The following is a 67,670-nucleotide window of genomic DNA, read 5'->3' on the forward strand; positions in this document are numbered from 1 at the left end:
CCCTTGAGGCTCTGTGCACTCTGTTAACAAGAGAGTATTCGTGAGTGAAGATAGTGAAGGAGGCTAGTGTAGTAATTACAAAAGGAAAGGAACAACTAGTTCTTGTACAGGCTGTCTGTTGCTGGAATGTTAAGCCCTGTGTTTATTATTATTTGATTAGCCCAAATCTAATGTGTCATTTAGTGTTTCACAAAAGAATGCCTGTATGATGAACTGCCTGGCATTCCAGGCTGTCATAGGTTAAATGGCAAATTCTTAGCAGTCTTCAGAGACAAAGTTTTGTGCCATGGAAGAGGGTCTTGGGCACCTATAATCTATATTTTCAGGAGATACTTGTAGTAAATTGACTGCATTCTGAAAGTCGACTTATAATGGCAGTCTTTGAGTGGTGGAGAGAGAACCTCTCTCTTGGTAATCATAGAGTAACACTGAGAAAGTGCATACCGTATCTGGTGGACATGATTTTCTCTTACAGAATCATAGTCTTGATGCATTATGTTTTTTTAAAATCCAGATTCTGCAAAATGCAGACATCATTTTAATATTGTGGTTATATATTATTTAATTATTTAATGCAGAAATCATCTTAGACATCAGAATTCTTGCATCTAGTCTAAGGTCTAGTTTATTGTCTATTACCTTATATTGTTAATAGAGCGGAGTATTTCCAGTCTTTTTTCAACCCTTTAGTTATTGTCATCTTCTGTTTACTGTAGACACAGCACAGACAGTTACCTTTATGAATAAAGCTAAACTAGCTTAATTCCTCCCCACTTCAGTGAATTTTAGGAGAAAGGATACCTTCTTCTGTACCAAGGAATGAAGAAGACTTGAGTCAGAAAGGAATTATTTTTCCCTTGCTTCAGTCTCAGCTTCGTAGGTCCTTTTTCCACTTTTCCACAAGACAGCAAATCTCAGGGCAAAGATACCATCTCAAAATACTATTTGAGGCAGGTTACTAGATGAGGAAGTTGTTAAAATCTCTTCAAACATACCATGGACAGATGGGACCATTTGATCATCTGTTTCCATCTACAAGGCATAGTTGTTTTTTTCAATTTATTCTCAGAATATAAAACACCCAAGACCAGATTCAAAATGGGGTATAAAAATAATGACTGTTCTGTTAAACTGACTCCAAGAATGCCACAAAAAAATTAAAACTAAGTTATCATTTTGATGGTGATTTTCAAGTATACCTCTTTATCCTATTCAACATTTCTGCTACATGATAAACACATGTCTTTGGAGAATATATGGCATACTGTATTATGCTTCCTGATATTTTTATGTTTACAAAATACCTTTCCCCAGGCAGAAAATCTGCAGTCTAGAACCTTGTTGCTTTATGATGGTTAAACAGTTGCCATAAATTATATAAAGCATTTCTGTAAAATTAAAAAAAAATTAGTACAACCGAAACCAATATACGTCTTCATAACAACTGCCCAAGTGAATGCTCACTCTTCACATACCTATGTTTTAAAAATAAAGTGGTATTTTCAGTTGTTGTGTGGCACAATGAGACAGAAATACACTATCTTTTTTTTTCTTAAACCTCCTTGTCATGGCAAAAAAAAAGAGCATTAGTTACCAACCATCTGCAAACATGGCTTCAGGGGTGTGTGGTTGTCAGGAACTCCTAACTATATTAGTCAGTTAGATAGGCTAGCATGATTTTCTGCTGCAACATCTCTGGTAGGATCTCTAGAGAGATATCGTCGCTGATTCTGATATCGATGTAACGTCATGGAACTATGTCATGCTAATTACACATGGCAGGGGGCAGCATCCATATCTACAAATGGATTCTTCAGCGTTGCACCTGCAATATAAGCAAAAACATCCTAAGTGTTCACATATTTATTTCAGGATGTATTTATTAATATATTGTTGAAAGAGTGAATGAAGGAAAATAACTAAAACCAGAAGTAAGTAGTGTTTCAGTCACAAAATGCTGCATTGCTTAGCATCAAAATCCATCTTTCCTAGCACTGCGGTAAATCTTCTACTTAATGGGCGTCAAGGTATCTACTGCGATAACACACATTGCGAATACTCTTACAGAGCGGAGGATGAAAATGCTGTGAAGTGTCATTGTCTTGAGTTTTGGCACAAGAAAGCAAAGGAGCCCCACACCCCCCAAGCCAGATGCCAGCTCCCACTCTCGTTTTGTCCTGTTTTCAAGTCACAAACCCCAATGTAGTTGCACTACACCCTTCAAAGCTACCAGTGGTGTCTCTTTGTGGAATAGGAAATGTGCTTTCCATGGTGGTGAGGACAAACAAGTCTACAGTAACTTGTCAACTTTGTACCATATACCATCTACATCTACCTGCAAGTGTCTTTTTATCGGGACATTTTTCATTAACCTTCTGAATTTTCATAAGTAAAGCACTCCCCAGAGCCCTCACCACTCCTAAAAATGTGGTTATATTTTTTTCATTATTATTCCCAGTGACGCAGCTCAGTGGTTTCTGTCTTTTTGCAGAGGAACCTGACCTTGAGGAACTGAAGATGGAGAGCTGTGATGAGTTCTGTTTGGCTTTGGTATTCTCCCACCAGCTGCAGCTTTCCCATCCTCCCTCCTACCTAGCCCAGACCTCTCAGTCTTTCCTTTCTTTGACACTCTCCCGTTCCCTTCCTGTGACATCTCTGTCTCTGATGCTGGCTCAGACAGCAGTGACACTAAAAATCAGCAAATAGATTTGGACAGATCAATCTATTTCTCTCTGATGTCATTCATGTGCCCTCTTCCATGCCTGGCAGAGTCCTTTGCTCATCTAAGTGACTTGCTTTGTGGGTTGGAAGGCACTAATTTAAAGAAGTCCAGGATTAGATGTTGAATGAAGCAATAGAGGAAAGAATATGCGTGCTCCTCCTTCAGACAGTTCTTGCAAAGGACCTGCCTTAAGGTACTCCTAAAAAATAGTATCAGATCAGCTGGAATGGATGTCTCTGGTGTACTGAGACTTACAAGTTCTTGTAGATGTAATTCAGAGTATGGCTATTGCTGCACTCTTGATTCCCTTATGCCAGCTGCTAACCTCTGCCCATTGTGAGGAGGAGGCAACAGAAATGTGATGGGACAGGCCTAGGAGGGCAGCCTGCCTGACGAACAGGGCAGGGCATTCCCACAAGGGGACACATTCACCAAATTCACCTCTATCAGCAGGAGTTCACTCTTAGTATGTTCTCAGTCCAATAATAAAACCCTAAAGTCCTTAAATAGAAACAGTTATTGCCCTCATATTATCTTTACCTACATTTCAGTTTATAGACGTGGAAGACACCTCTGTACTCCTTCAATATTTAAGTGGTTATCCTTACTCAGAAACTCATGCTAGGGTCTCCTGTACACAATCAGTCTGTCAGCTTCCCTAGGCAGTAGCAGAAATGGCACCCCAGTTTGTGCCCATGTTCCAAGTGGCCTCCTCCCTGACCTGGGCACACTTCCCAAGCAGGGAGGAGGCCTAATCCCTCAGGAATCCAGAACACAAATACTGCAGTGGTATTTGGCAGGCCAGCACAGGAATTTGTGATATTCATAGGCTTACTACAGTTTATTTTCCTTGATCTGGAGGCTGTTTTTCCACTGGTTAAAAGCGACTGATGAAGCAGTTTGCCCCCTCTAGCACTGTACAGGACAGCCTGGAAGCTGCCAGAGCACTCCCTGCCGCCGGTGCTGCAATGCAGGGCTCCCCAGGGAGGCGAAGCCCTGGGCCTGCCAGGGGACTGTGGGCACCTACTGACTGATGTCAGGCTTCCAGTCCCCGGGTGCGTTATCTCTGTGGCTCTGCCACAGCAGCCTCAGGCAGCCGGGTCCTTGCTGCAGTACTTTACATAACAAATACGTTTCCTTGGTTGGGCTTTGTACGTCAGGATTGATGAGACCAGGTCGACTGCAGTGAAGAATTTACCACGTTCACTCCCAAGTTGTGTTGTTCCTACGATTTTTTGGTAACAAGCACAGTTTCTCTGCCATGCCCCAAGTCATTCAGGATGCTTGCCAAAAATGAGAGTTTTGGCACTTAAAAATCTCCGCTTAACCAAAACGTTGGAGGTCCCTGAAAACTCAAAGAGGTTTAGCATGTGCCTGAAAAAAACAATGCAAAAAGCTTCTAAGTGGAAAGCCTGATGAGCTATTTGGATTGCTGAGACTTCCTTCTGTAGAATGCACTCTGCTGAGCTCCTAGTGTGTCCCCTGTCTTCAGCTTATAAAGTAGTTTGCAGACCTCTAAAGTCCCATTTGCTGTGAAAAATCACACCAAAGCCCTGTCACTCTGGTGAAATGAATGTCATATCCATTTTACAATGAGGTAAGTAAAAGACTCAGGGTGGTGATTTGCTTATTCAAAATACTACACATCAGCATCAGAGCTGGTAACAGGGTAGGGAAGTTAACTGTTAATGTGTGTCCCCTACTCTGGGCTCTGGGACATGTTTTTTGAAAGCTCAGAGGACAAGGACAGGAGATGACACAGTGGCTCTGGTAGCAATTGTGAGAAATGTCCACATGTCCAGTTGTGAGAAATGAGATCTTACCCGATGATCTGAATTGCTGTGAACTCAAAACTCTGCCTGTAATCACTGAAAAATCTGAAAACATCTGTGAGCATCTTGGCCTTCACAGGGATACAGAAAGAATTTTGATAGTACAGCATTCTAGTATTCATGTGTCCTGTTTGTAGCTGTGTGACCTGGCATGTACGTTATTACGGTCTCAGAAAGTTTAAGCCAGAAGGACTTTAATGATGGTCTTACTGTGCAGTTAACTGATTTCATGAAGCAGTGTGTTGTCAGCTGGTGAGCACAAGGTGGCACAGCAGAGCAGGAGTACCCGTCGGCTGAACAGGAGAGGGCTTGCAGCGGGCTGGTACAGCTGGTAAGTGGCTTTTCGGGTCCTGACAGCGCGCCTGGCAGTGCAGGAGGGCTCCACAGCCTGTAATTTCGGAGGTCGCCATCCTTACTGCTAAGTCCGTTTCTCTGGTAGAATGTGTGACTTTTTAATATTACCTAGGCAGCTCAGTTATTTCACCTGCAGATTCGCTAGAATTTATGGGCAAGTATCAGGCCAGCCTTTACCGGCATTACTTAATTAATCAGCTCCTTCTGTCAGCTCCCCTTTTATGATGCAGTTTTCATGACAGTTTATCTGAACCTGCAAATTAAAACCGTGGGATAGTCTCAACGATATCCTGACTTTCAGTTCCTTCCACCTACAAGCACATTTGAAGATTTGTCTTGTTTCTGGTATGACTTCTATCAGTTGAATTTCTAATCCTTGTACTGACACGCGGAAACAAAACTCTACAACTCAGAAAGAGTTCTAAAGCAGGCATGTTTATTCCGGCCGGGGTGCAAGAGGATTTCTCCACAAAGCTTGCACACCGTCTCTGGCAAGTAGCCAAATATTTATTACAATAAAATATACATATTCATTAAGAAGGGCCGGGTTATTACAATTAGTTCGAGGAATAGGTGCGATTATTAGAATTATTCACGGAGAGAAGTACGTGATCTTCTTCAAGTGTCCGCTGTCCCCAGGGCATGCGCTGTTAAGCAAAGCCAAGATGTCTCCTTCTTAAATCGGCAAGATCATCCCCTCTAGATAGCATCTCTGAGTCCTTTTGTTCAAGTTTAGGTTTACCTAAGTGCCCGTTCAGGGCTTTGCTTCTGCTATGGGTCAGTTGTCCTTTTAATTCATACCCCCGGGCTACCTGCGACTTTCTTATCATAGTCAATCCCCAGGCTATCTGGGGAGCTACACTGAATCCACAAAACAAGTCTGGACAAGCAGGATTCTTAGACAACGTTCAGAAATCATCATACGTTGCTATAGGTAAATAATTTGCAAGGAAAGTGGTCATTTCTCTGTATCAGTACATGCTTTCCATTTTTCAATTATTTTCCTTTTCGAACCGTACGGTTTTCTAGAGGTTACCTAAGGAACATATTCTAATCTTTTGTTCACTGCAGCAGAATACTGGCCCTTTAAGGCCAGAAGGGATGTTTTGCAAGATCAGTTGCTCATGTGCCTAAGGAAATCTGTTTAAAAACATTTGATGTGGCCTTTGCTAGAGAGAAGAGTGTCTTGGGAGCTATTAATGCCATTGGGCAAGTTAGAATGGAGGGCCACTGGCCCCTTAAAGGCCTGGGATGAAGAATTTTATAGTATGGGATTATAAGGTTTCTCCTTCTCTCATCTGGGACAAGAATATGTCTGTTTTAGCAGCATCAGAACTGAGAGTGATTAGGTGAGTGAAGTTACCATGTATCTGGAGGAAGATTGGTCTAATATGGACTCCCCAAGCTAGGAGAAAAGCCTGCTGATTGCAATTGAAGGGAAAGAGGAGGAGGAGATTCTAAATCAAGGAAGTCAGGACTGGAAGCCTAATAACAGCATCAATTAAGAGATCAATAGAGACTACAATTCTCCCCCCCCCAAAAAAAAAAAAAAAAAAAACACCAAACAACCCAACCCAACCCAAAAAACCCCACCTTGATTTAAGCAGACACTGGGAAAGGGAAATTGAGGCAGGGTCTTTACAAGAGCAGTTTCTACCGTGAGGGAACGCCCTGAAGCATTCCTTGTCTAGCCTGGCCATTGAATTGCTGTAACCTTGATGCTAAGGTTATTTAATAACTCTGCTTTTAGCATTATCGCGCAGAGCTAATTGATCCAGCTGGCTGTGTAGATTAGAAGTTAGCTGGGAATTTTCTGATGGAATGATTTTCAGATGGGGAATATGCCACTTAAAAGTTTAAATATTCTTTGTGGAAATTCAGTTTTACTGGAACAAAAAAAATCTTTCCAGAAGAATAGGAAAAATGCCTTACTGCCTAGATGATTTGCCAAATAGTAGAACAGACTTCATCATAAGCAGCACACACAAACCAGACATAATATATCTCAGTGGTCTGCCATGGAGATTTTCAGAAACTCCCTTTCCATGAAGAATATGGTTTTAAAATGCTGTACTCATGAATTGGCCCAATTTTTAAAAACAAAATATTTTGCAGGAAGAGTTTTTATTTCCTGGTCACCTCAGTTTCTCAGGGCATGTATCATTTCTGAATAGTGCCTCGAGCACACCATTGCGCTCTAACAAAAAAAAAGTACTATGATTTCTATTCCGAAGCACATTTTGTAGGAAACTCGCAATATTACTGGCAATACTAGGTTGGATTTCAGTCCTGCTGAAGACTGACCACCCACATGGAAGGAGTGCAGCTGTGCTGGTGCCCCGCAAGTTAAGAGGAACTCAGCACAAGGGCCAAAGGATCTTGATGTTGTAACTTAGTCCTTTGTGTAATATTATGTCTCTGAACACTGTGTATTTTTGCTTGCTTGTAGAACTCAAATTCTCAGCCTGAGTCAGAATGAGCTTTAGACAGGGAGGAAAAAAATTACACACTCCCTGTCCTTCTCCGGCCTTTTTATGGCAGTCTAGAGGTGTTAAGAAGCAGAAGCAGTGTTTCTTAGTTAGAGCAGAGGTTCCCCTGTAGCTCAAAACCAGGACTGTACTATAGATTTTGCTATGACACAGTTATGCACACACCAGCACGATGGGGTGTGACCTGACAAACATTAATGCTGCCAGAAGCCACCTGTGTAAAAAAATCAACTTGTCACTCTCAGGGAATCAAGGAGTTATACAGTAAAAACTTTTTTGCTGTTATAAGCTGCATCTGCCTTAGAATGCTGTGCCAGCATAATATACTGCATAATATTATAGTATACTGTGATGACAAAGAGCTCTGAGTGTGGACCCAGTTTAACTTGCTAGCCCTTTCTTTCCCCAAGCTACACAACAGAAAAGGCACAGAAAGAAAACAAAGACAGAGCCTCCTGAACAGCTTCTTGCTGGAGAAACATGGTCATGTAGTAATGTGGTCCCTGGTTGTTCTGCAGTTCTGAACAAACTGTTGGGATCAGTTTGTCTCTGTCCTCATAGTTCAGCGACAAACTTCAAATGCTAGGCAGCCACTTTCCTGACTTTCTTAACTGCATCCCATTTAGTTTACCATAGACCAGTGGTTTTCACTACCTTCATGTCTACATTCTTTCTTTGAATCTTTTCATGTCTGCAGATCCATCCTAAAAAATTTCAGACCAGAAGATGGATTAGTGGAAGTATTTTGTGAGCATGTGAAGAGAAGATTATCACAGTGTGATAAAATAACCAATATATTGTATAGAAATTTACCTTCCTTTTTAAATTTTTTTCATCACAGGTGACTTGAATAACATCCTTCTTTAATGTTATCTCTGAGAAAAATAGTGTCTGGGCTCTGTTGTGCTTTCATAAGTACCCAACTGTCCCTGCAAGTTAAAATATCCTCACATGCTTACTGCGCTTGATTATGGGGGCAGGGTCAGGCTGTCAGAATTTGTCTGTATTGTCTGATGCCAAAGTTTGCAGTTTTGCTGTCTGCAGCTTGTTCCCATCCTCACTGTCTGCTTCACAGCTCATGTTCAACCTCTGATTCAAGGTCACAGTCAGAAAATCAATTTTCCATGCCTCCATTACACATTTCTTTTCTTCTCTCTCTTTGTGAAAGAGCTGCCTGCACAGACGTATGTCTGATGCATGGGACAAGTTCACATGTGCAAAATCTTTGCCAAATAGAAAGCCTCTAACAAAACAGTCTGTAAATAATCTCTTCCACTAGCTATCATGAGCCTTTCAGATTATTTCTATTGGATAGTCATTTGAATCTTGTCAGTGATGCATTGTGCTGCTGTCAATTGAAATGGTAATGAATGCAATACAGTCTCTCATATTCCTCAGTTTTTAAAAAAAGATATCATTTACAGGCAGTTAGTGTTAGGATTGCATCTGGCTCATTGATTGCTATGTACAGCTGGCTGTATCTGCAGGGTACTGTCAGTCTGGATTGCAGTGAATCCTGTGTCATCTTTGTGTTGTACATCTGTGGTATATTTGCTGACTTGCTAAAGTTAGGGTCAGCAATCATTAGTAAGTGTCAAACCGGTCTAAGTATGTTCGCAATTAATTTTCCTGAGCCAACACCTTTTTTTTCCTGCATACAGCCCACTATCCTGCAGTGCTCTTTGACTCAAAATTCTCTCTCTGTTCTCACATCCAGACTGTGTCTGCATTTGGTCTGTTCTGTGCATAAAATCCTTTTACCATATGACTATTCATGTTCTGTTCACATTACTTCCAAGGTATCAAAATTTTCCTTTCCTCTGTCCTTGATAAGCACAGTCTTGCCTGTTCATATCCACTCAGAATGTTGTCACAAAGATGGTATTTTTCTGTCTGGTTATGCTAACCAAATACCTGTCGCTTTGTGTATTTTCCCTCATTTCTCTTACTCTATAACATCCATCATTTGTTGGTTGACCTCCCTTCCAAGGCTTCTGAAGGCCAATCTCTATCCTGTGAGTTGTATCCTAGTCTACCTAAATATTCACTCTTGTTTATGATTAGTCAACAATACCAGTCTCCATTGTCTCCTTGTTACGTTTCTGAAGAAGAAAGACAATGTTTTGTCCGATGGGGCTTCTTGTGTTTGGAAGTCCATCCCTAAAGTATGGTAACACCAGGTGACACTTCCATTTCTGATGGGTCGACTGATACTCTCTCATTTCCCTTGTACTCTTCCATCTGTCTGTATCCATCTGTGGGCATTTGTTTTGCATTGTCATTTCTAGACATCATTTCTAGCTCTTTGGAGTACAGACCCAAAACCTGATCTTCGTTTATATAGCACTTAACATGAAGGGAGAAGGAGGGTAAAGGGGAACAAAGTCAGACATCTGGGTCTGGAATATGTAGACATGGCAGCAACAGAAATGATTACATTACCTTCATTCTTTGATTTTGCAAAACTGAAATTGAAAATTACTCTTGAGTGAATAGTCTTTATGGTCAACTTGATGCTATAGTTTACAAAGTCATGCTCATTTTTACCTCTTTAGTGTATTTATAAGGCCAATTATAGTGATATTGTTTTGGTAGTAAGCAGCAATTATATAGCTCTGTATAAGTTTTTGCTAAGCCTCACTGGAATGGAAATCTATATGAAGCAGTGATGTGACACAGAGAGGAACAAGCCTAACTTTCCATCTGGAACAATTCCAGATTTGATATAAATGCTTACACTCTCAGGAACAAAATAATTTCACTTCTTCTCATTGAAGAAGGCCAGACAGCAAGAAATAGGGCTAGAGAGAAATTGCCAAGTGTTACATACTATTTTACTGGTTTCATTTTGAGCCATGATGAAATAAGGCACATCCTTCATTTTTTTCTGTCATAAAAAGTGTTGGGTCATGTAGAATTTTCAAAGAGGTAAAAATATAATGGAACCATTTCCAGTTCAGAACTTCAGCCAACTTGTCCACCCTTCAGCAGAGGAATGAAGCCTGACTGGGGGCAGCCTCTCATACTGGGGGAGTAATGTATTATTCCAGGAACACGTGGGAAGGGTCCCATCTCTGCCAGAACCTCTTCATCCGACAGAATGGGAAGTCATGCAAAAATAATAGCAGCATTCACTGCTTCATGAGAGAAATCTAAAAGTTCATAGCTCTCTCCAGGTCAACTCAGAGGCGTTTTCTGTGCCACCTTAAGAGGAGATGGTGCCTGTCTGAGTTTGAGGTTGTATTGCCCTCATGGAGAGATCTTTTGACATGCTAATATTTTCCAAAGAAAATTACACCGGATTAATACCAGATGAAAAAGCCTTGCTAACAATGTTCTTGTTTTTCTTGCAAGTGCCTGAATCACAGGTCGTAGGAGAGGTAGACAGAGGAAGTCATCCATACCGCTGGGGCTTTACAAGCTGTTGTGGTGTTTACAGTGCAATTCTCTAAAAATGCCTCTGGAAGTAAAGCTAAAGAGACCAGGCAGACTCTTTAGAAGCTGAGATCTGGTCCAGACAGTCCAGGTTTGAAGTTCAGTGGCAGGTATCCAAATTACGGTACCATCCAAACCAGTAAAAAATTGGCTGAGGGAAGCACTGCTGTCATCAGATCCTTGACCTTTGTCTGCAGTGCTCTGGGGAGAGCACATGTCCCAGCCTCTGCATTTGGATCCAGATAGACTCAGTAACAGTAACTGCAGGAGAGGCTGAATTAGGACACATACTGTATTGTACCATCAGACAAAGCTGGCTGAAGTGTGTTTGGCGCTTCACTAGGACTGCTGAGAGCTCCAGGTTCTTTACGAGCCAGAGCTGTCAAGGCAGCATTAGCAGTTGGACTTCATCTTTCAAATCTCCAGAAGAGTCAAGCATTTGAGTACCCTACCATGCAGTTGCTCTTTACAGTCCTTCCAGTCTAATTTGTTTTGTTTGCAACAGGAATATTTTCTTTAGTTGACCTCCCCACACCTGATCACTGTGTTTCTGACCATGATTCACACATGTGACATCCTAACAAAGAGCCTAAGCATTAAAAATGTATGAGGGGTGAGGGGGGCAGCTGAATGGCTGCATTAGTACTGAAGCGGAATTATTGATAGAAAGGGTGATTTTTACTTTCCTTTTAGCTATTGAATAATAGATTAAAAACTGCATAATAAGATTATTTTCATTACTCACATAAATTACTTGGTCAGTTAAGAAGAGTGAGGAGAACAAGTGAAAAGTGCCCTGGGGTGGCAAATATATTAGACTTGAAATTTTTGTGTTCTAGAGTATTTATTAATTTTGGACATATTTTTTAATAAATGTTTTGATTTAACAGAAGCAATAAAGAATGCTTTACGATATATTTAATTTAGGAGATAGGAATATATTTTGTTTTCTCTGAATGTAGCTATGATATTATCAGTAAAATTTATGAATAGAGAACAACTGATGTGTTCTGTATTATCTGCTAACCCAAATAAAGAAATATTATTTAGCAATTGAAATTACCGGACTGACTAATACCTGGTCTTTGTTATGCTATAGAATCCCTCAGTCTTCCTATTTGTGGTATGCCACACTAAGATGTCACCATCTGTGTAGCCCTAGAGAGATAATAAGTTGGTTTGATTTTGCTTTTCCTGTTTAGTCTGGTTGCAGTAAAAATAATGCCTATTAAATCTTTTAGGGATTAATAATCTCTTTGACTTTCTACACTGCCTTTGGCTATCAGATCTCCTGGATGGTTATTGATGTACCCAGCAAGAATCCTGTTGCACATTTCTGTTAATCAATCAACAGCATTCTTACTGAAGGTATTAGATGTCATGGTTTTCCTGAATTTTGAATAAACAGTTGCTTCTGAATTTCCACTTGTGCTACTCTCCTGCAGGGTTGGATGATGTTGACTTTGAACTGGACAGCTCCTTTTCTGTCAGCTTTGAAATTTTTTCAGCACAGGCTCAGCAAGTATCTGGTAGGCTGTCTGGGCAGCTTTCTACTTATATCCCTTTGGCATCAATTTGAAAAAGGGGAAGAAAGAGCAAGTTTCTGTTAACTGAAATTATTTAAATTAATTCATTACCACCTCTATGGGAAAGTGGGACTTCCAAAACAATGCCTTTCCATTATCTGTTGGTATTTTTCCAGCCAAAGAACCAAAAGTAACACAGCTATCAGTACTGCTTCATATAAGTATCTGAAAATGTTATGTTCTAGTCATGTTAGATATTGATTTAGAATCCACCCAAATCTCTGGAAAAATCTCTGTGGATTTGCAAGTCTCTGCAATGTCTGTTGATGAGAGCTATTCCATTTAATACAGCAAATCAGAATTGGATTTGGGTAAAACTGTACCTTTTAGCACCCACACAGGCTTGTTTCCTTACACACCTCTAGCTGATACAGAATAAGCAATATCAATGCTCTTCTCAACACAGCCGTGCGGGATGACAGCCTTCAACTAACTATCCAGCTTCAATCCCCACGCATTTTCACATCATAAGGTCTCAACAGGGATGGGAGGATTTGGTAAATTTTGTGATGCTGAAGATTGTCCAGTAAGAAGAGAAAGAAGCCAGCCTGGGTTCACTGTGAGTGGGCTGCTGAGTAACTATTTAAGGGTAAAACAGAAATATGTACCACTGACCTACTTAGTGCTAAAAGTCTCCATACTCCATTATTGATGAGTTGATCTGTTTAATGCCCTCTTTGTTGCCTGCAGTTAGTTCAATGGCAGGATGATTTCAACTATTCCTTCATTTCTGGACTAATGTAATTAGAATTTCCCTGTTTTATAGCCTGATAGTCTGACCCAGTGGAATATGCATAGCTGAAATATATAGGCTGAGTCAGAATTTTGGATCTGCTTTTAAAAACTAAATTTAGGCACACAAGACTGCAAATTTTAGTCTGCATACTCTGATAAGGTCTATAAGGAAAAACGCTGATGGTGCTAAAGTCTTGTGCTTTGAGCTTGCAGTTTAGAACTGATCCATTTTGGTAGGGTGTGTTTTAAAAGACAGTTTCAGAAGGATTGTAAAGTATTAGCATTGTATTTTTGGTTTTTACATTGTTAGACAAAATCCAGAAACACATCACGCTTTTCTTAGTTAAAGAAACTCAATTGCCTCTGACAAGCTAAAAAAGCAAATTATGATCCCAATAAAACTAAGATTTTATTCTAAGAATTTAATGGTTTTAGTGTATCTTAAAATTATCTATTTTCAAAATTTTGTTCAGTATATGTCATGAAAGTAACTAGAGAGATGAATTCAGAGATACATCTTAACTAGTATAAGTGACTGTTCAAATTGCTGAAGGTGGTAATTTTAATTTTGGAAACTAACTTCTTTTTTTAACTGTGAGGGCTGGGAATCTGATAAATGTAGCTGTCAGGCATGCATGGGATGGGAAGGAAGGGAGAAGGAAGTCTTCCTGTACTATGTTTAGCAGTGTTCATGATGTAAAAACAGCAACTGGTCTGGGCTGTAGTAAGTTCTTTAAGTTTTATGATCCTGTTATTTAGAACTGACTGTATGGCTATATGGATTTAACTTAAAAACATCTTCTTAGAAAAACAGGAAGGAAAAAGAGTGAGTCAGTCTAGGACATGCCTTGGTAAACACCCTAGGGTAGGCAAAGGGCAAATGACCAAACTATTTCCTTTGGGCTTCTTAACTTCTAGGTTCTTGCCAGATTGAATAGCTTGCATTACAGTGATGGGGTACAACAGATCACAAGGGCTATGAACTGTGGATAAGATTTTATGTTGAGAGATGAGCTCATTTCCCTTCCTGTTGAAGGGAAGTGAGTGTCTCCTGCAGACTCCGGTAGAGTGCTAAAGAAGTGAAGCCATCCTTGGCTTTTCTGCTAGGGGAAAACCTCATGTTAAGTTAGATATTCTGCAAACGCTTTTGTGGCTTAACATACTTCTTTTCAGACACTATGCTTTTTTTCTAACACTAAATGTTAAACTCACCACCTCTGTGTGAAGACTGGCGGGTCTTTTTGTTAACAGTTATTACCAGGAGCCTGGAAGAGTGAGCCACAGATGTTGAATCCAGGCAGATCTGCTTGGATAATGGTGGAAAATACACAAGGTACTCCTAGTGTTACTGGACCTGCTCTAAAAGCAGGCTCAACCCAGAGGTAAATGAAAAGACTCAAGCACAAATGCAGCTGAGTTTTCTGCAGTAACAGTTGAGCTGTGCCCAGCACTGCACTGAATGGAGAAGACAGTATTCTGTGACATCTTTCCATTCCTCTGTTTCAGTCACCGATGTAGGTTGCTCTGATGCTCTCTTGTTTCAGATGCTATAGAATTGCTCTGCCAACTGGAAATTGGCCAGTATGAATGCGTGACCCAGAAGTGCTGCTGATTTTTGATAACACTGTTGAATGCTTTTTCTTAGCCATCCAAGTATTCCCTTTCCACACAGGCAGTCTTTGCAGAGAGGGTCTACTGGATTTACAGTCCTTAATCAAACCTAAGAATCTGTCCTGTGATTTACCATCATCTTGACTGCCTATTAAGGTTGCTCACCCAGCACTTTGTCAGAAAATATTGAATCACTGACCTGTTTTCATCTCATAACCACAGGTCAGGCTGTTTTGTTGCCCTTCCCCAACATGTCCAAAAATTAAGACACAGTATACTGTAAACTTGCATATCCATTAAATGATTTGAATGTAGAATGGGTTGGAATATCTGGGAAATTAAGTCCAAGGCTGCCCAACTGCAGCACAATCAGCTAAACATGGCATTCTTCTTGCTCCTTACCTTCTGGGGAGGGGAAACTCTGCTTGATAAAGGCAGATGTCTTACACAGTTGTAATTTTGTTTAGTAAGCATTTATATTGCAGATGAATCAGTTAAGAGGCCCCTACATAGTAACAGCAGACCTACACAGTATATGGATATCCTGTTTTATTTAAAAGATGAAAAGTGGCTACTTAGATGTAACTGAATAATTTGTCACATTTCCAAGATGCCGTTTACATCCCCTTCAGAAAGTCACTTAGAAAGTTAGAAGGACACAGCGAGTGGGATCAAGTGTTCTATATTTTATGGCTAAGACTTCCAATAAAAAGTTGGGGAAGAAAGATATCATATGACACCTCAGTTCCACTAGTACATAACATACTGCTATGCTTTCAAGACCTGATGAAAGATACTAAGATACTTGTGTAAGTTGTCTATTTCTGTCTGTCTGTGTATTATAACTGTCTGTGTCTCTCTTCCTCTCTCACTTATGGAAACAGAATTCCTCAGAAAGATTCTTGAATTATGGCAGGTGAAAGTTCAACCTTGTGAAATACTGTGAAGAAATTCCAGAATCTTGTAATTTCTGTTAAAATTCTTTGTTAGAGATTGAGTCTAAGCCTTAATGCCTCATATTCTGTAAAATCCTTTGAAATAAACCTTGCTGATACTATAGATGAGATGAGCAGAGGTTTTCAAAATTTGGAATTTTTATAAAAACACAAAGATTTTGTGAATGTTTTCTGTTAGCTCACATGGCATAAAACACACAAGACTTCCAGACATCAGTGAAGGACATCATTCAATGCGCTTTATATTCTTAGGTATTTATGTTCATGGAAATGAGGTTAAGAAATAACACCAAGCTATAAATTAATTCAGAGTTGTCATTTCGGAAGGTATTTGACAGTGCTGTATAAAACAGGAGATCAGTCCCACTGGTGATCCCTTCCCATCTTAAGAGACTGTTTGAAAAAAGGCCTGAGCCCTTTAGGCACAGTAAGATCCATCATTAGCCAGCATTGGTTGGTTTATGCTTTTCCTGAACAGTGGATTGATCTTTAGCGTTGTTCAGAAGAAGGGAGTTTAACCTATTACCAGTAACAACTTTAAATGTGGAAATCTGCATGAAGAGAGTTTAAGTAGTGATCACAGGAAAGTGGAACTGAGTTTTCTCGAAGAAGCATGTGTAACACCACTGCCCAGTAAATAAACCACTTGAGAAATCTCTAATTTTCTTTTAAAATTGGGGAAATTACTAGTTTCACCAGTTAATGGAAGGAAAATTTGAATGCATACCTGAAAAGTTGGCAAAGTCTTTTAGTAACAAGACTTTACCTGTTATCTTCCCAATATTGTAACATGGGAACTACACAGGTGGAAAAGTGAAGAAGTTACAGCACTGAACTTTTCTGATTTTTTTTTTGGATGGATGCACATATTTTCATTCTCACTGAGATGGATTTTTCAGGTATTCCCAAAACCATGAGGAAATATACTCTGGGTCAATTAATAACTTAGTAGAATTTCTTTCAATTATGCTACTTTAGATATTTATGTTACTGTAGACTTACGTCTAAGGACCTAAGTAAACAGTTCCTGTAAACAGTCAGGAATCTCCTGCCTGAAAGCATAGTAAAGGAAGGTTTTCAATGGTCATGTCACTTAACTTGATAACAGGCCTTTAATCGACAAGGATTTTCATTCTGGGTGCTAGAGAAAGCTCTCTTTATGGTAAGATTTTTTCCCATTGTGAAATGTTTTGTATTGGGCCATTATTCATTGTTGTATTGTGCTCACTTTAAATTTTTATGCCGTTAATTTTAACACTAAGTGGATTGCTGTGTGATACGAGTGATAAATTGCTGTTAGGGGAAGTTTATTGATTTATTTTCTGTGGATGATTGCCATATGACATTCTTATTCAATAATAGAATGTTTTCTATAGATTTTGTGAGCTGATTAAATAAAATGAGGACTGAGACAACATCACATTGCCTGCAGGTCAGGTTAAGGGTGAGGTGCTCTCTCTGCTCTGAGGCAAAGAGACATATAATAAAGAGGAGTGCAGATGCACCAGTAGCAGGAGTCGATGGCCTGGAAGTCCCTTCCTGGAAGACTTTCCCAGAAGTCTTAAGGCTTTGTGTCCAAGCAACACTCAAGAAAAGACAAAGAGAGGTGGATAAGGAACCGTTCTCTCTGCACCCTCTTTCCTGGGGGCAGAACATAAAGTTAAGGCTGCTTCTAGTAATGTTATTTTCAGGCCTGCATCTCTTCCCACCCTGTAGAATGGAATCACTGCTAAGAAAGGTGAAAGAGGTAGCAAAAGCAAAGCAGTAGCACAGAATTGTGAAGAGGTTGAGTCTGATGATTAGAAGAAAATTTGGCACTACGTCCTGATGGAGAGTGCTCAGGGTCGACAATTGCCAAAAGGCAGTTTTCTTTAAAAAAGACGGGGTTTTCTGAACTGATTTGTTACAGACCAATAGGGAAGCCAGTCTATAACATATTTAAGAATCCTGTCTTTTTTTTCTTTTCCTAACAGTAGTTTGGTACCATAGAGTTGCAAATAAACTCATCTATTCTAAATACATACTGTCCCAATTTCTATTAATTTCAAATATCTTTTTAATAGCATTTTTCAAAAGCTTCATGAGTAATTTAAAAAAACAATAAAAGAAGGTCAGTGGTAGTTTACTAACCCACTAATTCTTGTAACTCAATATTAGGAGGTGGCAGTTCATGCTAACAATGCTACTGTTGTCTAAGTCCTTCTAGGCAAAGAACCAGAAAACGTTTCCAGGCTAATTGGAAGCTACATGAAGCATTCATTCTTTTAACACATGTAGCATCCCAGCCTAAATCACAGTGACTAACAGTGCATTTATTAATAGAACCGGCCTCAAAGACTAAACAATTCAGCTGATTTGAGCACTGTAATTCTTGGGCCAAAGTCTGTGCCCACTCTATCGCACAGACGTGCTAGCATGAAGAAACTATGAGATGGCTGGGCAGTGAAGCAGACTGTGAAAAGGGGATGTGAAAGGATGGTGCATGCACTGTAGGCAACAGCATTTTTCAGCAAATCACTGCATGGAGTCAGAGGTGACCAGTGGATTTGCAATTACCGTTAATGCTCCATGATCCGTGGGCTGTTACTCAGACTGTGGATTAAGCAGACTGTGCACGCAGGGCTAGCTAAGGTGCCTCACAATGTAAATGCATGGGAACGTGCTGTGTCTGATGTTGTGCTCTTCCAGAATTTAGGTTGGTCTGGGTTTCTTAGCTGCTATAGCAGGCCAGGCCAGATGGAAGCTCTTCCATGCAAAAAACATTTGGTCCTCTGCAGTACCCTCCTAAGAGCCCATATTATCTCTGTTTTTTCCACTATCCAGCCCACTGAAAAGCCCAAAGAACAGAGACCTGTCAGCACTTGAAGAAACCTGTGCCTCACAGGGACACAGAAACAGCTGTTGTGTTGACTTTGGGACCACCAACTGTCTTGCACACTGCCTGTGTATCCTGGGCATATGCAGGGAAGAGGTAGGTATGTGATCTTGGGAAGTATAACAAAACAAGTGCCTATAGGATAGATAAATTGTGCTGCTTAGGTTATTGCCAGTGTTTCACTTGTAGGTTTCCAAGATACCAGTACCTCATAAAAATTTTCATTGCCCTTTTAAAGATTATACAGGTTACAATATTTCTTTAACTTCCTTCCTCAGTGTTAGCTCAGCTACTGTAACTATAGCTCAGTGCAGGAGGTCTGGCCGCCACTTCCATTTTGGAATCGTATCAGTGGCTTCCTGAATTGCCAAAAGGGCCATCTGGTACGCAACGTTCATCCTTGCCCAAGCCAAGTGGGGCTGACTCGCAGGGGATTGTTGTCCCCCCTTTGCTGATTGCTCATTGCTGGCTTGCTTGGTTCTCAGTACAGGTGAAGAGTAATTCAGCTGTTCTGTTACAGTTGTCTCCTGCCCTTATCCCCCAGGCCCTTTTCTGGGTGGCAGTAGTAGAGTATGTAGTTTTAGAGATCACTCCTACAGGAGATCAGTTGCATCTTGCAAAAATTTATCTCTGAAGGACATAACCAGGGTGAATGTAATGATTTATTATTCACTGTTGACCTTCAGCAAAAAGATGTTTATGTTTTCTAGATGAAAAATAATAATTGCAGTGTATATCCTGTCAGGTGATTTATGTACATTCATTTGAATTGCCTCATTTTCCATTCCTTTGGGTAGACTGTAAGTATAATGTTAGATAAAGAAATGGAGAAACTGATTGGGGTTTTTTGTTTGGTTGGTTTTTTTGCAGCACTCTCTGACAGTGTGGGCAACTTGGAAGTTCAATCTCTATCTGTAGAGAAGCCAAAATACAGCTGAGGTTACTCAGCTACGCAGGATTAGGCCAATAATAATTAGTATCCAATAATAGTTTCTGCAATTATTGATGTCTTCATTTTTTTCTTTAGCAAATAAAGGAAGATGGCATACCTCCTGACATAGGTCACATTTCAGCTCAGGGAAGAATCCTACCCTGCTGATACGGGGAGACAGAAGACAACAGTGCAGCATGGTTCACATGAGCATACACATGATGGGCAATAGTGGAATCGATTTCTTAGGAAATCCCACAGGTATTAAGAGCAGTATCCTCTCAGTTTAAATCAATCAGAATTCCTCATGGTGTTTACTGGTTTTTAGGCTGAAAATGAACTACAGGATCTGGTCTTGTAAAAATACAGCTTCGCTAAAACACAGTTAAGGCATAGAGAGAAACAGCAGAATGGGAACAGTGTTACAGCAGGCAGTGGTGACTGATAAGGAGTAGAACCAAGCTAGAAAGAAGCTTTTATTGGAAGATGACTAGAAAAGTGGAATCTTCCTTTTCTGATCATGAAATCTAGAATTTTTGGAGCGCTTAAAAGTATACTGCAGAGCAGCAGTTTGGATTTCTGAGGTCACTGCTAGTGTATAAAACATTAGAACATGGCTAGTAAAACAATTGAGAAAATAAAGAGAAAAACATACATTTTTCCAAGAAAGCAAACAAGAAGTGGGAAAATGAAAGTAAAGTATGAACAATCTATATTCTAACTAATTTTTATTCAGTTAAACGAAAGTTGCCTGGTCTCTGGACTTCTTTTAAAAGCCTGCTTAATTTTTGAAACTTTTTTTAATATTTCAAAGACTAAATGGTCCTTTAATTATGTAAATTTGAAACATGCTGCAATAGAGACTAGTCTTAGTTGGGAAACAATAAGCTGCCCCAGCATTTTATGTTTCTAGAGTTTGATGGCTGTTTGATTGACCCACTGTGGTTCAACGGCATTACAATTTCTATATACACTGATGGGCACACTATCTTTAATAATATAAAATAAGTAAGATTCAGAGGTCAAGGGAGGAACAGAGAGATTTCTTCCTTTTAGGTGTCTGTCCATATGTTTATCTCTATAAAATCTCATAACATAAAGCCTTCATGTTTCTATCTTTCACATCATACAACCCTCAATTGTCAGTAAATGTAATTTTTAAATTAACCTCATCCATTCCTAGTTTGTCTTTCAAGGATTGCACTCAATCATACAGTCTAGTTGTCATCTCCTTTAATAAACACTGAAGGGAAAACTAACATACCTTTCTCTAACAGAAAAATTATTTATTAGTATTATTATGTGATTTTTAAGTAAAACAGTTTTTGAATTCTGGAAAAAAAGCTAAGGGCATTTGTAAGTATGATTCATTAGGGGTTCCAAAATTTTACAGATTATACTTGAAGAGTACTTTTGAGAGCTGAGATGATTCAAACACTATCTTGTTACTGATCGAAGCTTTAAGAAATCTAGAAAAAAAAAGCCTTAAATTGCAACCCTGTTGTTTCACAGCATCTTTTCACTATCTCAGTAGCAAACAGCTTCCAAATACCTAATTGCTCTTGCAGACTAACTAACCAGTCTTGGCCTGATCAGGTAGAGTCACTGTAAAAACATTGAGTTGTTACTCAGGAAGCTGTAAACTTGTGGTTTTTGCAATAAGTATTTTGTAGGTGGTTAGACCACCATCTTAATTATAAAGGAGTTTCAGGGGTTTGGTTGCTATAGCAACAGTCTACTTAGTGCTTTTTTCAGAGCAAAACCCAAGTTGCCTATATGTTTGGGGGAAGGCAGGATGGATGAGGAAGGGAGATTGAGCCTGTAATTCTCCAAGAGCCGCAAATTGCAGCATCCTCTATTTAAAGTACACAGACGGGAGAGATGCTCCTTTTCATCAATGTTTTTTCTGCCGCTGAGAAGCCCCATTTGATGTTTGTGTAAAACACAACCTTCTCCTATTTCAGAAATGCAACTGCACCAGGGTTAATTAAGGCTAACATCCAATCAAATACTTCCTAAAAGTGCAGCTGAAAACAGAGGGCACAATCTCTCTTGAAAAGCTGGAGCTGTGAAAATTTCTGATGCAGTGTTTCTGCTGTCTCCTGCTGTAAATAAACCCCTCTCCATCCTTACTGAAGTCAGATGGAACATCTCCCTGGTTGTGCATCACAGACCAGAAGCCACCTTGGCTGGATATTTTTCCCCTCTGTTGACCATGAGATGGAAAAATATAACAAAGGGGTTAGGTGAGGGGCACAAAAATCCTTAATCCTGCCTGATTTTAGGTTGATTATCCCATTTCCATGTCCTTCAGTCACCATCTGCACCTCTATTAACGTGATCAACGCACAAAACCCAAGGCTCAGGTTCTGTGGCTGCTGCTGGAGTTAAACAGAGCTCGATTGGCTTTTGAGGGCATGGCATTGTGGGTGCTGTGCAAGCCTGCCTGCTCTCATAGCGTGCTGAGCACTCCATTTTCATTTTGTGCATAATTATTTATAACATGCTGCAGGTTGGGATTCAGCAGAGTCAGCACATTTCTTTCTCAGAATGAAACAGGGAGGAGGAGAGGAGCCTGTGATAGCAAAGGGCCAGTTCTAAATTATGGGTTTGCTTCCTTTGTGTGAAATTCCTTCCCCAGCTGTTCCCCTCTGCTTCAGACTCAGACAGCGAGGTGTGGACACTGGGATCTTTTGAGTCTGGGGAAGAGGCTGCCTACCTGAAGAGGGCTCTTTAGGGTGCGGAGAATTGCGGAGAATTGCAAGGAGGTGTCTGCTTCACAGGCATGTGGGAAAGGGAAAAGGCTTTTGAGGTAGGTTCAGTCACCAAGACGGAGTAGAGGGAATGTACAGCATGTGAGAGGAAAGAGTTGAGCCTGTTTGGGGCAAGTTAGAAGGAAAGCTGTCATGAAAGGAAAAAGAGGTAGATTTGGAAAGGAAAGTATCACAGAGAAGACTAGCAAAGAGGGGATGGGGCAATACAATCTGCATTTTCCTACCTTGCTCTCTGTTGTAAAATGAGAATTGTTTAATCAGAAATAAGGACAAAGAGGACCTTCTTTTTTCTTGGATCTCCGGTAATCTTCGCTGTATTGTGACCTACAGACTGACAGTTTTCCCTTGGATGATATAAGCACCTCAAAGAAAAGGATAGTTGATTGTGGGAAGATAGGAACTTGCTGGCTGCAGTATCATAGTATCATTTGTGCAGTTCTCATCACTGGTTGCCACTGCCGTTAAGTGCCACAAGATCTTTTAAGCTTTACCTGAATAGGCCTGCCACAGTGCATGCAGAGAGAGGCTTAGATTTAATGCCTTACTCCATGGGAAATAACTAACAAACAGTACTTTTTTGCTTCTCTCTATCCTGAGCTGTATTTCTGTCCAAGAACTATGAACATCTTTCTCACCTTAAAATGTGAGATGCAGACCCCATGATTTTAATGACATAAGAAACTCATCACAGCAGATATATACAGTCTAGCCTTTCTTGAATAACTGATAAGGAGATTTTGCTTAAAACAGAACAGCCTTCTGTAAGTCTTGATGGGGAACTGTGTTCATTTTGGACATTCCCTTAAAAGAGTGCAAGCCTCCTGTGCTGACAACAGTGCTTCATGTCTTTCACTGTGATGGTCAAATTTTTGCTCTTATTTTAGCCATATTTAAATTTTTTTTGTTTGAGATATCTTTTTTTTTTTTTTTAAAGAAACTGCAGATAATCTACGGTGCTGAGATTTCTGTGCTTTCTATCTCCCCGGACTATGAGTCTTTGTTTACACAGATACCCCAGACCTACATACTGAAGCATAGCTTCTGCCCTGAATATACCATCACAACAATGTCTGTAACCACCCAAGTGTTGCTAGGCCACAAAAGGGACACTACCTATTTTGGGAAAAAATAGATGTCAAAAAGGAGGAAGCTCAAAAGGAATATTTTGGAAGTTTTCCAAAACAAAACTGAGATGTACAACACAATAGACCTCAGATCTGATGTCACAAAGACCTAGAAGACACCCACTGAACAAACTAAAGGTTCATAATACAAATTAGGAGGCTTTGAAGTTCATATGGTTGAGTGAGTTTGGAAAGGGAGCTCTAAACTCAGACATCCAGGAGGAATGACTGTCTAGCTCAGAGGATGCTGGTTGCTAGAAGATAGGAGGTTGGTTATTTCAGGTTTCAAAATTCTCCATTTGCCCTTCTTCTGACACTCCCTTTCCAAGCACCTACTGCAGCCCACTTGCAGAGGTAGAATGCAGTGTTGTCTGGAGGAGTCTGGTTCTGCCCCTCTCTTCATGTTCTGATGAGGGAAACAGAACTAGAACAGAACAGAACTAGAGATTTTACACTCCAAAATTATGAGATTACCAGGTTCTTCCTCCTACTCCTTTTTACTTTCTGGCTGGTGAAGATAAATGCCATCAAATTTGTACAGAGCATTCTCAAGCTGGGGATCTGTTTTGCATTCAGTGTCTCCATGACTGTACTCCATATGGGGCAACATTCTCTCCTCTTCGATTGAAGAAGCCTGCTCTATAACTATAACCTCCTTTCCACCCTTATGCCTTCCTGGCCATCACAGCAAAACAGAAGAGAGGCCCATTTTCTTCAGAACGGTAACTACTGATCCACCCATTCATTTAAACAAATGGGATGGTATTTGGTCCAATCCCATGCAGACAATTATAAGGTCTTCTATAGCCAAAACCTGACTTAAATTTTTGCAGTTGAGTGTCAGGCAAGACGCCAAGCCTCTGAATAAGCAATCAATTTCTTTGCATTCTGCCTTGACTTCTCCCCATTTCTCTTAAAAAGGCAGTGTGTTTCCTATGTCCTGTCCCTCAGCCCATGCTGCTGTCCACAGAAACTGTTTTCCTTTTCTGTTTTCTTCCATTACCATCCCCCTGAAAACCTCAATTTCAAGACTGAAGGAGACTGGGAGCCAAATTCTGCTCTCAGGGTTAAATCTGGGAATCATTCCCCTGGCTTCAAATTTATGCTGGTGCAATGAAGATGAGAATTTAGCTTTCTGTACTGTTAGCAACAGGGGAAAAATAGAGTCTCTATAACACTGTATCCATGGAAACCATCTTACTGCAATAGTGGATAAAGCAGCAAATCAATTTCTTCAGTTTTAAAATGAAACACATTTAACAACATTATAGTGCATCTGACATTAAGAGATCATCTGTGCTGATAACTGTGTTGAAAAACCTTTCTCTAGCAAATAAGCTGGCAAGAACATTTCTTCTCCCTGACAGAATTCTGATTTTGGGTAGAGTAAGCATTGATGACAAAGTCCCATGAAGACAGTACAATGAGACAGAGCCAAGTCCAGAAGCAACAGTGTTTAATGAAGGAGAAAATTGTTTAATTTAGCGTTTAGCTCAAGTATCTGGGCACATGGTGACTAACACTCAAATGTATTAGCAGAGGTAGCGGCCTGTCACCTCTGCCTCCCTGCTCTTTGCTTCTGTGGTACTATCTGTGACAAACAGTACATTTGTATTTTGTGCTGCATATGTCTGAACAGGAGCGTGTGTGTATATTTGCTTGTGGCTGTGTGCGCGTGTGGACTGTCAGATGAGATTTCAGTATCTGGTTCAGTACAAGATGATCTGGGCAACTCACATCATAAAGGTGTATGTTTCAGAGCCAGAGGCACTTCCAATGTAGAAAATGTGCTGGCTGTCTCTGCATTTTTTTGTTTTTACATTTCATCGTGTGAGACTTGAGAGAGGACCTTCTGTGCCATGGAGGGAGCATGGCGATACATGGATTTCTTACCCTGGGCTTTGGATGTGTTACGATACAGAGCAATTCTGCTTTATTTTTTTCACCTATTAAGGTGTATTTCTGGCCATTTTGAGAAATAATACCATAGTTTATCAGACAATTGCCTATATGCAGATGAGTCTCCATTCTGCTTTTTCTTTTTGTCAAGTCCAGATACTGCAGTCTGCCTTCCTTATGCCTGGCAGATAGAGAAATATCTGTGTGAGAGAAGTGCAACCTTATTTAAGACAGAGGGAATAAAGTTGAACCAGGAGGGAATCAAAAGCATTACAGAAATTGCCTAGACTGCAAGCAGTCCTTCAGTTGGTGAGGATCAGATACACATTCCTCTGTCACTTAGCAGTGTCTAGCCTGTATTTTATCTGCTTCTGAATCTCAGTTCCTTGATAACAGCAGTCACATATGCCATACTCTCCTCTTTTATCTACAGCTGCCCCATCTATTATGGCAACCCTTCTTTGATTGACAGTTATCTATTTTTTTCTGACCTGAGGACAAGCTTATTGCAATGTGCTCCTTTTAGTGCTATCACTGAAACACATCCAAAGGCTTTGACTGGTGCATAATGTAGCAGTTCAGCATTTGAATGAAGTGCACACATATTATTGGGAGCAGCCATGGGGTTTGTTGCTCTGCCACATCTACCAGTTAATGGAAGACAGAGTTCAAACCATGTTAAGTGGTAGAAATGGCTTAGTGGTCTGAAATGCTGGTTTTTGCAGAGAGTGCTTTGTTCTACCTGTGTCCAGCTGCTATAACATGCAATGTTGTCTGTCTGTGTGGCCAGTTCCAGAGATTTTAACAGTCAGAAAAAGATATCCCAATGCACTGCTCTAGGACAGCATTGCCTTGTTGAAGATGAAGGGTCTCCTGCTGGAAAACATCCAGTCGAAAAGCACAAACTTCAGCAGTTTGGTTTATGTGAATGAATATACAAACCTAGGCATCCTCCCCGTGTTCAGGGGATGGACTGCATTCGCTTCCTAAGTCCTAGCCTTTTGATACTGAGAATAAAAATTATGCCTTTCATTGCACTTCCTACTGGTAATTTCCACCTTCTACATAACACTTCTATATCCGCATGTAAGGATGCCATTTGCCACTGGGTTCCTTTACAATTAGGGTTCAAATTCCTGGTGAGCTCATATACGAGGCATTTGCAAATTTCTCTCTAAAATATCAGGGAAGGGTGAAATGGAAGAGGAGCTGGGACTGGCACTTCTTGTACCATTCTTCCATTCACATCAAGTTGTGTGTCTGTGTTCAGCAGGGTAGGGAAGCCTTGGAGACCAGGCATGGCTCAGGGGAACCCTGCACACTAGTTAGAGCAGAGATGATGGGCTCATTTGTTACTGTGCGTACTGGGATATGTGGAGGTGGGGTGACAAAACCCAGAGATTTTAATGGCTTTTGATATCAGCTTTTCCTCTGCCCTATGATAAATGGCAAGAAAGTTGACCTTCTTCTTCCCAGCTCCTGAAGGTCAGGCCTGGGAGTCCATGGGAGAAGCAGGGGCTGCAGTGGAGCTGCTTATGCAGTATTTGTTCTGAGGAACAAAGCAGGAGCCACCTCTGGATCTGTCATTTCTCTCACAGCTCCCAAGTGTGTCATTTTAAAAGAGTGAACCTTGGAGCATTCTTCATGTATAAGCTCTTGGGGTTTGCACAGTCATGTTCAGTGTAGAAGTGTTTCTTGATGATGTCTGTCTCCATGGATTTGGAGGTGACACCATGTTTGTATGTTGCCTCTCTTTCACTACCACCCCCGTAATTAAGGCAAAGATACTGAATTGCCTTCCAAAAAAATTAAAATTTCCGGCAAACCTGTAGGCCATCTGTTAATGTGGGCAGGCAAGAAGATACTGGGTAGGAAAACTCAGTCACATGACAACGTTTATATCTGTCACCACAGACACTGCTTTTAACCATGTTAAATGCCATTTTAATTATTGTCTAAATTCTTTTGCTGTAAGAAATTGTAACAAACAGCAAGACTGTAGTGAAATGATTCTTTGAAAAGAGATCATTCCTCAAAGTCACTTTATAAATATGCAAATCTCATCTAGATTTTAAAACGCCATTTGTTTTACTGTTAAATGTTTTACTGTTTTGATAGAAAAACCTCTATCAAAAAAACAGCACTTTTGGAAAAAAACTTTGTCTTCTCTCTGAGATTCAGGGGATAGCATGTGAATTGCATCACATTCCTGACATTGCAGGTGTTATCGGTGCTGACACATGGTGGCATACAGCAGCTGCCATTTGATACAGTGCAGTAAAAAGTGCCTGGAGTCCAGTAATGTCTACTTGTGATACGTCTTGTACAGTATAAAGATACAGTCTGTTATCACTTCTGACAGTCACGGCAGCTATGACTCCCTTCTCCGTTTCTACCAGAAAGCAAGTGACTCCTCAGAATTAGCATCCCTTTGTGTTCCTAGCCTGCGAAGGCAGAGATATTCTTAGCAGTACCCTGTGGATTAATATTCACAACAAACTAAAAATATCAGGCCAATGCATACATTGATACGCTGTTCTAACCCTGGAAAGCTGTGCCTAGCACTGGTTTCTTACATATAGTATCTATGACCACAAACCTTTCCTTGCCTGTACTGAATTTTTAATTTCAGAAATAATTTAAAAGAGGTAAGTAGTTCTAAGGACTATGGTGTGTCCTTTAATGGCAAGTTCTTCCCAAAAATCTGATGACACAAGAAGGTGGCTTGCTAGTCAAGACCGTTTGCAACAAAAATGAAAAAAATCAAAATCACTTCTTTCACTAGAGGAAGACCTAGTTCACTGATTAACAGGTTATAACTAGACAACGTGTTAGTAAAGGATATTAAAGACTGACAGTCTCTGTCACTTAACTTCATGCAGACCCCTGAAAAATATCACTCCCTGCAATGGGAGACTTGTTAGTGGGGAAGGGCACTTTCACGAAGATGTAAATAGCAAAACAAGCTGAATCTCCCAAGACTTGAAAATGTAAGGGTGTTTTTGCCTCATGCAGAGAGAAACACTGTCCTTTCTAGTTTGTGCTGCTTGGGAAGCCTTTAGAGATGACCAGAAAGCAGTCACACTGCTGTTAGCAAGGAGAGCCAGAGAAGTGTTGTGTTCCCTGGGTCCCTCCGTTCAATCATTCTCTATCCTGGCCCCTGCTGCAGCCTTCTCTCCATCTTCCACCTTCAAAGGCTCCTTCTCAGAGTGCCAGGGCTGGGCAGAGTCCAGACAATCTGTCAGATTTGGCAGGGCACATGACAGAGAATTTACACAAGTTTTATACTTCCATGACAGATTCCTCTCAGCACCGGAGGACAGAGGATTTCTCAGTTGGCAGAGTTAGAGCAGTCTGTACAGATAGGATCTGCTCTGGCATAAAGCCCTGTGTGACAGGCAAATTTAAACCAGCACAATGGCTCTTTCTCTGTTTTACAGGTGTTTCTTACCCTATGTCAGAGACCAAATTCTGGATCTACGTAGTGTGGCTCAAGGATTTTCAAAAGCTTGAGGTGCAGCACAGACCCTTTATCCCCTCATTTGAGAAGCCGGTCAAGCCTTGCACGTGGAGCATGCCTTGGCTTCAGCTCTTGCTCTGCCACAGCGCAGTTTGGCCAGAGACCAACTGCACCTGCTGGAGAGAGGCTTCAGGCTTGCAAGAAGGAAGAACATCCTTTTGGTACACTTAGCAGCAGCACAGTATTATGGGCTTTCCCCTGTGCTTGAGGGCGTACCCCACGTATGCAACTGCAGGACAGGTCTGCCCTCTGAGTTAACATTGCAGATCTCTGGCTTTCTCCTGTGACCTCCTGGTAGCAGCTCACACATCAGGATACCAGTAAAGGGATCTGTCTAATACCCAGTTATCACTCCAGAGGGGAAGCAGGCCATAATTTTTATGCTGTCATTATGTAGCAAGAGGATTTCATGGCCTGGTTGTGAAGTGAATGCTGCTGGCAGTCTGTGGCCAGGCACCACCCATATCCACCGTTTTGTTCCAAACACGGCAAATGCTGGAGTGGGAGAAGGAAAAATTTTCCCTGTTCCAGCTGATGTGAAAACCACACCTGGGTGGAAGATGGGGGCTTCCACTTTTGCACAGGACTTGTAAGGCTCAGGGAATGCAATACCTGCTATATGTGGCCCCTGGTTTGGGCAACTGTCTAACTTAAATTCTGATTACTCTTAACTACCAGGCTGAAGTGAAAGTTAAGAACAATGAAAATGGAAAATTGAGAAACCTGGAGTATATATCAGACTCCCCTGCCATAAGCGTCTGTCTGTGAAAAGGGAACAGACGTTACTTATTTCACATTTAATTTCAGACTTTCCATAAGCACTCACCTTCTCAGTGCAGGGGCGTTACTGGTTGTTCCTCCCTGTCACCGCTGTGTCCAGGGTGGCTGCCTCTGGTTGAGGGGACAGAGCGGTGCCTCCAACCAGGCCACTGCAGGGGGGCTCAGTGTAACTCCACGGCCCTGGGCTGCGCTGCTTGGCCTCCTTAGGCTGCAGCGAGTCAGCTAGGGAGACAGTGGTGCTGTATGAAGCTTGTGAAAAAGTAGCAGGTATGTCTGAACAGACAGAGTTCAAGAGAGGTAAAAATGTTGGTCTACTGAGAGTTGTAGCAGGGGAAGAGTCACTTGGACTGAGATCAATTGCAAAGTCTTTTAAATAGGACAGCGCCTGGTTATTTAGCTGGGCATATTCAAAATTTATCTTGCTTCTAGTGACCTCATCTAGGAGTTTTGTTCTACTTTTCTGATCTTCTGAGCAAATTTGCTCCCCATTTTGCTTCAAATGATACAGACTGCTGGACTGGAAACTTGTCTCATAGTTGTATTGGTTTGTGTTAGGAATACTGGAGTATTCTGAATTTTGGGCAATGCAGTTGCATTCATTTTGCAACAACAACTTGTTTTTGTACTGAGACATCTTACGAATGATACTGTTCATTTCATTCCCAATGAATTTGTCTTCCAAGTGCTTGTTTTCATAGCTGATCTTTAATGATGCCACTTGTGTTACACAGCGCTCTAAGAGCTGCACTATGTTAGTGCTGCTCTCTGTTGGTGTGGGGCTAATGTAGCTCTGGAAGCGTCTGAGAGTGAGAGGCTGCAGTGGTTTGTCACAGGAAATCGAGAGAGAGTGATACATTGGTTTATTTATGTCCTCCCTCTCAGGGGGATCTAGGAGTGAGGTCGCAGCAGTCTTGTAGGAGTAACATGATTCTACTTCATGATTATCATCTAATGAAGGATTTTCAGAGCTCAGGGAGCCACTCTCTCTGTTCAGCTTTTCAGGCAGTGGATTTTTATCTCCAGATGTCTCACATCCTTCGAAAACTGTCTCCTTCTCATTCTCAGTTGGAGATGCCTGCAGATTGTCTCCATTAGCCTGTGATGGTGGTGCATAACTTGATGCTCTGGTGGTTTCCACTGTCCTAGGCGCTGTAGATGAATCTTTGTGGTGACTCCCTTCTCTTTCCTGGAAATCCAGATTAGAAGTGTTAGGGCAAGAGTCCAGGCCGTGGTCTCTTTCAGCAACATTTACTGAAGACGCCTGAGTTACATATTTGCTTTCATCCAGAGACACTTGTAAGTTAAATGTATTAGATTCTTCCTTGCTTGGTTTCTCCTGCTGAGCTTCTGTACTCACTTTCTGCTCTGGACTAGGGCTGGGTGGGATTGATGAATCATTAGACTTTTCTGGCTGTGACTGAGGACCCTGAAGAGAGTCAGGGGAGGAAACAAGTCCCGAGTGTTTTCGCAGCCAGTTTATTATCCCCATGGTCAGTGAAAGCTCAGTATCGCAGAGCTTTAGCAAACATTCTTTGCCTTTCCATGTGCTGTGGAAAAAACCCTGGCTGATAATATCTAGAGCTGGTTGGGAAGCCATGTTCTCCTCAGCTCCAACATGAAAGCTGTAAATGGACAAAGGGATTTCAATGGCTTGTTCTGAGATGCTTTCAGATGTGCACATGTCATCATCTAGGACTGGGTTTATTTTGACTTCATTTGGGTCATAGAAGAGCTCATAAAGAGCATCTCCACTGTAGCTGTCTCTTGGAAATCTACCTTGGACCCCAGGGGTCTGAGCTTCCTTCATTTCATCATCTTGTCCAGGAGAGAATGAATCATAGTAGCCTTCATCACTTGTGGATGTGGATTCCTGGTTGTCACTTTTCGGCGTTCCTGTTTCTGTGGAGCTCTCTTTGGAATTGTCACCATCTTTATCAGGTGACACTTGGGGGTCTGTCACAGATGCAGCAGCCTGGCTTCTAGCCTTTTCCACGTCAGGACCAGGTATCTTCAGTAACTTCTTATCAAACAGAGCACTCTGATGCAGCCTCACCGATTTGTTGATGTTGTCCCAAAACTTTGCAAATTCAACAGTCTCATTCTGGCCAGGAGAGGCCAGCTGCTCCACACCCCCTTGGAAAGAGCCCATGACAGGGCTGTCTTTGTGCTTGCTTCGTCTCAGCAGAACTTCTTTGCTGTTCTCCAGCTCCAGGTGAGCAGAGCTCTCATCAGCAAAGATTTCCCCACAGCCAGTAAGGGAATCAAAGCTCTTTAGTGAAGCAACGTCTTCACACAGGGTGTTGCAGCAGTCATAGGAAGAGTCAGACTGCAGTTCACTGTCTGAGCAGTCTTGTGACAAACAATCACCTGCAAACGTTTCTCCAGTTTTGAAAAGATACTTTGCAAGACGCCCAGATAACTCACTTTTGCAACCTGGAGAGGACAGATTCTTTTCCTTCTCAACCAGGAACGTGAGGCTATCTGGTTTATTTTTTTTAATATGAAATATATCTCTGAGCCCTTTCTTTGATCTCTTGAGGGAAATCCTCTTCCTGGGAATGGTTTTTGCAACAGCTGGTACAAAAGGCATCTGTGGCACAAAGTTCCTGTAATCAATCATCTGACTGCTGCATGCAGACTGGCTGGGGCTGACCACACACTCTTTCTTACTGCTGGAGCTGGACACCCCTGAAAAGCTGATGCTATTAACAAGTCGGCCCTTACCCTTTCCAGAAAAACCTTCCTCACAAGCCCTGCTGCTGGGGCTGCAGTGCTCTGTTCTGTCTGCCTCAGTAACACAGTCATGGGTTTTACTCTTCCGTACAAGTTTATAGGAGGACCCAGATGATTTTTCCAGGTTATTGTCACCAGCTCCATTCCTTGCTGCTCTGGTAGAAAATCTGTAGTTCTTTTGTGTGGCCAAACATGCCAGCTGGACTTCAGCTGCACTTTGGTTTCCCTCCAGAGCTGCCTTTTTGTCTTTCCCTGTGTCGTCTTTGTTGATAGGCACTGTGTGCACTGGTGGCGCTTTCTCATGTTGCACACTGGATTTTATGAAGGTCTTTCCTCTCTTGAGCTCCATACTGCTTGCTCACATCTGTTTCTGTAAAGAAAACAGCAGAACAAAAATATTGTGAGGTTGGTGGCTAGCACTTGTAAACTTTGAAAGCAACTGGACAACAAAGGGATATATATTAAGCGTTATATAATTGGGTTTGTTTGTCACCAGAAATTTCCATCATTGTGTGAGAACACAGATCAAGTGAAACTGAGGGTATGTTGGCAATGGCTGGAAGAACCAGAAAGGAGAAGACAGGACACATTACAGGTTGGTAGCTGAGGCTCAGAGAACATTTTGTCTGTCAGAAATGAGAGGTTTGGGATCTTGGATTATGACTTTGGGATGGCTTTTAACAAGACAGAGGTCCTATTGTTAAAGTAGAAGAGGCATCAATGAAAAGCAATGCCTGAGGAACTTTAACATGCAAGCGAGTTCATAAATCTGTCCCTTTGAGGAGGATGAAGAGCTCAAGGTGGGAAATGTCCTGACAAAATGGATCAAACATTTGACACAATGCTTACTTTATATTAAAATAATCCTTACCTGTGAATAGAAAATTCATTGGTACTACCCTGGGAAGCATGCAGAAACTGAATTACTGTTTTTGCTTCCTCCTGAGTGTAGTATATAATTTTCTGCACTACTAATTTCATTGTGAAAAGTTAAAAATGCCACATTGGAAATCACTGTTAATTATGACAGAAGTGTCGTTTCTGATTTACAAAGACCAGTGTAGTAAACTGAGGCACTGCCACAGTGAATTTTCATTGTGCATTGATAAGCTATTTCTAGAAATACTCTATTACATGTATCAATGCCAATTTTGGTCTCTGCCTATATGGTTTGGTATTGAATCTGCTTTATGTTTTCATACATCTAATTAGTAATTAATTATTTCAGCCATGACACTTTCAGTTTTCCAGAAGTTATATCATGGACACATCTGATCCTTTCCTGCCTTACATCAACTTGAATACTGAATAAGTCAATGGATTTAGGTAAAGGGTAGGCCAAGATAAAAGGAAGTACTTCCTAAAAGCTGTTAGAGAAACGGGATTTTTACTGGATGGTAAGCAGAACAAAATCTCCAAGTCCTGTTCTTGAAAGAATGTGCTTGGATCTTTCCTCAGTGAGACCTCAGTTAATGCTTTATCTTGTGTTGGATTGTTTACACGTAACTAAAACCACTTAGAGCCACTGTACTGCACAACACACACAACCACCACAGTGCTATCTCTAGCACTCCATGACAAACAGTATGTAACAGGTCTGATGAAATGAAAAATTACCAATACTTCCTTGAGAACAATCTCAGATCAGATCCGTGGATCCACACCTGCACCCAATACAAAGACAGCCAGGGAGATTTTAAATTCAGCACGAAGCCTAGCCTTTGTACGCTCTTAAACTACAACGTAAAGCAGTCTTTAGCCTACCTTGAACTACAACAGCTGTCTGTAGCCTCCAGGGGCTTTCCAGTTGCCAGGGCTTACTGGGAATGGCACCACTCTGACCAACACCTCACCAGATACGAGTCTGTGTATCTGGGAGTTGTGTCACTTGCAGCTCTTCTCCAGCAGGCAGGTCAGTGACAGCCTGTTTCTCATAGAAGCTGCAAACCAGCAGGTGATTGGCACTATTTGCAACTAAATGTAGGTCAGCGACAGAAGGTAGAAAACGTAAAGTGTGAATATTTGACATCAAGACTATGGATGCTATGGAAAACAATGGGCACCTATCAATATGACTGAGATGTTGGCACATTTATTTGCTTTTGGGGCTGCATGTGAGTACTGCAGAGAATTCTCAATGAAAGGCAGTAAACATTTTACTACACTGTCAGGTATCTGGAGTTCACTGATGCTGCAGGAAACTTGTTTTGCATATTTAGAAATAGGTCACTGGGACATGATTACATTCCTCTTCTGAAAAGCAAGGTGTGATTGAGAAGAAATTCAGTGCACAGAAATCCAGCAGAGTTGTGAAAACTATTAAAAACAGCTGACGCAAGACCAGTTATTAATATCCAAAATATAAAGCGTCTGACAGCTCAGTCCTTTGTAATTGTAGAACTAGGTACTGTATCCCTGTGGGAAGTCCTGCTGCTGAGAAGTTCCTCAGAGGTCTGTGACATGGCAAATGTTAGTGTTATAACAATGTTATGTAGGACTCTCTGAAGTCCTACGGCTGTTTCCGCCCATTCTGAGCATTAAGCAAGGGTCATTTTTGTAGGAAATTGCATACTTGGGAAGTTTTTCTGTAGATGTATTAAAAAGGCTTTTAAAGGTGGATTCATTTTATTGTCAAGTATGAAACTTGGTAAGGCTACAAATTCAGGACGTCATTAGATAATCTTTTGAATAAAGAAATCTTTGATCTGAATTGTTTCTCCTTAACAAAAACCACAATGGACTACCAATTTGATAACTGGGTCTAGAAACTTCAAGACTTGCTCTATCTTTTTTTTTTATATAGACTAGATGAACAATTTTAACATGAAAGCCAAAATGGCCTGAATAACATCTTGTACTGAGAATATATGTAGTATAACAACATAAGATACACTGATGGTAGCCTATGATACCTTTTCAGATTCCTCTGATGAGAAGAAAAAAAAAAGTTAGGTGTTGTTTGTTTTGTTGGGGTTTTTTTTAAGATCTACTACACATATAATCACCATTTTTTATTATAATTTTTTAATGCATCTATTTAATCCCTTATATTCTTTTTCTCACTTTCCCCCAGGATTCAAGCCAGACTAATTAGTATCTAGTTCTTTGTGTCATCTGCTTATTCTGTTTTAATGCTGTCACAGCTTTGGGAAACTTCCCCATTAAAAATGTTATTAAAAATGTACACCAAGAAAGGGAAGATCTCCTCAGTCAACTCTTGGAGGGCTTTTAAGGACAGACTACCAGAGTCTGAAGATTTTTTAAAATATTAATCTCAGATGCTGTTTTGCAACTTCCCATACTATGAGTTCCTCTTCATCCTCATATGATATAAATTATCAATGAGCTTCTTTCCAAATATAGAACAGAAATATTTATGCAATGCCACTCTCTTTCTATATCTATTAATATCTATTAATACTTTTAGCACTTTTGGTTGTATTGGACATGATACCTTTTTTTGTCTCTCTGAAGAGACACAAGTTATATCTCTAACCCCAGAAGCTGTAATGGTGAGGTTAGAAGCAGATTAATGTGCTGTAAGGGAAAGTTACCCTCCAGTGGTTATGTAAGGCTAATCAAAATTCTATGAAAAATGATTCTAGGAATTTAAAAAATGGTACAACTTCTCTGGGATTTCTTGACCCATACACTCAGCTACACTATTGCCTGCCTCTGTTCTTTTTTAATTATTCTCCTCTTGAACTTGCAGTATATCTCTTCTTCCACAGGGATAAAGGGTATATGAGGGACTGATTTCTGCCTTTGTAAAGGAAATACATTTTGCAATTAAAAATCACTGTAAAGATCAGAAACTCGTGGAAACTAGCAGTCAGTCTACAAAGGCTAGGTTGTTCTGTTTTCAACTGGCTTTGGATGTTTTCTTCATTAATGTTACTTTACCTCTTTTTTTTTAATAACTGTGAAATTACTTATGAAACACATGTTTAAATAGAGGACATCCTTGAATCTTACACTGGGATGCAGTTTAATTGTCATTTACCATGATCTTAGGTGCAGCAGTGATGAGACTTCCCATCTACCATTAACAGTACTTTTAGCTGTCTTGATCATATCAGCTGCTTGCTTTTAGGATTTCACAAGTGTCCAAGCAGGCAATTAGATCTGAATTTCGGGCTTATACTATGATAGAAATAAGGTTTTGGGTTGAATTTGGATAATATTGTTCATAAAATGCAGAGATACTTCATGCTCAAACATATACCTATCTGTGCAGGGTGTCTGACAGCCTCTTCATAAAAACAGAGGAGGTTTTACTGTGTCTGTGATATGTCTAGAAGTAAATTACAGTTTTAGAATGGGAAAGTGAACACTTTCCTGTGGGCTGAGAAGACTTGGTCTTAGGACAGTCAAAGCCATTTCTTGTAATTCTGGGTTATGAGGACCTGAACAAGTCTTGAATTAGGTAACTGTTCTCATTAATAAAAGCCATATTCAGATGGCCTAAATTCTACCTAAGTCCATGTCAACAGACAAGGAGGCCAAAGAAGGTGCAGTGGAGCTGGACTAGATATTCATTAGGAAGCAGGAGGAAGATGGGCAGAGGCAGGATGCAAACTGTCCAAATATAGTCTCTGTCATGTGGGCCGGAGAAAAGAGGGGTCACATTTGCCGCTGCCCCTGGCCCCCAGAGCTTTCTGTCAGACTGAGCTGTCTACAATTTTCCCTCTCTGGAGGAATGGGCTAAGACTTGCTTTGGGTTTTGGGCTGCTGTCAAAGTTATTATCTTATAACTTACTAGCTTATCTCACAGCAGAAAGGTTTGTTTAGGTTATCTTGAAAGAAAAGGCAAAATAGGTTGTGCTTTAATGTGTCAGTAGCTAAAATAACAGTCCTCTTGGATGTAACTCTGGGAAGATCACCCTCCTGGGAAAGTAGAAGTATCAGCTTCAGTGAGGTGCATGGATAAAAATAACAGTATTACAAAGAGAGAAATTTAGATGAACTCTCTGGCTTTGGCAAGTTTGGCTCAAAATTAATTTGCTTAAGTAGGAAAAAATGTAATTGGGGTTTATTTATTCCAAAATCAGGTGTTTGGCTTGGACCCTCCTACTTGTTTGTTTGATGTGTAATTCATATATAATTATCTCTCTCAAAGATAGAAATGAGTAAAATTCAGAATACAGTCATTTTTAAGGGGACATAGGAGTGCTCTTTCTGCTTCTTTACATTTAGATCATTCTTAAAATTAGCAGGTTGTGGAGATGGCACCTCGCTGTCTCTTTCTAAGCAGAATTCTGCATGCCACTTGGAGTCTTAATTTCACCTCCCTCCTCCCATTTTCCTTTTATTAAATGGAAGAGTTGATGAATATTGCATATTCTTTTAAGTTTTTTAATTTAAAAAGAAGGAAAAAATTTCTATTTGGACTGCTTTTATGTTTTAGGATGCAAGTTTGGAGTGAGTCCAAAATCCTTTTTCCACAAGTAGCTTTACATCAATCATACTTAAGATCCTGAGTATCGGTTACCTTTGAAAATGTTACCCCTGCTTTCCAAACAGAAATTATAACATAAATAAATTTCCTCAAAACATATATCTAGTTTGGGCATTTGGACAGGTATTATGCTTAAAATGGATGCACTTTAAGATGAAATGTTTTTAAAAATATTTCTTGAGAAATTGTATAATGGAAAAGGGAAAAAGAGAGTGCTCCAGGAGGCCCTCCCCACGCCAAGTTTGCCTTGGGAGGATTTTTGCTGGGCAGCAGTTGGATGTCCTAAAATGCAAAACCAAGCAAGCATAAGGTGGTGAGAGACACAGCTACTTTTAAAGTCAGTGGACAATACTAATTTTTAATGTTTAGTATATAATCAATTAGCAATGCATAAAGAACAGCTGGTGCTCCCAGTAAAGTGGGGGGGGGGGGGGGGTATTTTTGAAATAAGACTATTTACAGTCAAAATCTTAAGTCTGTCTCAGAAAGTTAATAATGGAAATCCTTACTAATAATCATGAACATATATTCCATTCTGTTAATTTGATTTTTAATCACAAAACGAGAAACGAGAAGCTTCTGTGCTAGAGGGTGGTGATAGCCTGTCTGCAGTTACTGTAACATTGTTTCTAGTAAGCAAATAAACATAACAGGTTTTATGGTAAAAACCAAAGAGGATTTTAAAGCAGGGCTCATTTTCTGACTTAAACTGATTAGCCTGCTAGTATTTCATCTCCATTAGAAAACAGAAAAGAACAGGGCGGAAAGGATGGAGGATGTAATCAGGGATAGTCGTGATTCAGGAAACAGAAGAATGTTTATTTTTAAAGACGCCTGTGTGACACACAAACCTGCACTGAGATCATGCCTCTTGTTAGGAGTGCTCTTCTCATCATCATTAGTGGCTGCATCTTATCATTCCCCTTAATCATTTGTCTCTCTTGGGTAATCCAGGATGTCTAATTATTTGCATATACATTTAGGTCAGGCAATAGCTTTCTCATGAAGAACCAGCAAAAAGCACATTGGTGTGTTTTTCTCCTACCTTAATTCCACTGAGCACATAAAGTAAAATCTTACACTCCCCAGCAGAATACTAGAAAGGATGTGTAGTTAAATGCTTAATCTTATTAGCAATGTGCTATAGCGAAGCCTGAACCTTCCTTTAAGCCCTGCCGACTGTTCCGTGGAGCTCGGGATTTTTCATAGTAAAATTAACCACGTTTCTACTCCCAGCATACTGTCCTGTGGTGTGCCTACAGGAGGGGTCCCTGGGGGTACAGCAGCACCCGCTGCTTCCCCCAGCCCCGCCTGGGGTGTGCAGCAGGGCGGGAGGAGGCTGAGACCATGACAAAAGGAGGCTCCTTCTCTGACAAAACCTCTGCGCCCCTCACTCAGTTTTCTTCGATACCTGAGGCTGAAAGAAATGTAACTGCTTGAAATGTTCCAATTACACGGTGTAAAAGGGCAGCATAAACTCCTTCACAGGGAGCTATCGAATCACCACTATTTCTAGGAGAAGGCAGATGAGCAGAAATTTCCACTGTGTACCTGACCTGCAGCCTGTTGGTACCAGACAGCAAAGTGTTAAATGCTGTCAGCTTTGTTTTCAGTAATTTATTGCTTTAAAAGGAGACGGGATGGGCATTTATATAAATACAAGCACACACTTGTCACATGTATGAAAATAAGTAAAAAACAATGCTTCAAAAATGAGCAGTCATCCCAAAATAATAGTCCCTCGGAGTCACTGTGAGTGTCAGAGCAAAGGAAATGCCATTGCACCAAAGCAAACAATTAAGGCAGATCACAAAAATCCTACTCACCATGTTTTATCACTGAGCAGAAATCCTCTGTCTCCTAGCCTTGCTACTGAGGCTGGTCTTTATCCAGAGGCTCCTGTGATGCTTTTCGGATTCTGAGGGGCTGGACCACTGCTGCTCTCCAGTGTTACTCTCCACCCCCTGTCTTTTCCTCCTCCTTCTTCCTTCATCCCCACCCCCTCATTCCTCCTGCTTGTACCTTTTTCGTACCTTTCATAGATTCTAGGTTTTCCACATGTAGCTTGATTTAGGAAAGATGCTTATTTCAGACATCTGCTTGATGCCATGGGAATGCTTCCATTGCTAAGGAATAAAAGCCCAGAAGGTAAGCTCGGGAGTCCTGAGCCAGCATTTTGGTTCCTCTCTGTATGACTGCTTATTAAACAGGGAGGGACACATCCAAATTAATTTCATTTCTCACATGTTTTTTTTGTTTTTGACTAGGATTCGGGAAAAGCAGACCTGACATGCTTTTAGGTTAGTGAGATGCTTCACTGTGCAATGTATGCAGATTACTGACCATGCCACCCTTTGTAGGGCTTTTGTTAATGCTGAAGTTAGAGGAGATTTCATGTGGGAGCAAAGTGGTGTAAAGGGAGAGTGAATATTTCTGATGCACAAAGCTAGAGTGCCTCATACTGCCTTCGACAAACAAGTTTATCGAATTCTCCTTACAGTCTAACTTCTGCTTCAGCATGCAGTGAAGCCAACATCTGATGTGACATCATTCTTTGTTACGTTATATGAGTTTATTATCATCACAAACAGCGGAGCTTTAACTTTACAAAAGTGTAAAGCTGGTATCCTTGCCCCAGCCCTCTCCCCAGGCAGGGCTTCCAGCCTGATCATATCTTGATTGTCCATCCCCATTAACTCTCCTCTGAGTCTTTTACATCAGTCTCTCAAACTCCCTGCTTTCTCCTTCCTGCTTGTTGAAACACCTCTGTTGGGGGCATGATAGGAGTCTCTTAAAAGCAAAAGTGTATGCCATGAAACAGGGGTTTAATCCACTTCAGTAGCTCTCCTCTAGGATAATGCAGTAGTTTGTGTACAGAGTGGCCTATCCGAGAGCAGTTTACCCTTCTGATGCAGGGGCAGACATCACGGTTGCTCTAAGGTAATGAACGGGCAGCTCTCAGATAATTGGGTGAGACGGAGCAAGTTCAGACAGGTCCAGTCTGTGCAGGTATTTAGAAAATCCTCCAGCTCTGTATGAACTGAAGATGAGAGTTCCCTCACAACTGGAGCTGGTGCATCAGTGAGAGAGCTGATCTCTTCTGTCCCCACATGACAGCAGAAAGGGAACAAAGCCTTAACCTGCTGCCTGCTCTCATCTCCTTTTCAGTGTGCTTTATCTGAACCTTGGAGATGGGGGAGGGAAGGAACTTAAACTTTTGTGCTGTCTAAGCTTCTGAAGCTGAAACATCAGCCAGTTAACCTTAAAGGAGGCAGAACAGAGTTCTCCTGTTCTGAGTGCCAGCCAGTAAGCCACTCAGGTGTCCCTGATGGTAGACACTGGAAAATTACATCTTGGGAAACACCCCAGGTTAAATCCTGCCTGCCACAAGTAGAAAGCCCTTGTGTGACTTCAGCAAAAGACTGGTGGGAGGAAAGAACAAGCTGTGGGTGAATTCTAGTATCTCTGGCAAGTAGATTCCAAAATGTCATGCCAATCATGAGAGAAAATACATTAATTAGAAGTACATTCGATGTTTTTTGTTCTGCATGAAATGTTTGTGTTAATATAGGAAGAAGACTCTCTTCATGATGGGTATATGAAGCCAACAAGTTTTCAGACAGCACATCCTTGCTCTGCAGTGATGTTGCTTTTGAGAGCCTCCACTTTGTGTTCTTTGTTTTGGAACAAGGGAGCCTTTAAAACTTTCAGGCCCTTCCTTGTTCAAACACCAAGACTTGGTAGAAATGCTGATAGACATGACAGTCAATCCGGGGTCACTTCTGGTGCTGCTTCAAGGCTGATGGCTGGTGTTGGTATTGTCTGAGCAAACCTAGCAAAACTAGGGGTTTAGATTTTTTATTTGAAAAATATTCATGCACACAATTTCTGAGCTGAGTTTCTGAACTCTGAAGTGTAAGCATTCAAGGTCGAGGCACATCAGAAAACCCGTACCCAAAAATGCCATGTGGGGAAAGAAATAGACAAAAGCGAACACTTAAAATTGCCTTTGAAGACTACCTCACGTTCAACTCAGGCTCAGTAAGACAAGCCATCTTCGAAGACATGGAGAAGAGAATCTGATCAGGGAGGAGCTCTGAGCTCCAGTAGTATATCAGGTAGTTCCCATACCTGCTGTCTCTAGGACAGTCTGTTGCTGCTCCTCAGGAACTGGGAAAGTTCTCATATAGATGTCCCTGTTTCTAACAAATGGCACCTGCTGTTCCTTTGCTGGAGGAGTTAGAGGAGATCACTCTAGACCTGGATGAGATACCCAAATCTGCTCATAGTGGCTCAGGTAAAGCAGCTCCTGTGTAGAGAACTCCAGGTTTTAGGGTGTTTACTTTAGGATGTCCATGTGGACAAACATTTCAATCCTTAGGGCCTTTTATTTACCTTCATCAAGGGAAGTGGCCTAAACCCATTGGCCATCCATAGCCATAGCTATGTGTGCTATCCATGGCCATAGCCATCCATAGCCACAGCCTGCATTGGCCCGAATCACAGTCTCATTGCATGCTCTGGTAAATGCACTGGTATACTGAATAGCAGCTGAACCATAGTAGCCTTTATGCATTGCAAGAGAGCTTTTTCTTTCTAAATAGTTCCCAAACTATCTTTTTCTGCTATCACTTAATTTCAGGCTATTTCACTGTGGCTGTTGATCAGCTTGGTTCAAAAGGTTGGTTCTTGGAGATTCTAGTCATCCTCTCTGATTAATTCTGATTAATTCAATCTGTCCAGTATTGTTTCGGGCATCAGTGGGCATAAAAGGGAAGGGAAATCAGAAAACTGTAAATGAAGGGCACATGGAACAGCTACCATCTGTTTAGCAGAAGCACACAGCCCTTGGCATGGGGAGTAAGAGGGCCCTTGAGAGAAGAGAGACTAAGGAACGTACAGTCCCTGGCGTGGCAAGAGTAGGGCAGCAGGGAACCTTGGTATCCAGTGAGGAGGACTGGGGAAAGGAAGAGGAAAATCCGCATAAGGGGCGGTATGGAGACACAAGGAGGGAGTTTTTAGATGAAGCGGGCCCAGCCTGCCAGAACTTGGAGTGGGTACCAAATGTTTGCATTAAGTGATTGAAGACAGCTATTAGCATGAGCAACTCACAAAAAGCAAACTATACTATTTTAAAATTTTCTTTCATGAAAGAATGTAGCAGATTCTTTAACCTTGAGACTCAGAACAAAACCGTTTGCTGAGATAGCTCTATTTGTTTCCAAGGAGTTACTTACAGAATGAATTTGACCCAGACTATTTCCTGCCAGTGAACTAATGAAGAGTCTTAACATCCCCAATCCAGCTGAGCTTTCTGCTAACATCAGCTTAAACTTAATTATTCATGGATTCTTATCAGTATTTCTTGGTTTTGCACGTCGTAGAGAATTGGTAATGGGATATGGAGCTTTTTCTCTCCAGATTGCTAGCAGAAGACTGCCCTAGGTTGACGGGAACAATCTTTGCGACTTATCCGACCGCTTCTGAGGGCTTACATTAAGTTAATTGCTACTCTTCTCAGTTATTTGGTGACCTAGTGTCTGCTACAAAACTTAGGATTGTGAATTGCTGTTAAGCATATCAGTACTTAGCAAATAGAAGGATTTTTACCCACAGATTTCTGTAAGCGTATTCTACCCCAACATCTCCTGCCTGTCTTCTCCATGAGGCACTGTTGTTGCCTATTTGCTGCCAAGGGGATGAGGTGGAGCAGGTAGGGTTGCAAGAGCCCCTTTCAGTACTGGTATTAAAAAGCTTGGCTGTCCTGCCTGCCAGCCAGCCCCCGGAGTGCCAGGAATGATGCCCTTGAGGGCAGGAAGAAGTGCTCAGTGCCTCCAGGATGGGACCGATCCTGTTAATCAGTATTGCTATTCCAGGTACTACGGATGACTGATTGTGAGCTGCTTGTTGCCTCAGAGAATGAAAAGGGATTTTGAGAAAAAAGAGAATGGTGAGGACATTTCTCTAGCTGCTCATGTTAGAATAGTAACTGCCCCTAAATTTTCTGCTTCAAATAAAAAGCTCTCAGATAATAAATGCTTACATAAAAAATAAACGTGAGAAAAATCAGCTGCATTAAATGCTCTGAAGAACTACTCCAGAATTGTTCCACCAAACTATGAAGAACTCCAAAGCTCTAGAGACCAGAGACAACACCTGGGACATGACACCTCAGGGACCTGACCACAGAAATGTTTAAATGCAAGGGAGATTTTCAGAAGTTTTTCCATTCCAGATATGCCTGTGTGTCAGATGCATCTGTCCAGATGAGGCAAGAATATCTCCAGTTTACTGAACTGCTACGGTCATTAACAAACGCTGCCTGTCTCAAAGGCAAAATAATCATTCAGCATAAAGCATGCAGGATGGCAAAACACACTATTCCATGGACATCCCAGTGCAACCTATAAGCAAATTTTTCTCAGCTTCTCCTGAGGAAGATGCTGTTGTGATGACTTGAGGGAAGGTTATAGGAAATTATTAATGACTATTTTGTATGACTTGGTTTTCCTTCTTCATTTTGTATTGCTCTCTGCCTGAATACATAGAATTAAGTGCTCTGAAGGCTTTGTTAAAGGCTTAGCCAGGAAATAGAAAAAAGAGATATAGGTGTAAGTAGCCATAGATACACAGCTTCAAATATCAGAGACAGACCATCAGTGAGGGAGAAACTATTTCAGTGGCTGTAATGGGATAGTCTTTCAAATGTTAAAGCAGGGATCAAAGGAGGACTAAAACCAAAATGACCTTGATAGGAGAGAAGTGAGTAATTAGATAAAGTTAGTGAGGGTGAGTGCAGTAGCACAGCAGGCTCAGATCTACATGCCCAGACAGGGAGATACTGGGCTGGGAGGAGGACATGTTGCTGCTCCCACTTCTGCCTTTCAATGTTTGTGTGCTTTTTATTTTGTATCTCAGTGAAAAAATAAATCATGTGTTGCACAGAGACACTGGCTTGATCACCTTGTAGAAGATACACTTGTCAGAGGATCTTGCAAAGGAGTCCTCATGGGTGGTGTGGGGGCCATGAACCAAATCACAAATCCAGTGTGTAGGTGGTGGGACCTCAAGGAAAAAGAGTGCTACAGCCAGTCTGCTAACTGCGACAAGTAGCCCCTTGCTGTACATAAAACTCGCTTGTCTACGAGTTTGTCAGTCGGTGTTTAAATACAGGCAAACAAAGGAACATTTGAAAGATGGATGATAAATGAAGCCTTTGAAATTGCCAGCAGTGCAGTTGGTAACAATGCGGTTAGAAATGCTTATGGTTGATTTACATAGTGGAACACACATTTTGGATCTTTGCTACTTATCCAAACAACAATCTGTGTGTTGGATTTATGTTGTTAGTGGCAATGTCACAGCCAGATTTCATTTAAAGTGGCAAGTTGTACATTTTAGAAGAAAATAAAGTACACGCTTTTAAATGCAGTTTGCTAGCAGATGTAGAGATAACGCTTGGCGGTGTTTGTTTCTCTTGTTCTCCTGTGTCCTGTGTGCTAGGTGGTAGCGGCTAACTCCAGAAGCTTTCTGCCTGCTGCTGCCTTAACAGCCATCACAGTTGGAAGGTGAAACCACTGACCATGTTCCTCAAAGTTATTAAATGATGTTTTTTGGTAGGACTATGGCATGACAAGCAAGGCTCTTAGGTAGTGAAATATGACCATTAATATATTTTTGCAGTTACAGTAAATAAAGCAGTAAAACTGAAAGAACTCAGCTTCTGACAAAGTGCTCCATTAATGTATCATGAGTATTGACAATGCCAAGGTCATCATTTGGTTTGTAGCTATGCTAATTGCCAGCAGGTTTTAAAATATGGTATTTTATGGGCTTTCTAGCTGACAGGCTATTTAGAGAGGAGTGATTTGTTGAGCACTATTCTTTGGGCTTTATCCTTTCATGGCTTTGGCTGTTACTATAGCTCGACAACAAAACAATCTCTCCCAGCTGTTTGATTTTTCACAGAGGGGTTATTAACATTTCTAAGCCAGCTGATATGCCTAGGCAGTACTCAAACATATTAAACTGTTACATATTTCTCTTACAAATGTGCAGTAGCCATTTTCCAACCAGTAGCTGAGTGCCAGTGCAAGCCAGGGTGGTGTGGTGGCTGTGAGACAGGAACAGCATGTTCGAGGACAGAAAGCTGGGAGCCAAGCTCAGCGGGGCCATGCGAGTAGCGCTGTGCTACGGTAGGGTGGATGCTCTGTTCATTGCTGCTGTGTGTTGATGTTGAGGGGGGCGGTAAGCCTGTGAAATAGTACATCTTCATTTGGGAAAAGAGATTCAGAAATTACTCTTGAGCTTTAATACAGAGATGGCAATTTCTCGTGCTGCAAATGCACTACTACAACCCGCACGTCTGAAAAGGACTAGTGTTTTTTTAATATCTCTGTTTCTAGGTACCTGGTTTGAAACACCTTACAGGGACTCCAACTCTTCTTGAAAATCAGACACCTTAAGGTACTTTGAAGCCCTTTATATGTTGGGATTTTACTGGGGGAAAAAACCAAAAACAGCAGGAGACTGTTGAGTTTGCAGAGCTTGAGTGGAAGGTGTATGAAAGAGTATGAAGCGGGGAGTGCTGCTGACTGCATTACATAGCTACATAGTCTAGAGGGTCACAGCTACATAGTCAGTCATTTGGAGCTTGACAGTGTTTCAAAGAGCCTGGTCCATTTAGAGCTAACAGAGCAGTATCCCAAAATGGATGGAAGCCAGCCACAAAATGAGTTAACTTCTTCCTCAGCTCATTAAATGAGTTGCCCAGTCAAGAATGAAGCCTGGATTCACAGTAGGTACATGTGTTGTCACAGAAATGGTATGAGAATGACAGAGGGATGAGGACCTTGATTTCCTCGTTTGTTGCCTTAGCCTGAGGTTTTCTGTACAAGAAATGTTCTGCATCTCCTCACACTGTGTAGGGCAGGGGGTCTGTGGTGGACACCCTACAAATCAGTCACAGGAATGCCAGTACTGCTGCTTGGAGCTAGAGGAGGCAGATTTCTCTGCCTTTGGGTCTTTCCTGTTGCAGATGTTCTCCCTAATGCCAGCATCGATCAAACCCAGGTTAGTCTGCTCCAGATTGGGAAGCATTGCCCCAGTAATTAGAAATTACCTAAAATAACAAGGTGGTGCAATACCTAGGTAGTGGAATAGATCAGGTAATATTCAGAAAAACATGAGTCGGGGAGGAGGCTAGCACTTAACTGCTGTGGTCCTCTTCCCACAAGCGCTGCTGCCGGCGGTGGGGAGGTGGGCAGCTGCGGAGGTGGGCAGCCGCGGAGGTGGGCAGCCGCAGAGGTGGGCAGCCGCGGAGGTGGGCAGCCGCGGAGGTGGGCAGCCGCGGAGGTGGGCAGCCGCAGAGGTGGGCAGCCGCGGAGGTGGGCAGCCGCGGAGGTGGGCAGCCGCAGAGGTGGGCAGCCGCGGAGGTGGGCAGCCGCAGAGGTGGGCAGCCGCGGAGGTGGGCAGCCGCGGAGGTGGGCAGCCGCGGAGGTGGGCAGCCGCGGAGGTGGGCAGCCGCAGAGGTGGGCAGCCGCGGAGGTGGGCAGCCGCGGAGGTGGGCAGCTGCATCAGGAATCACCCACTTTCCCAGCAGCAGCTCCCAGGTGAGTGTGTGTGCCCGCTGCCTGCCACAGGGCTCCCAAGGCACCCTGATCAGGGCTCCTAGGTCCTCTGATAACAATAATATTATTTTCCCTGCCCCATAAAGATCTTTCTTCAACACCTAAACAGGTATTTGAAGTTGTGAATTTTTTGCCTGATCTACCTGATGTGTGCTGCTGTTTCCACCTATTTCTGATTATTAAGGTGCTGTCACATGCCTTCAGCGTTCAAGGGTGTGGGATGAGCAGGTCAGTAATGTCTGTTTTATTTCAGAGTTCTCATCTTTGGCTGTTCGTAGGAGGACAAAAGCCTTCCATGAAGATGATATGCCTGTCAGACTATGACAATCAGCAGCACTTTCTGTGAGGAGACCAGATTCGCTGCTGAAGAAAAGAGGCATAATGACACTGCATGTTAGCACCCCAGCAATAGGTCATTTTCTGTGCTCCAGCACCCCCATTCAGAGCTGTGGGTAGCACACTGGTGACAGTCCAGCTGTGAGGTGACATGGCCAGGGACAGGAGGCAGGGCAAGGGGAGCACAGCTGCTGCATCTACAGCTGGGGCTGCCATGGTGTGTGGGAGCTTCGTGGGGCTGCTGCTGCAGCAAGGGGGCTGCAGGAGGCCGCAGAGCAACTCTGGGATCTCTTTTGACTTCTCTCTGTTTGGGTGCAGTGCATATACAGTGCACTTGTGCAATAAAAGAAGAGGACAGCGGAGTCAAAATGAGCCAGGAAGAATAGCTCTGGTTTAATAAGCATTTAAAGTATTTCTAGACAGAAAAAATGTTTAGGAAAATGATAAGGATTTATCACTCCCATTAATTCTTTGGGCTTTTTCCTTTTGCTGGTTGAATTAGGCATATTTATATTAATATATTAAGTATTGTGTTTACAAGAGAGATGCTGGTTGGTTAGAGAACAGTCCAAACTACACTCTCAGACACTGCATATTGTTATTTACTATAACTGTGTTTTAATTTGCTTCCTGATAAAGAAGAAATAAATATCCAAAGCCAGCTTTCACAGAATGAAGTAATCGGTTGCACTCTTTTAAAGCATTTTTAACAGAAAAATTTATAACAATATTGTAACTGCTTTTTGTTTCCAGATCCGCAAGATTTATGGAATGTTGTTTGCACCTGCCTACTTGTCCCTGCCTTTGAAGAACTTCTACAACTATTAGCCAGGTTTATCCTAACCTGAGATAGTGAGAGAGCTCTTAGAAAATTTTGCTTTTTCTTAAAGGTTTCATGAAACTAGGTGGCAATCTAGCAGAGAGGGGCCATTAAGTACTCCCACTGGGGAAAAAGGCTGGAAAAGAAACTCCGCTTTTACTAGAAATAAAAAAAAAAAAAGCATTGCAGGCAGGTAAACATCTTAGATGCCAAAAGCCATTAATCAACAACAGATTACAAGGTCCCAGAAAAGTAGCCTTTGTTACAGTTCAGGCTTTGTTACAGTGCTTGAACTATTTACTTTACATGTAAATCAATGGGGAAAAATCCCCTCTGTTAAGCAGCAATAGTTTTTAAGCTTTACTGCAGCAGTAAATAAAATATGAGAAAATCGTAAAAACCTGAATATGAGAGATTTTTCCATGCTTTTGGAAATCCTACTTGTTTTCCAGATTTGCAGTGGGATTTATAGGTAACCCTACAACTGCTGTAAAACCTACTTCTCACCCTCCTCACTGCACAGATGGGCAGCTGGGTGAATTAATCAGAACAGCTCTGAAGTGACTCCAGTATTTTGTGGGTTATCACAGTCTTTTGACCAGAGAATCTCACTCAGAACACATGATATTTCTGTGAAAAAATACTGAGTATAAGCCAGCAGAGCTATCTACTTAATTCAGTCAAATACCAGAGATACAGTGTCACATATATACTAATATCTTTCTCCACCATCACGGCCTTTTTTGAACTTGTATTAATGAGAACAAAAACTAAAAAAGGGGTGGGGAGGATGGGGGGGGTGTGGGGAGGTGTTCCTTTTTTTTTGAGAAAGTCACTAGTAAAAGAAAATTAATTTTAGGAAATGCACACTTTGTTGTGAAGGATCCTGCAGCGAGACGGGCTTGATTTCTTCTTCCAAAGGCTCTCCTGCGGATGCTGTAGTGTCTCAGCAGGGAAGCCTTCCATCTGAAAAGAAAAGCTCGTAAAACACATTTCTGAGATGTTAACAAGCAAAGCTGCCTTTGTTCACAGTGTTGTAAAATACTACCTATATTTGGGCTGTTGTTGCAAACAAAGAGACTTCCACTAGATGTCCCTCCACATCAAACATTGAATATGTTTCCATGTAAACATGGAAGCAATTTCTTGGCTTTTAATTTCACCGTGAGCTTTGTCAACAAACTTTCTACCCCATGATTCACTTAGGCCAAACTCAAGCCTGAAACTCAGTCCTGAAACTGAGTAGCCCTATCCTATGCCTGCAACCCAATACCTACATTAAAATACCTTTTCTTTTTTTACTGTTAACCTGTATTCAAAATATGTATGCTTAAAATCGTGCCTTCTTATATATGGGAGCTATGTAAGTGGCTGTTAAATGTGGTTTTTACCCACATATAACAAATTGAGATCTGGGATTTAAGGCTGCAAGGTTGTTGTACATGTTCATGAACAAGAGAGAAAGCACCAATATTACGACCTTGTCATTTGTCTTGTTGCAGCTGTTCTGCTTAAAATGTTTACATCTGTCAGGGTTTCCTAAGGGGGAAAAAACCACGGAACTCAGCTTTCAGAGGATATAAACTGACATTACTCTATTAACATGTAAAGAATTGCATTAATCAGCCTCAGCTTTGGCTTTGGTCAAGGAATTTTGAGAGAGGTCCCTTCTGATTATTCTGCCTATGACAAGCCAACAGGAGGCCATTTTTGGAGGTCTCTTCCTTGAAGTGTGGCAGAGAATACTTCCTTGTATTTGTTCCTCCAGGTCACTGCTGTTTGTCCAAATAACACCCTCCTGTGTTTCTTGCATTTTGCTGATGCTACCTCGTGTTAAATTGCTGGATGCCTGACGTAAGTCTCATCTTCCTGCTGTGAGCTCCATATAGGTAAACTCTTCACACACAGCTCTTTCCAGTGCTAGTTATTCCCAGAGAACAACTCACACACCATTAGTGGTACACAACCACTCCAGAGCTTTATAAGTGAGCCTGATGGTGGACGCATAGCAGAGACTGTGCCTAATCCTGCTGGTGTACAGGTGCTTACAAAGGGAGTTTCACCAAGAAGCTGACGAGGAGTTAATGCAAAACGGGTCCCTGGTGCTGACTTGATGCTTTGTGCACAAATGGCAACTCACAGCACCTGCAGAAACCACACAGCAATTTAAGAGATGGAAACAGGCCTGAGGAAGAGACTGAGGGTAAGGTGTTGATGAGACTAGGTATATTTTTGGTTGGGCTAAGAAAGGGGCTGGGGACTAGGTTTATGGGTCAAAGACTGCAATAAAAGGATGGGATAGAAGAATCTTGTGTCCTGCCTCAGTGTGGTGCACATAGCAGAGTGGGGTGCTATTGCTGTCCTCCAAGATGATGCTGCTAATGATGGTCTGTAACAAAATGAAAGCAAAAATCTTCATTCTCATTTTGTGAAGTAACCCATAAACTTTGGGTCTTCAGCTGCTCCAAAATATGAAATAGGCTCAGGACAATTTGAAGTAATGAGTTGATGGTAGAAAAAGGGAAAACAATGGTGTGGGGTACTAACAACTGATGCTAGTAATAAGTAAATTAAAATTATCACTAATAAGGTACATGTAGGGGGCATTCATCGAGCAATGCACAAAGTGGTTAAAAAGTTGAAATTAAGTAATCATGACCATCAAAAACAAAATAAGAAAACATATCTTAGAGTGCTTTTGTGAGTAGAGAAAAATTGGTGCCTTCACTGGGAAGGAAATGTAGGAGACTAACATGTATGTGACTGAATGTTGCTGTGGGTCCTGGTGAGTGCTCTTTGTTTCACTGTGCTGCCTTCAAGGGGCAGGAATTGGTTTTCCATGCTGAGAAGGGTGGTGTTGCTAAATGGTATTATGATAACATAATGAGAAACCAGAGCAGCTAAGTCTTGACGAGGCATCCAGCTCGAGTTAATTAAAATAGAGAAGTTATACCATGGTGCCAAGGGAAATGGTAAAAGCACAGATGGGGAGATTTGATTGCTTACTGAGGATTAGTGTGGTTAGTGCAGAAGTCTTAAAAGGACAAAGGGACAATCTGGACAACCTCAAAGACAGAACCAGATGCTGAGAAGAGACATGGACATGTGGATTGCAGACAAAACAATTTTAAGTGTCACTCATAGTGTGAATTTGTGAAGGAAAAGGTGAGATTTAGGGTTAACTCACCTTTTTTGTAATTATGAGAGTTGAGGCTAGGAAAAAAGAATGCCTGCACACAGTCACAACTCAACATAATAAATGTAATTACACTCATAGTGTAGTGGAGCCAAGCCCAGGTCTGATCTGTTAACAAAAGGTTATCCTGAGCCGAAGTGTTCCTAGTCCAAGCCAGGCTGGCCCATCCTTTTTAATGTTACAAGGCAGATGTGGTTCAAAGTGCACCTCAGCACGCCAAGTGAGTCTTGGAGGTGTCAGTCACAGCTCTGCTGCAGACCTGTAGCAAGAATCTGTCTGCTCTGGCCTGGAGGGGGAAAAATGCATCTAGCACGGGATGAGGTGTTAGAGGCTCTTCTGTGCTGCTCATGGCAGCCATAATCCCCTAATGTCCACTTCCCACAGAAGGTCACAGTGCAGAAATATAAATAGACCTGTTTGGCCTAACAGCCCAGAGCACACTGAATTAGCACACTAATCTCTCCTCTGCACATCCTCTCATTCCTGCAGGAATTTGCAGGCATAGTACATAGGTTTATTGCTCTTGTCACTGTCTTCACTGGGACTGGATGGAGATGCAGGAGGCCTGGGCTGATCAGCTCCTAGGACAAGATTGTACAGGAGAGCCCTTCCCTCCATTCACACCCCACCAAAAAAAGCCCTCAGCCAAGTAAAAGCTCAGGGCAGGCAGGATATTTCCCTGAGAAGAGGAAGGGGATTGTCTGGAGGCAAAAGAAGGAAGTACCAGAGGAGATGAAAATGGAGAAAAATTTCCAGATTAGAAGAGGTTCTTAGAAAAATAAATCAGGTGCATGAGTGTAGGAACACATTTCTTCCCACTCTTCAGCAGACTAGATGCTGCCTAACCTCTGATGGGCTCTCTGTCAGGCTAGAGACCTTCTTATGCCTAAACAAAGAACACAGGCTGCTTCTTCCTAAGCTAGTATATTAACAGAAAAAAAACCAGTAAATTACTTAGTAGTTCAGAGCTGCTTTTGTCAGGCCTCTTGCTGGAAATCAGTCTTGATTATGCATAAATTATCAGAGAAGCTGGTCATTTATAGCATGCTAAAACCAGCAAGGACCTCTCTCTATTTTGGGAACAGTAAGGGTGGGCCTGGGAATATTGCCAGTAAACAGCTTGGGGTGTAGCCTCAGGGGCCCTTACCTTTCTCTGGTCTGACTTTGCATGCCGTTTCTCTCATTTCAGGGCTGAGATCACTGCTTCCCATATGTTTTTATCAAAGTGTCAAGGTGAGAATCTTGCTGTGAAACCAAATGTAGGCTGCATGGCAGGCAGCTCCTGTGTCAGACCAAGCAAGCAGCTGGAGTTCAAGAACATTTGGTTTATGTGAAAAGCCTGTGCTACTGGCACTGCAGATTTGAGGCTACAGGAGCAGAGGGGCTTCCCCTCAGGTTCTCAGGCTGCCAACAGCAGAAACAGCCTTAGATATAGGTTTGCTTTGACTAAAAGCGGAGCTCAGTGATGTGTATCAGAAACTGCCTCACAGAGGGTGTTGAGAGGAGCTGAAGTGGTTCACAAATAGACAGTGTAGGTGACTTTCAGGACAGATAGCTGGGGATGAAAAGTGGCATTGTGTGTCTCATTTTCACCATCACTTCAATCTCCAATAGCAAGCAGGAGAAAGAAGTAAGTAGAGAGACAGTCTCAGCTCAGAAATTGATGTGGAAGGAATTGGCACAATACTTGGCAGGAAGTGAAGAGACACAAGTGGCAGAGGTTGGGGTGGTGCCCTGGGGGACGGCACACATAATTCCACAGCTGCGGTGCTAGAGCTGTAGCTGGCACTGATGTAACAGCACTGGTCTGAATACAGCTGGGAAATATCCAAAAGCAAGAGAATATTGTGGGCTTCCCAGGGAAGTCGAGTGTTTGAAAGGGGAAAGAGTCGTGCAGTAGCTAATGTTGGGGTGACCACCACAACATCCGAGGGGGGTACTGCTTCCAGGAATGGGAGCTGCACAGGGGTGTGTGCCCCTAAACTGCCTCACAGCATCACTGAGGAACTTCAGTGGGGGGATTGGTGCAGTTCTGATCTGGTTCAACTCACATCTCATTAAAATGGGTTGCTAATTCATTTCAGTTTTCTTCCTGTATATGTTGTCTTAAAGTTTTTTGATCTATAGCACTTCTGTGCATCTTTAATATTCCTCTTAGTTCCTCTCCTTGTGCTGGGCTGGCACTGAAATGTTTTCTTTGGAGCAAGAAACTGCTGCTTCATGGGAGGAAAAAGTAGCTCAATTAAAAGGACCTAGGGATTTCTGAGAAAATGCTGAGAATGAATTAGAAAAATTGTTTCTTTTCTCTTCACCCTGGTAGCTGTAAATTTAATGAACTCTTACAGGACAGATATTGGTCTCTGGATAGCTGAGCTGTATCTGAGCTACCTGGAGGCATTTTGGAGCTGGCTACCATGCTAGTAGCTAGCAGTGCTTACAAAAGCCTGGAGAAACTGAAAAGAGAGTGCGAAATGTTGGCCCTGAACCGAGACTCAGGAGATGAAATTCTGATTTCTGGCTCTGCCACTGCTTTTCAGTATGATTTGTGTTAAATTGGCTGAAAATGCATCTGGCCTCAGTTCTTCTGTACCTTTGTTCACAGAGCCTTTGCTGGCTCTAGGTGCTGCTGAGGACAATAGCAAAGGGAAAGAGAGGACATGTTTTATCTGGAGCTCATCATGCGCATCCTTTAATGAGCTGGAACTTGGTCTGGAGAAGAAAGAAACAATTAAATTATAAATAAAATTGACTGTGTTTAGTGAATATCTCAGCTTGTTCGCTGCCTTCAGCAGCAATCTCTGTGAGCCTCGATCTTTCTCTGTCATGAGCTGTAACTCTGCCAGTTTGGTGAGAAGTTCTGGCTGTATCAGGGGGTGATGTGCCCTCTGCTTTGTGCCTGTGGAGGTCACCAGGAGGGTGAGACTGATGTAGGCTTACATAACCCAAACGCTGCTAGTTTAGCCTAAAAATAAATAGTATCTCTTCTTTACAAGTTCGTAGCTTTTGTGTTCCAACTTTTGTGTTCCTCCTCCCTCTCTAACATTGCTTCCCTGCCATGAAGTCTGAATCTCCTGTATGAGAGGACAGGGTATTGCTATGGAAATGAGCGGGAGCAGTACAAAGCCACTGTTACGAGGACAAGGCAGAGCGAGGCCCCATGTGGAGAAAATCTAATTTTTAAGCACCTGTGCTGGATAAGTAACAAAACAGAGCTTGTGAATGGCACTGTGTATTCGACCCACGGCATATCCCCCACTTGGCTAATAAGAGATTGTAACTCTTATACAGCACATGCTGGCAGTTAATCTCTCTGCCATATGGCGGCTGTGCCTGGCACCTGCTTCATCAGTGTGAGATAAGGTCAGCCTCTCCCTGTGGGCAGAGGTATTTCAGAGAATCAGTATCACTTCAGCCTCTTTGCCACCCAGGAACCACGGCTGTTCCTAGGTACAGCACTGGGAACTGGGAAGGAGCATCTTAACTCTGGCAGTGAGGCTCATTCCTCCCCACGATGGTGCTGGGCCTTGTGCTAGTCCGTGACATGCACAGATTTTATCCATTCGTTCTCAGTCATCAGAAGACATGAACAGGAAGAGACAACACGTATTTTCTTTCACACTGCATTTTTCCTCCTTTTTCCATATCTACTCCACTTCTAGCATGTTTCCTTCCATCTTGATACCCATATTGTCTTTGTCCCCCCAGCTTGTACAGGCGAAAGCTTCCCAGCTGTCAGGGAGGAACTGTGGCAGCGTGCAGCTGTGGCTGGGGTCCCCCTGTCTGCTGCACCACCATTAAAGCTCCTGCCTGTCTGCCTGTATATGCCAACTTGTCTATTCTACCCTTTTTTCCTTCCATCTCTCTTCTGGTATTTCATTTTGTCTTGCACTTCACAGTCTCCAGCCATCTGTCTCCTTTCTCATCAAATCATCTTTCAAGGAAATGCCATGCTAAGCCTCTCCTGTACTGCCTGGCTTTTTACATGAGACAAAACATGTTAAGACAGGGACATAGCCAGATAACTTCTGCTTTTGCCTGCCTGCAGCAGTCCTTCCTAGATGATGTTGGAGATCATTGCTGGTGAGACAGAACAGAGACAAAATTTTCAGTGACAGCCACAACCAGAAAGACACCCAGCCTGAGATGGAAGGATGCTCTTGGGACGTTGGTGGATATATGTATCTCCTCCATTTGAGAAGCTTTCTCTCAGGAGAAGGAGCTTTCTCCCTGACTTAAAGGAGGAACTGAAGAGCCACGAATTCAGATGTGTATTTCTAGTTCTGCTCATGTCTCTGTGATATTGAATATGGGTTTAATCTCTTCTGATTGCTGCTAAATCCTCAGATAAGAGTGATATGTTACTGTTCTTTGCCTAAAGGCCTTAGATTTCTGCAGGTAACTCCTGCTAGTGCCAATGTTGTATAGTGTCTGAAATTTTAGAAAGGTTCCTCCTTATAAACCACTTCAAAAAAGAAGCCTGTTATTTTAAAAATAGGCCTTATTTAGTCGGCTGTTACTCCTTTTTCACAAAGGCATTGTTGTGAATAGTAGGTAAGCAGGAGAGATCATAAAATCTAAGAAACAATCTAGGATGGCTTCTCTTGGTGTCCTGTGAATCTGTCCATAAATGACCATGTAAACTAGCAGTTGTTTGCCATAAATCCCTGGTCATACCTGCAGCTTATCACATGAAATCATGTTGGTGGATGAATCATGTAGGTCCTTTCAGCATGAAAGAGGCACTGTGGCAGAGGAGGAAAACACATCTTGCTTTGCCTTGCCAGGCTCGGGAAATGAAAATGGGTGAGTCCTGCTAGCTGCCACACAGTAGGTGATGTCTGGAACTTACAGGCACTTTTTTTTTTCCTCTTCTCAGGTTGTGTTACTTCTCTAACCTTTTGTTGAAATATTTGTCAAATATTCAGAAATTCTGTTCTTCTGACATCCAGCTTAATTCTCAATATTGCATCTGCTAGACAGGTTTAGTACAAAATTTACTTTGGCTTTGTGATCGCCATGGCCTGATGGTATTCTGAGTTAGAAAAAGTGATTCAGGGACTTAATGCTGAGTACTCCCAGTCTCTCTTTCTCAATGTTCTCTCTTTTGTTTGGGAGCCTGATCAAAATGTCATCAAAACAGCACTTTCTAATCCCTGTTTTCTTTTGCTTCAGGTTTCATCTGACCTTTAAAATCATTGCAATCTGATCTTAGTTTTCACACCCATTTCGTTACTTCCTTGACTTTAGTAATTGCTATGCCTGTTTTTTGAACTTTGTACAGTTACAAGAGCGATGCATATATCTGTTATCTATAGCAAATAACAAGCAAGGTGCTGAACAATAGTTCTGGAGCCAAGTGGAGACAGGTAGCTTGAGGCACGGAGACTAGGACAATAAGACTAGGACAGTACCTCAAGCTGTACCTCTCCCCTGTGGGTCCTGACCCTGAAAAGGCTTGCAGAAAAGTTTAGAAGAAATCTTAAAAGTTTAGAAAAAAAGGTGTGTTTTAATTGTCTTTCTATTTAAATGAGAAGGAAAAGGGAAAGCTCAACAAGAGAAACAGTACAGTTGAACTGTTCTGATTGCTTGTTTTTTTCACTGACAGAAGCTCATTTCCCCAGAGTGAGAATATGGATACAGGCAGGAAATAATTATGGCCAGTTCTCTGCCCTGCTGGAAGGAGCTGACCTGTTCATGGGCACTTGGCTATTCATGGCTGGGAGAGCTTCACCAGCAGGTGAGATGCCTTCTGGACCTAGATAAACCCAGAAGGGGGACATGCATGGAAGGAAGTTGAAGAAACTGCAATCGCACATGAAGGCTCTTGAGATCAAGGCTCTGTACTAAACATGGTTGGAAATATCCCCATGAAACAACATTCCAGTGAAAACACTGATTTGTTGGACCCAACTGTCTCACCCAAAACGAGGTGTTGTGGTGAACTCCAAGGCAGCCTTTCTACACTGCTCTCCCTGGGCTCCTGGCCAGGCAGGTCTGTCTCTAGGGCAGACCCAAAGCACAGTATCATTTTCTAGGCTAGGACTTGGTGAGTGATGCTGGAACAGGCATCCACATTGAAGACCATGCTGATACTGAGAACGTGACATGATGGCACCCAGGGAACCTCAGAAGTGAATGTGAGCATGCAATTTCATTCCACACTTCCTCTGGGTATCCCCTCCTAACACAATCTCTTGGGATGAAGGGCTGGGGAAATCTTAGCATCATTCTGGTTGGCTTCCCTTTCTTGTATGGTGCTTCCCTGTCATGGCAGCAGTGTGCTTGTTGGTTAGACTAAACCCTTGTGAAATAGGAAGCTTCCCTATGTGTATACAGTTAAGTCCATGCCAACTACTGTAGGACCTTTTCTGACCTTTTCTGTTCAATTTGACAATACCTGTTCATAGTCAGTAACAACATATAATGTAGTACAGTCTTTGCTGGATTTATAGCATTCAGTATGGCTGAATACATGCTTTCTTTTATCTCCCAAACTCAACAGATAACTAAGCTTTCAGAGGAATGTTAAGTGAAGCAGAAATGAGTAAAGTAATTAACAGTGCATGATACTGTTTGAGAATCAATACAGACTGTATTGAGCCAGAATAAGAGCCAGAAGAGGGGCTACTTAATACTGTAGGTCTGAAATCAGCAAGGTATGTAAAAAGTGCATCCACCTAACATAAATTTACCAGAAATCATTTTAAAAAAATCAATAACTAAAGCATTAAGGCTGGGTTTACAGGAAATAGCAGGTGAATCATACAGGTTGGCACCACAAAATATTGAACGCTGAGATGCAATGGCAAGGAGCTGTCTTAAGTTCAGTAACCTCAGGGGTGGCATTCAGAACTGCCAGCCCCTTGCAAATGGTTCAGATGTGGAAATGCCTCCTAAGATCAAGAAAATGAAAGGAGGCAACAACCAGATATTCTGCAGAGCCACATGTACATCAGTGTGCCAAAACTTAAACGTTACGTTTTTAAATCTAAAAAAACTATACTGGGCAGTTATAAACCCCCATGGAAATCTGAGGGGAGTGGCTTTGGCTGGACTTGCCCAGGTCTGATGGGGTTGAATCTGTCTTCCAGTTATTTGCTGTTTTCCATTTTTGTAAAACTAAAGCCTGTCTGCATTCTTAAGACTTTTACAGTAGAACAATTAAAGCTGAACAAGCTCATGCCATAGGGCTTACTCTGCCATCCGTAGGCTGTAGCAGATGAATAGTTGAGCACAGGATGAGCAAGGCTGTGAACCTGTGATGTCTCATGGGCTCTGTGGTACTCTTTGCATGTGGGCTAAATGGGAGAGTCATGAGCTACTTTGCATTTGTCATGAGGATCTCATCTGCGAGTGAACCTGCCATCAGGTACTGCAGAATAATCAGCAAGTTCATACCTTTTCTTACCTTTCACATTATTTGCCTTATATTATTCAATTTCAAACTTGCATGGCTATAGAAGTTGGATTTTTAAAAGGTGGTTCAGCTGAAGGTTTCTAGAGTTACCCTTTTAAAGGCAGAGGAAGTAGGCAAAGCAAGAGACACCCTTGGCTTAACTGCGAGCTTTTGAGTCAGCTCAAAACCAAAAGAGATGCATACCAGAGATGGAAAAGCAAAGGAATATCCACGGAGAACTACAAGGGCATTGCCAGGGTGTGCAGAGATGCAATTAGAAACGAAAAAGCTCAACTCAAACTGAAATTGGCCAGATATGACAAAAATTACAGGAAAGGATTCTTCAGGTGCCTAAACAACAAGCAGAAACAGAAGGAAATTGTTGTCCTGCTGTTAAACAGCGGAGGTGAACAAGTCACCAACAACGCTGAAAAGGCAGAGGTTCTCAATACTTCCTTAACCTCTGTATTTACCAGCACTGTTGGGCCCCAGGCCTTGGGAACAAAAATCCAGGTCGATGGAAACACAGACCCATCATCAGTGGAGGAAGAGTCAGTATGAGAACTATTACAGGAGCTTAACCCCTACAGATCGATAGGCCCTGATATTATCCACCCGAGGGTGTTAAGAGACCTGGCTGACATAATTGCAAGGCTGCTCTCCATAATCTTTGAGAAGTCATGGAGATTGGGAGACATCCCAGAAGACTGGAAGAAGGCTAATGTCGCCCCATCTACAAGAAGGGCTTAAATGAGGATCCAGGAAATTATAGGCCCATCAGGCTTACTTCAGTCCCTAGGAATGTTATAAAACAAATCCTCCTGGGGACTGTCACAAGTCACATGAAATGTGTGATTGGGAACAGCCAGTGCAAATCCACCAAGGTCAAATCCTGCTTGATGAACTTGATTGCCTTCTACAACCAAGTAACCTGCTTGGCTGATGTGGGGCGAGCAGTGGACATTGTGTACCTGGATTTCTCCAAGGTGTTCAGTTTGGTTCCCCACAGCCTCCTCCTAGAGAACCTGATGCGTTACTGTCTAGACAAGGGGTCTGGGCGGTGGGTGGGGAACAGCCTGACAGGCTGCACCCAGAGGGTGGTGGGAAATGGCTCCTTTTCAAACTGGCAACCTGTCACAAGTGGGGCCCCCCACTTGTGATATTGGTCCCAACGCTGTTTAATATCTTCATAAAGGATCTGGATGATGGGATCAAGTGTACCTTGATGAAGTTTGCTGATGATACCAAACTGAGTGGGGAAGTGGACACCTTGGAAGGGAGAGCCACCCTGCAGAAAGACCTGGATAGGCTGGAAGAGTGGAATAACAAGAACCTTATGAAGCTCAACAAGGACAAGTGTAAGGTCTTGCACCTGGGAAAGCATAATCCAGGAGTGCAGCACAGGCTGAGATCTACCTGGCTAGGAACAGCTCTGTGGAAGGGGCCCTGCGGCTCCTGGTGGTCAAGCAGCTCGGTGTGACTGAACAGTGAGCTGCAGCGGCAAAGAAAGCCAACGGGGTACTGGATTGCATCAACAAGGGCATCACCAGCAGAGATAAAGCAGTCATTATCCCACTCTACCCAGTGCTTGTCAGGCCACACCTGGGATCCTGTGTTCAGTTGTGTTCGGTTTGTGTGTGGTGGGGTTTTGGTAGCAGGGAAGGGGCTACAACAGTGGCTCCTGTGAGAAGGTGCTAGAAGCTCCCCTGGTTCCAAGTTGGACCTGCCTCTGGTCAAGGCTGAGCCAATTAGCAACGGTGCTAGCGCCTCTGTGATAACATATTTAAGAGGGGAAGAACATTCTGGAAAAGGGGGAGCAGAGGAGAGGACTGATATATGAGAGCAGTACCTATGCAGATGCCAAAGTCAGTGGAGAAGTGGGGGGTGGGGGTGCACCGGAGCAGAGCCCCCCCTGCAGCCCACGGTGAGAGGAGAGGCTGTGCCCTGCACCCATGGGGGTCACCGGGGAGCAGATGCCGACCTGCAGCCCTTGGGGGACCCCACACCGGAGCAGGGGCTGCGCCCGAAGGAGGTCGGGACTCTGAGGGCAGCCCCCGCTGGAGCAGTCTGGTGCTGGGAGGGCTGCAGCCCGTGGGAGGGACCCACACTGGAAAAGTTAGTAAAGAATTGCAGCTCTGTGGGAAGGACTTAGGTGGGAAAAGTCTGTGGAGGACTGTCTCCCATGGGAGGGACCCCACACTGGAGCGAGGGAAGAGTGTGAGGAGTCCTGCCCCTGAGGAGGAAGGAGCAGAAACAACGAGTGATGAACTGACCACAACCCCCATCCCCCTGTGCTGCTGGGGGGGCTGGAAGTAGAGAAACCAGGAGCAAATCTGAGTCTGGGAAGAAGGGAGGGGTGGGGGGAAGGTGTTTTTAAGATGTGGTTGTATTTCTCACTGTCTTACTCTCTTTGATTGGTGGTGGTGGTGTTCAAATTAAATTGATGTCTCTTTCACAAGTCAAGGCTGTCTTTTGCCCATGACCATGATGGGTGAGCCATCCCTCCCTGTCTGCACCTTGATCACTGAGCCTTTTGTCATGTTTTTTTCCTCCTCATCCCACTGAGGGGGAGGAGCGAGTGAGCGGCTATGTGGTGCTTAGTTTTTGTCTGGGCCTAAACCATGACATCAGTTTTGGTTCCCTTTATGCAAAAAGATGTGGACAAGCTGGAGAGAGTCCAGAGGAGGGCCCCAATGATGACCAAAGGACGAGGAAACCTGACATATGAGGAAAGACTGAGAGAACCGGGTTTGTTCAGCCTGCAGAGAAGAAACCTTAGGGGACACCTTATCACCATGTTTGAGTATTTAAAGGGTGACTTCAAAGGAGATGGAGACTCTCTTTTTACAAGGAGGCACATGGAAAACACAAGGGGTAATGGGTTACAGTTGCTCCTGGGAAGATTCCAATTGGACACAAGAGAAAAATTTTTCACAATGAGAGCAATCAGACACTGGAATAGTCTCCCCAACATTGGGCACTTTTAAGATGCAGTTGGACAGGGTGCCAGGCCTGTTGTCTAGACCATGCTTTTGCCAAGAAAGTTTGGACCAGATGATCCTTGAGGTCCCTTCCAACCTGATATTCTATGATTCTGTGACTCTGAGACTTTGCACTTCTCAGGAGTGAGGACGTCAGTGTTTGTTACCCTCCCAGATGTAGCTGGGATTTCTAGCTCATGATAACTAGTACTTTATCCAAGAGGATGGAATAGCTCTGCTATAAGGATCATGTTTTCAGGCAGCAGAAGAAAAACAATCAAACTGAAAAAAAAGAACTATTTGTTAATCGAAGAACTATATAAAAACAACTAGCCCTTGAGATATATATTTGCAGAATTACACTGCTGTATGACATCACTCTGTGCATTTGGCTGCATTAGACACTCCTAAAAAAGCCAGCAGATCATTGTATATTGTATTTATTTTTCTATCAGCCAAAAGTGTGCAGCTGAGATGACAATGAACTTTTTTGCTTGTTCACATTTAATCCTAACCAGTTGGTGGAAAATACAGTTTTGATTTTATGTGGAGATGAGAGAATCTGCCCATTAATAGGACATTCTTGAAATGCCATGATCTGGGAGCTGCCATAACTGTGTTGTGACTCATTGACAGACGCAGAGCATGATCCCGAAGCCAAATGTATAATTGCATCAATATTGTTCACACACTTTTCAGTGGATGCAGGATTGAGTGAGCAAAAATAATCACCTTGTTTGCCTACCCAGGCACCATAGCAACTGAAATGCTGTTCTTAAAATTATCATTGTTTTTTCCTCCCTTTGTTCCATATGGCATAGCCTGTCAAATTGTCTTAACATACAGTTCCACGGATGCCAACTACCAGTGTGTAAGGAAATGAAAAGTGCACAAGATTTGATGACTGATGCTGAGTTTCATAAGCTGTCTGCTTTGTTACTTGGCATGCCCTGAGACAGCATGTCCATGGCACAGCATGACCTTCTGCAAGGTGAGACTGTGCACTGTCTCCCACAGATGGAAGTGTGCTGCACTGCTATATGCTGGTAGTGCTGGGGAAATAATGAATACAGTAATGCCATGTTAAGTAAGGAGCCACGTTCCCTCTGCTCTTGTAGCACCAGGAGTAGAATCTATGTTACTTGAGAGGAGAAGGAAGATCATATTTGAAACAACAGTTAAAGATTTGACTATGATGGTGAACATGGGAGGTCCTGGCGGACTTGTCAAGACTGCCAGAGAGGTTATCTGAACTTAGACATTTTTATTTTTAGGCACCTAAGTAAATAATATAACTTCAAAACAGTTGAGCAGCCAGCAGATTTCATTGACTACTTGTTTTGACTATTTTATTAGACTTTTGGCTTGTGCACACACTATTTTTCAAATACTGGGAGTAATCCTTTGACGTTTACCGTTACTTAAAAAGCTCCAGGATACCCCTGCACCACCGGTGAGAAGAGCAGCTAGAGCTGGGAGTTGACAAAGCTGCAAATTCTGCAGATATCTTGTCTTTGCTGTTTACGTGGGGCATAAATAGCAAAGTCATAGCAGCGGTGTGCTGCTTTGTGTGGTGTACACAGGGGTAAGCAACTGCAGAAGGTGTAGACCATGAAATAAAACAGTGCTGCTATTCCCACTTTGCATCACAGATGATGATGTACAACTGCATCGATACAGTCTTTTTGACTAAAAGTAAAGCTTTATTAGCCAGTGTTGAGCCTATTAAAATACCAGCTTTTCTTCTGATCAGACCATGCCTGCAAGAACTTGAAGAGTTCCTTCTTTGCAGTCCAGATCCTTCACAATTCTTTCACTGCACTCCCAGCTCTGATACTGAGATCTGATAGTAAAAGCAGTGCAGTGCAGCAGCAGCAGCGTGCTGGCCAGCAAGCCAAGAACTGGTCTCCAGATGGACATTGAAAATGCCAAGTCTGCTGTAGGGTATGCTGATACATTATAGTGTATGTCACTCATCCCAGACAATTCAAAGTTTGACTGTAAATTTGTAATAGATGAGAATTCAGTATTTATATACCATGCAGTAAAAAAAGCAGGGGAAGGCTTATCATCTATAAATAATATGATTTGATTCACTGAAGCAAAGAGGTTTGTCATCTATAAATAAGATAATTTCATTCACTAGAGCCATTGTGATACAATTTTACAAGGAGATTGAGAGACATTTTTATTGATCAGTTCAAATCAATTGTGTGGTTGCATACACATTGGTACAAAACATCACCCAATCACATTTATGACTCTTACATCAGTACACATGGAATGTTGTTCTGTATCATTGCATATTTGTTTAATCAAGCTAATAATTCATCTGCCTCATTGGACTGATAATGTGATGAGAACAAACTCAAATTACTGAAAGCGATCAACCCATTCATTTCTGATCAAAGAGCTGGCTGAGGGATTTAGACTTTTTTTAAACCACACAAAGATTCATTCTCTTTTCTAAGCATTAGATTTTGCAGGAAGAAAAGAAAATCTCCACTTTAGACAAAAACATCTTTTGGCACCACAGAATTCAAGAAGTTTCAACTTTCTGTCCTTGAGAAGAGCTGGTAGAATTGGCTACAGGAATCGGTTTGCTTCTATGGGCTTTTTGCATCCTCTGCTGCATTTTGCCTTTCTGAGGACGTAATGTAGAAGATCTTGCCTTCTCCAAGTCAGACAATCATCCCAAAGCCCTAAGGAATGGAGCTCTCTGGCTGTACTTTAGTAAAAAGAGCGAATACATCTGTATACCACCACAGGGAGACAGAGTTCAACAGTTCCTCAAATTTGGATGACACTTCTTGGTACTATTTGCTGGAGGAATGGGCTCTCAACCCATCAGGCATAAACATGAAGATGTTTTTAATCCCTCCAGTTGTCTGCCTCGTGGCAGGTGTCCTCATTATTCCTACCATCTTGTTTGTGATCTTCTCTAGGTTTAGCATCCGTCAGGAAACAAGGTACATGCTGCTGGGAAACGCTCTGCTTTCTGATCTGATCTACCTGTTGTTCTACACCCTGTCAGCTGCTCTCAATGCAGCACATGTACATCTCCCAAAGGAAGCTTGTGTCCTCCTGTTATTTCTGCTGGCAGTGGCTTACTGTGGAGGATTGTTCACAGCTGCTGCAATAGTCTTGGACACATACATAGCTATTTTGTTTCCTTTGCGCTACGTTGCTATTCTGCCTCCTTCACGAACTAGAAAAATTATTGTGTTACTATGGATGTGTTCTGGGGCTTTCCCTGGGATTTTCTTCTTGGTGCTATCGAGCACTCACAGCTTTGTGCCCTGTGTGCTGGAAATGTGCTCGGTTCCAGTAATACTAATATTAACTTTGAATGGGACAGATGCTGTGAAACTCTGTTTCTGGCTTTCTAACACGGTTATCTTTCTCTGCCTGTGTCTAATATTTTGTTGCTATGCTCTTCTGTATTTTAAAACCAAACAATCGGGTATTTGGGAGAGCATCTGCTCCAGAGCCAGTGTAACATTCTTAATGCACAACACTGTGTTATTTTTTTATTTCTTTCCACTCTTGGCCCTTTTTATAGAATCATTCTTGTGCATTAATGTCGTCATCAGACTGCAGACAGGAATCTGGGTCTCCCTGACAGTTTGCAATGTCGTGATGATTCTGCCTAAAGTTTTGTTCCCTTTTCTATATGGGCTTCGATACAGAGAGATCTCAGCATCTCTCAAAACCATTGTCAGAAGAAAGCATCTTCACCTGGTGTCACCTGCTCCATCACCATCCTGAGCTGACACAGAGCACAGCCACAGCAGAGGAGTTGTCCTTACCCGGTGAGCGTGCAAGCCTGGTGGAAATCACTCAGCTTCTGAAGAAGTGATTGACCCATATCAGAGAAGACATGGGTTGATCACTCTGCCTCCTTGGTGCCAGAAGGCCACAGATCTTTCATCACATCACAGTTCTAAGCTTTGTTCTGATGTGGGAAGGCAGTATGCTTTGGAGGAGATATAGAACCAAGACTTTCACCCACCTGTAGCAGATGCCTTTCTGGAAAATAGGAAAATAAAAATAGATGATGCAAAGCAAAGGGGGTAACCTTGACAGCGGCACCTACAGAAGAGAGGATCCTTAGCCAGACGTGCTGTGATAAGAATAGCTATTTCTTTCACTCACAGTGTATTTTTGTAAGGTTGGTAGCCAATGTCTTACTCTTTAAAACATACACTGAGAGGTGCCTCTGGAAACTGCTGTACTCAGTGATATGCTGTGCTTCATCTTGTGCAGTCTGCTAGTGTATTAGCAGCCTTACGGATTCTGTCTGACAATCTGCACAACACTGAATTTTTATAAAATCTCAGTCTGATGGGAAGTCACCTTTGACCATGTTTGCTGGGCAGCCCAGCACATGTCGCTGTCAGGCAATAACAGAGTTGGATGGCTGAGGGAAAACGAGCTGGGAGCAGGGGTGGCAGTGCCTGTCTGCAGGGTGCTGGCCTGCTGTGCCCATGCCAGGTGAGCTGAGCGGGTGGCTGCGGGCAGCCTGGGCCAGCCCACAGCCCTGATTCCCTGCTGGGTCTGTACTGGTGTGACCAAGCCATGGCTGAGCCAGCAGCTGGGGCAGCTGGGCAGGAGCGAGGTGTGAGGCTGGCACGGGTGTACCCATAGCACGGCTCAGACACGACCTGGGACGAGGGACTAAGTGTAAACCCTGCTTCTGAGTCCCTGCCAAGACATCTCTCGGTTCTGGCTCACAAAAATCTTCTCTAGCAGCCTGATCCCAGGTTACAGCTGCACCTTATCAGTGCTGGTGGTGTGTACCTGCCACCAAACCTCCAGTAAGGTCAGGAGAGGCTGGAGAGCCTGTTGATGTACTCAGGGGCAAGAAAAATAGTATCTTATAAGAGCCTTTTAGGTTTTCCAGATCAGCCTACCTGCCTACAGAAGATGAGTGAAAAATATCTCTGATCTTTAAAGAAACCAAATTTTCATTAGACATAAACATCAGTGTGGGAAATGTAAATTGCAGTGCTGTTCCTTGGACTTGAGAAAAGAGCTTTTGTATTTTTAAAGATAATAATTTTAGAATTTGTTACTTTTTATACAAAATACATTGGACTTTAAAAAAAAAAAAAAAAAAGACATTAGAAAATGGCCCTTGTATCATTCTGCACAATATTTTCCTTCTGTGCAGACTCTCTCCACCTTCTGTTTGCTTAAAGCAATACACAGCAAATGCTGAATGTGGCTTTTGGGTATTTCACACTCATCTGAAGAATTCCACTAAGTGTGAGCCAGGAGAAGATGGGTGTCTGGTTGCATGAGATGTTTTTTGGCAGTGAAGCCTGTTCGAGAGGTTCCTGCTGATCTCTTTCTCTCCTCGTTCCCATACTGCTTGTTACTCTCCTCACATTGCAGTGTCTGCTCTCTCCAGTTTGCTGATACAACTGCTTCTGAGGTTGCAAGTTAAAAATACCCCTCCAAAGAGAAGTGGTGTTGTTTTCATTTTAACTGTTTAT

General features: G+C 42.2%; 2 protein-coding genes across 3 annotated transcripts; one reads left to right on the top strand and one right to left on the bottom strand.

Moving 5' to 3' along the window:
- Positions 1–1,547: 1,547 nt before the first annotated feature.
- Positions 1,548–39,678, bottom strand: AMER3 (APC membrane recruitment protein 3). Of its 2 annotated transcripts, none has more exons than XM_074912353.1 (3): positions 39,641–39,678; positions 29,670–32,726; positions 1,548–1,825 (listed from the first exon to the last, which is right to left on the bottom strand). In XM_074912353.1, the coding sequence occupies exon 2, from the start codon at positions 32,703–32,705 to the stop codon at positions 29,688–29,690; it is 3,018 nt and encodes a 1,005-aa protein (XP_074768454.1). In that variant the 5' UTR covers positions 32,706–32,726; positions 39,641–39,678; the 3' UTR covers positions 1,548–1,825; positions 29,670–29,687. The 2 variants fall into 2 exon arrangements, with proteins under 2 accessions (XP_074768454.1, XP_074768455.1); XM_074912354.1 differs by lacking the exon at positions 1,548–1,825 and adding an exon at positions 5,463–5,555.
- Positions 39,679–64,881: 25,203 nt separating this feature from the next.
- Positions 64,882–65,940, top strand: GPR148 (G protein-coupled receptor 148). The gene has a single exon (XM_074912788.1). The coding sequence runs from the start codon at positions 64,882–64,884 to the stop codon at positions 65,938–65,940; it is 1,059 nt and encodes a 352-aa protein (XP_074768889.1).
- The last annotated feature ends 1,730 nt before the right edge of the window (positions 65,941–67,670 follow it).

This window comes from Athene noctua, chromosome 8, assembly GCF_965140245.1.
Source record: "Athene noctua chromosome 8, bAthNoc1.hap1.1, whole genome shotgun sequence".
NCBI classification, from domain to species: domain Eukaryota; kingdom Metazoa; phylum Chordata; class Aves; order Strigiformes; family Strigidae; genus Athene; species Athene noctua.

What these genes read in the sequence shown, in the direction of transcription:
- GPR148 (XM_074912788.1), top strand. Translation starts at nt 64,882, where the DNA reads ATGGAGCTCTCTGGCTGTACTTTAGTAAAAAGAGCGAATACATCTGTA.
- AMER3 (XM_074912353.1), bottom strand. Translation starts at nt 32,705, where the DNA reads ATGGAGCTCAAGAGAGGAAAGACCTTCATAAAATCCAGTGTGCAACAT.